The 60,948-nt window shown below is 41.7% G+C and overlaps 1 protein-coding gene across 2 annotated transcripts; it reads right to left on the minus strand.

Moving 5' to 3' along the window:
* Positions 1-18,590: 18,590 nt before the first annotated feature.
* On the minus strand, positions 18,591-58,635 carry nnt (nicotinamide nucleotide transhydrogenase). 2 transcript variants are annotated; one of them, XM_017493132.3, is made up of 22 exons: positions 58,569-58,635; positions 56,956-57,137; positions 55,487-55,716; positions 55,041-55,258; positions 53,958-54,045; positions 53,791-53,879; positions 52,991-53,178; positions 48,351-48,484; positions 47,718-47,909; positions 47,187-47,340; positions 44,937-45,098; positions 41,853-41,963; positions 38,779-38,924; positions 37,433-37,628; positions 36,765-36,998; positions 35,470-35,630; positions 34,238-34,417; positions 32,093-32,252; positions 28,962-29,043; positions 26,001-26,119; positions 25,773-25,888; positions 18,591-22,066 (listed from the first exon to the last, which is right to left on the minus strand). In XM_017493132.3, the coding sequence occupies exons 2-22, from the start codon at positions 57,092-57,094 to the stop codon at positions 21,926-21,928; spliced, it is 3,240 nt and encodes a 1,079-aa protein (XP_017348621.1). In that variant the 5' UTR covers positions 57,095-57,137; positions 58,569-58,635; the 3' UTR covers positions 18,591-21,925. The 2 variants fall into 2 exon arrangements, with proteins under 2 accessions (XP_017348621.1, XP_017348622.1); XM_017493133.3 differs by lacking the exon at positions 58,569-58,635 and adding an exon at positions 57,387-57,512.
* Between the last annotated feature and the right edge of the window lie 2,313 nt (positions 58,636-60,948).

Genomic DNA, 60,948 nt, shown 5'->3' on the forward strand with positions numbered 1-60,948 from the left:
AATATATATATATATATATATATATATATATAGATAGATAGATAGATGCACCTGTATTTAAATTACTGTCACGAATGTAAGCGTCTCCGAATGCTCGACAGAATTTACCAGCTTTTAATATAAACAGCAGAACCAGAAGGGAGCCGAGTCACGAATGAGTCCAAACAGGATTTCACCCCAAGCCGTATTTTGGGAACTTATCCCACATTTTTGTTTATTTTTTGCAAGCTGTGAACTATGGCATATGTTGTTACATAAATGAATACCAATAAAAATCCGATTAAAATTTTTCATCTGAAGTCATTTGAATGTTTTCGCGATCTGCCTTTGATCTCATTGCCTGTAATGATCTGCTCATTTGAATTAATTTGAAACTTGACTGGTACTTGTTAGGAGAGGCGGTTTCTGAACACAAGAAAACAAACAAACAGGGTCATTCCATCTCAAGTGGTCCAATCTAGGATGCTCAACCAGTTTTCATTTTCCTCACTCATTTATTTTTGAGTGATGACCTCTGTATTGGCATTTTATTCTTTATTTTAGTTGTTTTAACTATGATGGCCCATCTTTGTATCATGGCACACAACACATTTTGGTTATACAGCTGTTTACAGAAGCCTCATTAGCCTGGTGCTGTTTCTCTGGTGATAAAAGCAGCAAGTGACTACAGCTCAGAATTCACTTAGTGCTTTGATCACAGGAGAAACAACCACAGTTGTTATGACAGTTTATGACATTCATTTGTAAAACGCCCAACTGAACACTGTACTTCCACATTTGGATAAAATCTATTCATGCAAATCGACTGTACACCTGTACCAACATGATCGATCAGGCTGGTTCTTCAAATCTGGCCCTCAAGGTCCACAGTCCTGCAGAGTTTACCTGCAATCTTAAACTCACAATCTTTAAAGCAGAATGCTACTATACAGTGAGGGAAAGAAGTATTTGATCCCCTGCTGATTTTGTACGTTTTCCCACTGACAAAGAAATGATCAGTCTATAATTTTAATGGTAGAATTATTTGAACAGTGAGAGACAGAATAACAACAAAAAAATCCAGAAAAACGCACGTCAAAAATGTTATAAATTGATTTGTATTTTAATGAGGGAAATAAGTATTTGACCCCCTCTGCAAAACATGACTTAGTACTTGGTGGCAAAACCCTTGTTGGCAATCACAGAGGTCAGACGTTTCTTGTAGTTGGCCACCAGGTTTGCACACATCTCAGGAGGGATTTTGTCCCACTCCTCTTTGCAGATCTTCAAATACAAAATCCCTCCTGAGATGTGTGCAAACCTGGTGGCCAACTACAAGAAACGTCTGACCTCTGTGATTGCCAACAAGGGTTTTGCCACCAAGTACTAAGTCATGTTTTGCAGAGGGGGTCAAATACTTATTTCCCTCATTAAAATGCAAATCAATTTATAACATTTTTGACGTGCGTTTTTCTGGATTTTTTTGTTGTTATTCTGTCTCTCACTGTTCAAATAAATCTACCATTAAAATTATAGACTGATCATTTCTTTGTCAGTGGGAAAACGTACAAAATCAGCAGGGGATCAAATACTTCTTTCCCCTCACTGTATAATATAATAATATATACACATACATACATACATACATACATACATACATACACACACACACACACGTGTGTGTGTGTGATCTCATAATAGAAGATATTGTATAAATGTATATTTTAATATATATCAATATATATATTTTGTAGTTGAGGTATGAAAACATGAATAAGAATAGGAATGTAACTTCAGACATCAACACAGACAAAATAAGACTTAAGTGATCCACACTGCTGCAGATTTAATGGGGGACCGGATAAACGCATGACAAGCCGAGACATCCTTTAGAACCAATGGTGAGACCTCATCAGGTTTGGCTGAGTGACTGCACCCCACGATTCTCATTCCACATTTGACCACCAGCACATGAATGGAACTATGATCTCACTGAGGCCTTTCCCATATAATACACTAGCGCTATCCATCATGAGGATAAACATACACCAATCGCTGGCACCTCAGGGCCTGTGTAATGTTGAATTACTGACGCTGTTTAGAAAGACTGAGTTCTTGACAGAAAAAGGTGCATTTTGCAACATCTGGCCCACCGTCCAGAGGTAAAGATAAATGTCTTCTGTCTTGTTGCTGAACCTTGCTCAAACTGAGAGTGCTTTCACAAGAAATCACTGGGGGGTTTAGAGCGAAGTGTTAACTTAACTCTAACCCCAAACTTAATGTGTCTACAGATGTGATGAAAAGCATTGAGATTCAAAAACACTTTAGGGAATGGTGCTTTTTTTTCCCCCCTTTTGCATTAATACCACAGCTGTTCATTTGAAAGCAAGGCTTTTTGTCAGGCCAACAGTCATTCAACTTCACCAAACTGAAAGAAAGACCATATAACAGACTTATCAAAGCTGATTTATTGCTTCGTTAGCTTTGTACTCAAGCTACAAGGCTAATGTAGGTATAAAGTAAAATAAGTCTCCAATACCCAAAAGGCTGTTTAAATTTTTTATATTTTTATATATATATATATATATATATATATATATATATATATATATATATATATATATATATATATATATATATATATATATATATATATATATATATATATATATATATATATATATATATATATATATATATATATAAAATCTCCACCTTAAACCACATTCATTTCTTCAGTGATGTCACACAGATGTCCTGATGTGGTTTAGGACACAGTGGGATTCCTGCCATTTTTAATCATGAACAAAACCTCACAGAACACTGGAACATTGTGGAGGCGGCCATCTTGGAATCACCGGAATTGTACAAGAGAGCTGAATATTACGTAAGGAATAAAACGCTTGGGGTCAGGCTGCTATAGTTAAATACTGAATGACGGGGTGGTGTGATGAAGCAAAGTTACTGGTACCCATCTGAAGTTGATAATTTTACTGTAACAGCATGCCCAGAAGTGTTGAATACCTCTTATACCACAGCAAATTTAACACCCCCCCCCCCCAAAAAAAAAAAAAAAAATCAATTTATTAAAGAACATCACACATTTTATCAATTTATAGTTACATTTCATTTTGTGAAATATCCTTGAAACTAGTTAGCTCGTGCTATTACTTATAGCAGCGTTAAACAGTCATTCCCTTCTCTTTTCTTCTCTCTGATGAAGTCAATAAGATTTCTTTTTTTAAAAAATGCACACAAAGAGAAACTGCAAAGTGTAAACTCTTCTGTCTGTCCTGAAGACTTTCTGTTATAAAACACTAACACTGGAGACTCCTTCCATCAATGTTAAATAGCCATCTCCTTACAGAGAACTACACCATATCAATGATTTAAGTTTAGACGTTTTCCTTTATTTATTTATTTATTTATTTATTTATTTTTTTAACTCCATTTATGTGGAGCTTCTGTCATGTCCATCGGAATGAAGTGATAACATATTAGACCAAGCTCATTAATATAAACAAGTGCTTTGCTGTTAAAGTAAATGAATCAGTACCCTCTGACCATACATGACTTGTTAGCAACGTCGAACTTGTAGCTCTTCTGCAAAACCAAAGAAACAAAAATAGAGTTGTGTAAATTTTCCTTTAATCCGACCTCATAAGTGTTTATGAGTGAATCCTCTGTTCAGCGACACATCCGAAGAACAAGGGATTTTTGCAGAACACTGTGCTATAAACACAGATGATCTAAATGTGCCTTGTGCTATCGAGCCCAAATGGCCAAAATCTCCACACTCGCACACACCCCATGATCCCGAATGTGATGTCATCCAAAAACTTTTGATATCGGATTATAAAAATGATGGATATCATCCTATAACAAACACCAGGGATTAAAAAAAACATCAACCGAGACAGGTCCGAGCCAGGACCGTGGACTTATTATGGATTTGGGGTTCTTTCTTCCCACACACAGCTCAATTTGTCACTGTTATCTTCGTGTCAACAGTTTCCCTTAAATATTTATAATAGGCTCCGAGCTCCGAGAACCAGCAAGCACAAGGCGAATCTGAGAAATGTTAACATGGAGGACATTTTTTTTTTTCCACAACCCTCTAACAAGTGAGAGGAGAAAGAAAAAAAAAAAAAAAAAAAAAACCTGTCAAAAGGTCTCAAGCGACCTGTTTAGGAGCAAATATAATCCCGAATGGCGAAATTCTCAACCAGGTCTCATCCGATCTCATGAGTATTCAACCTTTCCACTGGTTAAACCTTTGTTTTTCAGAGTGAGGTCCGGGAACTCCACGAGTCTAGGCATGTCTATCTAGAATGTTCCCGAGTGTACTGTTTATGCTTATTTATTGTGTCATCATATAATTGTCTGGTCACTTGAAATCAAAGGGGATTCATGTAAACTTCAATAACGAAATACAAGTACAATTCATTTATAATGTTTAGTTTAATAACTTCAATCTAACTGCTATTTTAACGAACCGAATATAAAATTTGTTTTATATTATAGCTTATAAATGGACTGAAATACTTCTTACTCTGATTGCACTCCATCAGATATAGTGACTAGCATCTAATGTCAACAAGGACAGCTGTCTGGTAATCCTTCTAACACTCAAGCGATGTCTTAATGTACCTCTAATGCATCTCAAATGCATTTATTATCTGCCCAGGACCTTGAGCAGTAGCAGGCAGTCACAGCCCTGGATCCTAAGAGGCCACAAGTATAAACACAGCCACATTTCCTTACTGTGCATTCACGACCTGACTCACCGAAGAAACCCACCTCATCGCCCAAACCCTCCACCCCCACCCCCCCAGCCCGCCTGCTGACATATAAACAATTATCTGAATGTTAGGTTTATTTGATGATACCGTCTTGACTATTTGCGGATGGTTGCTGGGGACTGAACTCGAATTTGGTTTATTTTGGAATCTTGGCTTTGAAGTAAGTGTCTTAACAAGAAAATGCAAGTTGCTCAACCTTTTGGGGGGGGGGGGGGGGGGGGGGGGGTACAGCAAAGCAACAAACTAGGAGGGCCAAGAAGCATCACCTCATAAAATTTTAGGGGGGCGGGGGAATGTACTTGGACAGAGCCAGATTACACAACTGACCACTGAGACAATATATCCATCAGTGGTTCCTGGAATTCTGTGGCGAAATGCTCTCGACCGAGAAGCCAAGCTTGTATACAAATACGCACCTCACCTTTTTCCTCTTCTGAAACGCTTCTGGAAAGGTTCCCTACGCAAATACTCCGTGACGTCAAAGAGTCGCGATGGACGTGTCGGCGTGCAACTCACGAGTTTGTGATTCAAATGGGAAGAAGAAATGTGACACATTCGAGTGGCTGCTGAGTAAGTGGTAAACGAACATGGACGTTAATTAAGACATAGTTTAAACTAGCTAGTGCACTGTTTTTATACGTGTTAAACAAAGTAAAGTAACCAACAGGAAAAGCGAGACAAGTCTGTCGGGAAACTAAAAAAAAAATAATAATAATTTTCCACAGATGTGTCGACAATTTCCCGGGAGAATACTCGACGAATTACAATAACATGCTTAGTATCGACTGCTAACCAACCTCCTGTGTGGTGTGCTTCACCGTACGTGACGTCAACTTAAATCAACTTAAAATTCGACAGGCGACTGAACGATATAATCATGCATGGACGTTGAGGCTAACAATCTCGCTAGCTATCACATAGCTTTGAAATCTTAAGGTAAATGAGACAACAACATTCACCTCAGATTCATTGACACACCTTCAGTACCTGGATGGGATGCCAGATCACCACAGCGCACCATCCACACACTCGTTCATACCCAGGAACAAATTAACCTATCCAGTCTGCTTAATTTCATTATTTCTGGACAGTGAGAGGCAACGGGCGAACCCAGAGGAAGCTCGAGAGAACATGCGGAGAACGTGAACAACTCCACGCAGACTCAGTAACTCAATTCAGTACTAAGGATGCATCAATACTAATACCGGTATCAGGTATTTGTCTGATACCATGATCATTTACTTGTAAAAACACGATTCCTCGGAATATTATATGACGAGCCTATACGTTGTACGCTGCGCACAAGAAATAACAGCAATCTGGACATATTTAACGATTAAAGGACCAAAGCAAAGCAGACTGCAAACTGTGCTCTGTGAATTTATCATCAAGATGAGCAGCAACTACGGCGTCTTTCTAACCTGAGAAAACGTTCTAAAGATAAATCCCAGCATAAGGAGTTCATTTCCGTGAGTAAATGCTAACATGCACGGCAACGCACAACGCTCTATCCAGCTGTGGCTTCTTTGGGAACTAATTTTGTCGACAGAGCAAAAAACAAACAAATATTCGGCCATATTATGTCCGAAATGTCATTTACTCACTCCATATTACTTTCTTTTGTTGTACGAAAGCAATATCGGACAAGCAAGAGCGCTGCGATTACATTCGTCTCGAGTGCAAACCAAACTAGCACGTGTTCCACCATTTTGAGAAACATTAGCATTGCCACAACTCGCACAAGATCGATCCATTCAAGGTTCAATTTTCTGTTCAAGATGAAGTCATGACGTGTTCTCTGCCTTAGATACTTAATACATACACAACACTTTTTTTTTTTTTCCCTTGTGGAAAGAAATGGATACACGACACCCCCCCCCCCCTCCCCTCCTCGGGTGTAATCACACCAGACATCTCCAGAAGGCGAGATCCGTTTACCTGCACAGTTCATCATCTGTTCACAGGTTTCTGTAAAGATTAAATAAAAGGTAAGGTTTCAAATCAGACCCGGATCCGAGGAAACGTCCGAGCAAGCCCGCACGTGGACTTTCAAAAAAGGACTGAAGAGTGGGAACGAGATCCAATTTTACCTGAAAGGAAGACAATCAGCGTCAAGTAAAGTGGTGCTTTGGAATGAAAGAAGGTAATCAGTCTGGACTATTAGCGTTTGAAATGAAGCCAAACTCATGGTCGAATCTCAGCTGATGTAAAATTACGCAAATTAAAGCCATCAGTGTTAACATGTGCACGGATGCCAATGCATGACTGATCAGGCGTATCCACTTTCTTCATCTTTGAAGCAGGCTTTTCTTCTCAATCATAAATGTTATTGATGAACACTTCATCTTTTCATCTTAATGAAAAAAGAAAAAAGAAAAAGGAAAAAGAAAAAAAAGAAAAAAAAAACACCTGTCCATTTGCCCTGATAAGTATATAATATTTCCCTCATAATAAGAGGAGTTTCATTTCAAAGCAAGATTAGGTCATAAGGACATCTAGTGCAAGACAAACAACAAGTAAGTAAAAGACATAATGATGGCCCATTCATGACCCTTTATGCTAGTTGCAATATTCATGGTCCTTTTTAACACTACCATGATTTTTCCCTTTCATTTCAGCCATACCGTCCGAAGCTCAAGATCGATATGCTCCATCATCTCCGCTTTTAATAACAATTCTGTATTCGGAAATTTCAGCTCAAACCGGACCTATACAATACCGTGCTCAAACTCCGGGAGACGGAGTGATACCACGATATTAAATATAGCTACAAACAGATAAAACGTATGATGAATGAAACACTTCAGGGTGGCAACAATAACTCCGATTCGTCACGGATTATTTTACTATAACGGCCCAACAGTGAGCATTTTCTTTGTTGCATATAGAGTCGTATAGTGCACATATACAAGCACAGGATAAAAGTACGTAAAAACTAGAGAGAATCAGTTCTCATAAGCATCACTCGTGTGAAATGACCTACCCAAGACGCCGCATCGTTCTTGATAAAATCAACATGACAGCCAGGAAAATCTGTTTTGTTAGAAAACGTGAAAGCAATTATACAGCATTTGTATTTGATCGAGTTAAGCTGTGTTTGTTTTAATTGAGCGGACGCTGGGGTTTCTCTTCATGTCCTATATATTGTTCATTGGTCACACAAAGAAAACAACCTGCCAAGCATTAATTAAAGCACTGCATAAAAAAGGTTCCGTGTGTAACCAATACGGCTAGCGATAAAAATTCCAAATTCGACGTGATACTATATGGTGATGTTTTGATTTGATGCTTTTTTTTTTTTTTTTCGATCCAGGAAACATATACCTCGAATATATATGTATGCATCTTAGGTTTCCATTTCCGATTCAGTAAAACATAGAACATTATAAAATGTACAACAAATGAAAAGTTATAACGACACGGGGTATTTTCGCCCGATCCATTCAGCCAGGAAACGCAGCAGAGAGGTGTTCTTGTGTGTATTTGGGTAGCTTTGTGTTTTTGTCTAGTTCCACACAAAAGGGTGCTTGCTGTCTGCACGTATGCGTGGATATATTTGTGATCTTAGGTATATAGTACACTCTTATTTGGCAGATTCAGCACACTGTAAAATGTTTCAGTTCACCACTCTTCGGCTGACGGAATCATATCTCACCAGGAAACTAAAGCGTTTCCATACACCAGACCTTAAAAATTTGGGGGAATCTTGCTACTTGTCCGTAGACATCGGCGTTTTTACGAGCTACAGTGCTGTGAAAAAGAATTCGGACACCGATTTCTTGTGTTTCTGTGTATGTGTCGTACTAAAATGTTTCAGAAATGAAAACAAAATCTAGGATAGAACCAAGGCAAACCAAGTAAACACAAAATACAGGTTTTTAAATGATAATGCTATTTATCGAAGCTAAAAAGTTATCCAATAGCACCTGGGCCTGTGTGAAAATGTATTTGCCCCATAGTTACTAATTAACCAAATCTACGAAACTGCATTCATAATGGACTGGACGCAAGCAGGACTGATTACTGCAAACCCTGTTCAATTAAATCAACACTTAAATAGAACTTTCTCAACAGGATGAAGTCGGTTAAAAGGCCGTACTCAATAACACACTTTGCCAAAGTTGAAAGAAATTCCAGAAATGATGAAGGTGGTGATTGAAATACATCAGGCTGGGAAGGGTTACAAAGCTGTTTCAAAGGCTCTGAGACTCCAAAGAACCACAGCGAGAGCCGTTATCTCCTAATGGAAAAAACACGGCACAGTAGTGAACCTTACCAGAAGTGGCCGACCTTCCAAAATTCCTCCAGGAGCACAGGAACGACTCATCCAGGAAATCACAAAAGAGCTAAGGACAACATTAAAAGGACCTACAGGCCTCTCCTGCATCAATAAATGTCTCCACTATGAGAAAGACACTGGGCAAAAATGGCATCCATGGAAGAGTGGCGAGGTGAAAACCCCTGCTAACCCAGAAGAACATTAAAGACTAGTCTGAATTTTGCCAAAACACACATTGATGATCCTCAAACCTTTTGGGAGAATGTTCTGTGGACTGACGAGTCGAAAGTGGAACTGTTTGGAAGGCAGGAGTCCCGTTACATCTGGTATAAACCAAACACAGAATTCCACTAAAAGATCATCATACCTACGGTCAAGCATGGTGGTGGAATTGTGATGGTGTGGGGATGCTTCACTGCTTCAGGGCCTGGGCAACTTGCAGAAATTGAGAGAAACGTGAACTCTGCTCTCTTCCAGAAAATCCTAAAGGAGAATGTCCGATCTTCAGTCTCCGAGTTGGAACTCGAGCACAGCTGGAAGCTACTTTTTCAGAGGATTGACCGTCAGCTTGATTAATTTTAAATGTTTATTACACCTCATGTAATATAAGCGGTATTTTATAACAAACAGCACACATTGAACACATTGTTCAATACCCAGCCATATTGAATCGAGAGCCGTGAAGAAGTAGAAGAAGGAGGATGAGAAGATGACGACTTTGTCATGTATACATTACAACACAGTGAAATTCTTTTTTTTTTTTTGCACGTCTCGGCTTGTTAGGAAGCTGGGGTCAGAGTGCCGTGTCGGACATGATATGAATACAAATGATATTTGTAAGGGTTAAAAGCCTTGCCTAAGGGCGCAACAGTGGCAGCTTGGCTGTGCTGGGGCTTGACCCAGAGCCACCTCTGCCTACATATTAATCACAACACTACAACGAACCATAGTGTTACCTTTACTAAGCAATACAACATTAAATATTTCCATTAGTGTTAATCTAAAATATTTAAAACACACACAACGCTGGGGCTAAACCTTTCAAATGTGAAGAAAACGTAATACAAAACCGATGCATGTCTAGTGCGCAACCCAGGAATGTGATAACACAAAAAGGTTCATGTATTTCACTGAATATTGAACTAAACATAAAAACGATAAGAAATAAAGCAGTTCTGTAGCTTTTGGATAAATACCATATTTAACCGAAAATTTTATTGCACACATCTTTCATGTTCTTGGCTGCTAAAGACCGACATGACAGGATGCATACTGGAACACATATACAACGTTATCAGGTCAGGTCACTACCAGTCTTCTAGTCCAAAACAAACTCCTAATTCTGGAATTCGATGCTTAAATGGATTTCACCGGGAGCAATTCCAGACCAAACGTTTGCTGTATGCTGTGACAAATTGCAGTCTGGTCCCAGACACCGCAGTTGCCCTCTAGCGCCCCTCGCACCCACTAAAACAGCCGAGTGATATCTGTAGCCGTCTCCGACAAAGTACGAGGAACGCAAAGTCTCTCTGGTGACGACCAGCAATTAATTACGCCGAGGATGTGGTCCTGCATTCTTGGCCTTGAATTGTAGATCCTGTTTAGGCTGGGAAGGACCCGCTCTCATACATCATTATTCGAGCACCGAGTCACCGAGCAATCAGACTAACGAGGACTTCTCTTCACCCTCACAAACCTCAACACCGTTTTTCCTCTATTAATAACGTTTGCTGGGTACGAGGTCACTAAACGCGACCTTATCGAACCATAGCGAGATGTGATGATCAAGCGTTCGAGAGAGCAAAAAGTCAGCTGAACAAATGTTTGAGTCTGAGTTTGACGGGCAGTCTGGCCCGTGCACGTCCCTCCTAAATTATGATAAAGCACAGACACAAGTCAAACACGGGACTGGAGTTTTCCTACGCATTTATTCGCAAAGGTGAGGAGCCAAGACAAATACACTAAACGCAACTCGATCGCAACATTCATCGGAGCTTTCACCGAGACCATCAGCAGTCCTCGGCCAAAACGAATCACAGTTTCACAGCACTAATATTCGGCAAGTTTCACTGGAAACAGAGAAATGACATTGATGTAAATGTTTCCTACTAAATAAACCTTTTAATGGCTTGTTCGCAATACTCCCATGCACCGAAAAAAAATTCTCATCATGATGCACAAACATTGTGTTCTTTGACTAATAAAAGATTCAATTTTGGGGTAACACACCGACACTATCCGTGTCTGTTTAGTGCTCCAAAGGGTCACGTCTGTAGCTGGATTCGGATTTAAGTGGGCGTGGCAATACTAGGTTCAAGACGATTTTTTTTTTTTTTTTTAGGTTGAATGAATGCGGTTTTTCTTCGTCCTGTGAACTTCATATCTGAACAGAAACTAAATATCTCCTGCCGCTTGACTTTGTCGCATCCCGATACACACCTCTAATCTCAACTGGGTGCCATGTGGACCTTCACATCGTAAATTATCATCATTTGTAAAGACACAAAGATTATCCTATGACCGTACATTATGCATCGGCACATGATTCAAACCCCTCGACTTTAAAAATGATTGGTTTAGAGTCGGTGACTAACACACTTAGGAAGGGGGATAGGTTACAAAGACTGCATCAAAGAGAGGCTTTTTGAGAGCTTTTCCTGGTTTGAATTAAGAACTAGACCCGACTCCATTCCTGTCAAACATATACATATAATTATATATACACACACACACATTTTTATTTAATATTTTCTTTTTGTTGTGCATACTTACGTTTTCCTGTACATGCATGTTGACTGTCGTGTGGTGTGTTGTGGTGGGACGGTGTCACTTTAAAAGATCCAAGATCTTACACTCCATCGACTTCTTAATTACACTTGCACCTGCTACTCATTTAGGTCTCGAACACACTCTGAGGAAGGCTGTATGCCAAAATGCATCAGTGTGGCTTTTAATTTTTGTATGTCTTAATATAACTAGCCAAATAACAAAAGGCTTTTTAACTTTTGTACCAGTTTAATGCCTTGGATTCCCCCCCCCCCCCCCCCCCCCCCCCCCCTTCATGATCGACACCCAACCAAAGAGCACCTTCTGGGATTCCTACATGAGGTTAATCGAGCAAGCAGCGTTCCAAGATGTCTATATCTAGTATATAGTTGGTATTAGGAATGTATTTTTGAGTGATAACTGATACCGACCATCTCCGGTGTTACACTCCTACGCAAAATGTGTAATGGATAACAGGAGGGTCCAATCTTACACGCAACGAGCCAGTGTGGATGCAGGTTTTTCATTCCAATCAAGCAGGAGCCACACCTGATTCCACCTGTTTAATCAGTTGATCTTGGCTTTCAGTAGATTCAGGTGTGGCTTCTGCTTGATTAGAATGAAAACCTGCATCCACGCTATCCTTTCCGTATAAGATCGGACGGTTATATGACTTGGAGTAAATGTCAGTGGTCTGTAGTAGTGTAATATATTGTAGCGGTGATAAAGTCATGGAGTCACCCAAGCCTAAATATGAACAACTTCTAAACGCACAATTCCGCCCTCGAACGTTAGAACAAGCCCCCTATGGGAGTGATTCTGGCACAACGTGACACCAGAATGAAGAGATGGAGGTGCAGTTTTGTTTTTAGCTCTGCAACATCATTTTGCTCATTGCTAAACTAGAATCTGTTTAAAAAAAAATAAAAAAATCCCCGTTTTTCTTTTATTTGTAAGCATTTCTTATGAGCATGCACCAAGCAGGTAACATAGTAGCATCCATAAACAAGTCCATGCAGTTGTGTGAGAACGATGTGTGATTGTTAATCCTGTTCGGAGGAGGTGGAGAGCTCATTCCTTTGTGCCTTATGCTCACGAACAGAAGCTTCGCATGCTCAGGGAGGGACCCAAAACTCTACACTCTCTTCCCGTGGCACGAAAGGCTATTGTCTGTCCCCCACCTTGGGAAAAGTGCGAGAGATAAGGTGCTCGCCAGGCACAAAGCTGCGAGCAATGAGGGCACCAAGCCTGCCTTTGGGCTCCTCAGCTGCCAACGACGACAAATCAGACTTTGGCATGATAAGAGCCACAATTTGTGTTTTCATTTTTCCATGTGCTCCTGTTGATTCATCCTTGACCCTCGTTTCAGTGGGACACACCCGTCTCAATTAAAAAGGATCTAATCACTCACTATGGTGGCCATTTTGGAGCATTTTTGCATACCGTCAGAGGTAGACTTTCAAGTGGTGAAAATTCCTTTAGTGGTGAGACATCTTGACCCGCATGAGTTCTTTCGCTGCCTTTCAAAGAAAAAAAAATAATAATAATAATAATGAGAGAGGGAGGGAGAGGGTGATGTTTTCCTTTTCATGCTCAGCCTCTGAAACTCCATCCCTCTTTTCTGGTGTCACTCGTTCTTTTGTGTGGGGCAGTAGTGGCTCCCTTTGACACTGCACTGGTTATCCTCTTGATACCCGACTCCACCGAGGATCCGCACTCTCGGGCCTTTGTTCTTCAATCACCTTTCCTTCTGCCTGGATGAGGAAGCTCACTGGCAAACTGTAATACCCCAACACCCCCCCCCCCCACGACCCTACTTTCTTTCCTCTCTAGCCTTTACCTTCCCTTCATCTGCTCTTAGGGTGCAGAAAATTTGACAAACCTCGGCGAACCTCCTGTTTAACATACAGTGAACTTTTTAAAAGTTATGTATTAAAATTGGTGTGGATATACTATACACACACACACACACACACACACACACCTGAGGAGGACAATAAACAAAAAACACCACTAGGCCTCTCTGATTCAGGATCCCACAGTCTGATAATTCCTGTGGGATTTCAACTCAATTCCAAAGCTTCTTTTCAGGCATTTCTCGAGGCGGGGGTTGGATTCTCACGGAAATCTGCAGATAAGAGGCACCTCTCTTGACAGGCCAAAGTGGCTGCCATGTCACGGAATGAGATAAGGTGTGTGATGAGGGAGGGAGGCCACAGCGCCGAGTGACGGCACAAAAACACTTCCCAGCTGCTTTCCGAGCCACGTCACGGCTCTTCAAAGCATTAGACACTTTCCTTAATACAAACAAGTCTGTGGTCAGGTATTGCCTGTTAACCTTTTTGTCAAATCATTGGGTTTTTTGTTTTGTTTTTTAAAGCTTTGATCACAGACATGTTGCAGTTTGCCCTGATCCATCAGGGCGTCTTGTTTAATGCAGAGAGAGAGACAAAATTTCACTATATGCAAGTCATTTCTCTATCTAAATATTCCAGATCGTTTCATAAATATCTGGCAACTCCATGTTAGGTTTTATTAGGTACAGGTCACTTTGTATGCATACTATTACTGGCTAGTAGTCCACAATGTGTGTGTAAGCACTTTTCTATTCCATCCATCAACAGACCGGGACCACCACCAAACTGATTATTTGGGTGGTAGTTCATTCTCAGCACAGCAGTGACCTGGACATGACACTAGTCTGATTGGATCAGGTGCAGCAGTGTTGCCGAGACCTAATCAACTGGCAAGTCGGTTTTTTTCGTTCTATGACGGTCCTGAATTATGACTCGTACTTGATTAATAACGTAATCTGATAAAGTGCTGAATTAAGCTGAAGGAGCAAAAACGAAGACCTGAAAAACAAGGTCGTTATTATTCCAGTTCGTTTGCAGCTCCGAGTCACAAGCGGCGCCAACTCTCCGCGAAGATCCATTAGTCCGAGAGACGTGTTTCATAGGAGTTTGTTTAACTTTTCCTGGCACTGGTTCAAACAGCTGTGTGTTTGGCTGTAGCCTGTGTAAAACCCTTGACCCTGGGGAGCCTTGATCACTGCTCCACTACTGTACAGGTCCAAAAAAAAGGTGGTGTATGATGTATGGAAAGGAGCAATGGGTCCAGCTGGGTTGCGAGAGGCCTTGGTTGCTGGATGGAAGCCTGGCTGCTATTCCAGGCTCATCTCAGACACCTCCGCGGCATCACACTGCAAGATTACCTCTTGCAATCTTTCATAGTCGAGGCACACGTCAGAAAGAGACCATGCTGGCTGCACCTGGAGGTCGACATAATCGCACACCGAGAGATCCATGGTGTAGTCGTAAGAGACGGCCCTGAGGTTCAGATGGGCTTATCGTGTTTTAAAAAAAAAAAATTTTATGTTGAACCCAAAGGGTTTAGGACTGCTTACTGGTACGGACTGCGCTCTAGCCAGGACGCCAATGGACTGCATGCTTGACTGATGAAATGGGATCAAGTAGGTGAAAGTCTGGTTTCACGTCTTCAGTCTGAATCAAATTAGAGCCTGTTTAAAAGGCACACCGATGTAGCGCCACAGTTAAGGCTTCAAGAGAAACAAGCACGATGAGACGTGACATAAGAAGTTGGCTCGGAAACGCAGACCGTGGCAGCGCCGACGAGGCTTACGTTACGGACTCGCCTGCAGAAACGCTGCCTACACCACGGCACAGAAAAAGCAAGACCACCCTCTACGACTCATCCACCAGCAGCACTTCTCCTCAAAGCCTCATTTCACTTACCTTGTTCTGGCTTTTCCATTTCCACAGAAAGTCAAGCAGGGTGCTAGGGGGAACAACCATAACCACAAAACCTGCACTAAAAAAAGGGGAGCTTTTAAAACAGGGTTTATCTCCCGATTTATTCGTGGCATGAAGAAATAAGTGTATAAATCAGCAGTTCCCAAACTAGGGCTCGTGTTCCATTGATATCGTTTAGGATTGAAAGTCAAAATTGTTTAATTTCTTTCTTACTTTTACAAATGAATATTAGAAATCTCATTCAACTATGAAAAGGGATTTTTTTTTGGGGGGGGGGGGTTGGGATCACATGCCAACAGGTCACATTTAAATAAATCGTATACAACAGGAGTTGAGTGACATTAACGGACCTAGATCTACTAGATCAGTAAGTACTTTCGCGAATGTTAGGTCAGTTTCGATTTGAGACGCAGCCGATGACAACCATCACAACAATAGGAGACGGTTTATAAAATAGCTGCTTTATAAAGACATGCTCTCACGTTTATCTCACTGTAATCCTCCAGATGTACACAAGTTATGCAGGCAAGCATGCGTACAATGCTGCTCGTGTCGCCGTGGTTGCTGCACGCGCATGCAGATGTGATTTTTCCTATAACGCCTGAGCCGTGTGCGTCGATCGACGCAGGACGTGACGCGACCCTTTCAAACACACCTCCTTACTCTTTGAAAAGCTGTGTCGAGAAAGGCAAACTCACTTTTCCCACTAGATTGGCAGGTCAGTGCAGGGAATATTCTGTGTTTTGTTTTCACTCCTTATAGACACGTTACTGACAGTGTTACAGTCAACCTGAATTCTAAACGTGTCATTTAATAAATAAATAAATGAATGAATGAATGAATGAATGAATGAATGAATGATGTAAGGAGGTCAAGGCTTGGGGGGGGGGGGGGGGGGGGGGGGGGGGGGTCACATCAAATTCCTAATATTTATCTGGGTCTTTTGCCATAACAGGGTTAGAACCCCTGGTGTAAATGATCTGCCATCATCTGATCATCTCTTGAATAACCCCCTCTACATTTTATACACAATCCAGACCACACCACAAGTGCTGCCAAATGGTCAAGGTTGTTTACCATTACCCAAATTTGCTCATCAGCTCAGCATGCGAGCGCTCAAAAGAAGCTCCCTATCTGCTACCATTAAGAACCCCCCCCCACCCCCACCCCTCCTCTTCTACCCCCCCACAACATTCACATCCACAGGGAAACACACAAGAGGGACAGCTGGTCAATAAAAATATCTTAAAAGGACACTCGTACATGTTTATGTTCTTTAAATGTCAAGCTTAATAGGGAGGGCATGATAAGAGCGGTGCAGAGGCTTGTCGAAAATTTATCTCTCGACTGAAGGGGCTGAATGCTTTTAAAAAGCAAACCACGATACAGCAAGCATTAGCCTGAAACGGGACGTTCTGGGGGAAAAAAATAAATAAAAAATAAAAATCAGATAAGGTTTCAGCCTAATTGCGCTCCATGTTTAAAAGTGGAGTTATATAGAGTAATGTTTTTAATCTTGCTCTGCATTGAGGGCTTTTCAAACAAGTGGAACAGGTGTGCCCATTGCAGGAGAGAAAAATATCAGAAAGATCCTTTTAACAGACACGGGGCTGCATCTTCAGGATAATGAGTAGACTCCTGTGATGTGATTTTATCAAACTCCGTATTTGAAGACCGAATGAAAGAAGTCACATCCTCAGCACTCACCGAGACGGACGGCGATTTCTTCATTCGAGACGAAGGAACGGCGTGCACCGGGTCAATCCTTTCCGTACGTTCATGGAAAACAGAGCTCCTTCTCGTTTGATGCATCTACATCTAACACGGACCCCGGAAGACCGTTTCATTCACCGAAAGCCCATCACCATCATCTCGTGTCTCGTCCTTCATGGAATTTCCCTTGAAGTGTAAGGAGTAAAAACGCTCATCCAATGCGGTTAAAGGTCATCTACGTACACCAGGGTGGTGTGATGATGCATTTGTTCTTAGTCATTAGCAGCATCCTGGAACATCGTCCTGTTTTCCTAGAACACTTCAAAATGTGTTTCATTCCTCTAGTACCACAGCAATTTGCTAAAGGATTACATTTAAATACCAACAAATAAACACTATTTATCCATCGATACTGACATTTATTGCTGTGGAACATCCATGGAACGAGTTCATTTTGGTTTTCACCAAAATGGAGACACTGGAGACTCCTTCCATTAACTTTAATCATCTGACCAAACACCCCCCACACATACACATACACACACACACACACACACACACACACACACACACACAAACCTGCACACCATAAATCAATAAAATTGTTTTTCGTTGTTAAAAAAAAAAAAAAAAAAAAAAAGCAGTTTTTAATTCGTTTGTGGAGCATCTGCTCATTCAAGTCCCTGTGAATGAGCTTTTGCTATAATGTTACTGTTACTATAGAAACAGTACCACAACATAAACCTGTGATTTGCAAATGAAAAAAAAACCAAACACCTTGTGATCAATCAGATACGAGACTCGCACCACGGTATAAAATAACAACGTAGAACAAAAAGTACTATGAGGCCAGTGGCTACTGCGATATTGCCTCCACGCCAGCCTTCTCTTTTCCAACTCGAGCAGTCTGACTGTCTGGTGATTCTCAAAAGTTTTAAGCTAGCAGACATAAATGATATCTAATGTAGGAGTAAATTCTCCCTCAAGCTGCCAATACTCATTTGGCTCAGCAGAAGTAGCTCCAAGTCGGGTCCAAGCTCTTCACGCAAATCTGAAGTATTAGCTCTGGATACCGCGTGCACCTTTTTTTGCATTCTCTCGGGGGAAAAAAAAAAATTTAAGACGAGCGTTGACTAGGACGTGTTACAGTTTGAAATTTTCCCAGTATAATATCGGTTAAGCTTTATTTGAAGGGTGCCTACATATGGGCTTCATAACACATTCGTAGCCGTTACATTAAGCTTTTAGAACACAGTGTAAGTCTTGTGTCAAAACTCGTCAGGTGACATTACAGGCTTTAATGAAATACGTCATAAGAGTGGAGATAAAAGGGCTCCAGTTCATAATACATTCATGAACATTACACAAGTCTTTTATTAAGTAGCATTAGACAATTCATTTAAAAAAAAAAAAAAAAAAAGATGTGAAATATTGTCATGTGACAGTTTTATGCGATATCTCCGATCGGAGTGGACGCAAAAGGTCTCGTGATTGATGACCAGATAACACGAGCGCACGAACGAGCTGTTGAATTTTGTAATTGTTACCTTACTTTTTTTTTTTGAGCTGTTTAATGAATTTATGCAGGAATACGACGCCTCTGGAGGTCCGTCCCATTTATAACGGTCTTATGAACTCAGGAAGCATATATGCCGATATTATGAATAGTTTAAGTGCATGAAAATCAAAGTGATAGCGTAATAAATGGAAAATGTTCTACTACGAAGCACTCCCATGTAATATGAATCTTATGTGACGTATGCCAACGTTATGAACGATTGATACGCACCTATAATGTTTTGACATAAGCCTTTCATAAAGCATCCAACTTGGTTTTATAGAAGCTTAATGTAAGGGTTATGAACGCGTCATGAAGCCCGCATGTAGGTACCCGTCGAATAAAGTGTTCCCAAGCATCAGTTTCACAGTATTAATCGCTGGCTTAACACAGACACTGGTGGTGAAACTTAAAAGGGATAAATGTAGCGCAAGGTTTTCGTATAAACGGTTCCAAAAAGTATTGAATAAAATCTCACATCGTCAATATTTATCCCATTTAAAGTCATTATAAAGCAGAACGAGAGGACGGCTGTGTATAACGGTGTCCAACTGTGGAACATTGCCTGCGTTATCAAAACAGAAATGAGACAGCTTTACATTTTAGACCTCTTAAGGTGCTTTCCAGATCGGACCAGAATCTAGATGTTAATCTTATAATTTCAAACCGTGATGCTCAACTGTGAACCCAGCTACAAACATCTACAAGCGGCACTGAAGCGATGGCGGGGCGACGTCGCGTTAAAGAAAAGCAGACATCGACGCTGGGCTTTGGAATCTGAAGATACGAGTTCTACGGTTGGAAACAGGCCTGATTATAGCTACACAGAGCACTTGTAACAATCCCCGGGAGAAAGGTGCAGTGAGAGATACCATCGTGTCTGAGTGCCACTTGTTGCTGAAGTAAAAAGAGCCCTCATGACAAACTCATGCAATCCTGACGAGGATTTCCACCCTCGACTTCACGCACTCGTATGGGCGAGAGAATAAAAACGCCAATCCCGCCCGAGTTAGTCTTTTTTTGGAAATATCCGTCTTGAACCTGCATCCAGTTAAATCAGACAGTGATTGGTTTAAAATTTCTCTCTCTAGGCCCTGCCTCACAGATTTCCAAAGAAAACCGAGCGTCTCGGGGTCCGAGGACATAGTTCTACGTCGAACTATAAATCTGTAGACATGGACAACTCCTGCAATATTTGTTAAAAGGAGTACACACTACACTAACGTAACCAGACCAGTCGGAGACGAGGACGAAGCTGGTGCAAAGCTACAACGGGGGTTCAAATTTGACTTTTCGCCAAGCTGTTCCTATAAGCCAGGGGAAGAAAAAAAAAAAAAAAAAAAAAATAGGGTGTAGATGGATATCGTCATGTCTGAGTGTCACTTGTTGCCAAAGTGAAGGAACCCTCATGATACACTCATGCAATCCCACCAAGCATCAAAAGGGCGAGAAAATAACCGCACGATCCTGCACGGGGTTACCTCGAGTGTGACAATGGGCAATCACCGAGACTTGTGCAGATACCCCTTATCAGCGCATGTGTGAAAGATAAAGTGCGGCGATACAAACGCTCCCATTTCGCGTGGTGAGCTTGCTTACCAACATTAAAACCTTTGTACCACCTTCAAGGTTTAAAAAAAAAAAAAAACACCCCACATGCACGTTTTAGAAATGATCAGAGTCAGGCCTTTTTCTTTGTTTTTTTTTTTTTTTTTTAAATCTAGATGTTTATTAAGAGTGATGTTTCATGATGAATTGCAAAGAGAAAACACGTCACGGTACATCGTTAACTCTTTGAATCTGCGAACCATGACGCTACAAAACGTTTATTCTCTACACCTTCACTTCTTTTTGCACAAAGAATATTTAAGAGCGTCGATATTTCGACATAACTACAGTAAAAAGTGGAGTGAGCTTGCATATCAAATAGAAACCACCTGTTGTTGATCATCCTATTTACTTCCTATGTCGCGATTGCTTTATTGCTTATTTCTTATTTCCTTTTAACTCGGCTGTTGGATCGAAAAGAAAAAAAAAGAAAGGAAAAAAAAAGAAGAAGAAAAAAGGAAGAGATAAATCGTGATCCCGACTGTTACTTGAAATGTTGAAAAGGTATCACGCGGACCACCTGGATAAAATCGAGGAGCAAGCTGGATCTGTTAATGCTGCTGCAGATCAAGGAGAATGTCCGCTGGAGAATGTGCTTCGGGAAATCATCTTCATGATAGGGGCTTGTTTGGTCAGGTTTAATACTGTCGAGAGGTAGGGTCTGTTGTGTTCTCCCTCATAATGCTTTATATTACTAACAGCGGTCGAAAAACGTCGAGCGAAAGCGCCGTGAACGTGGGGAAAGAAACGAGACGTGGCGCACGAGCCAAGTACGAGATTAGACCCGATCGTCATTCTGACGTGTCTCTCGTTTGTTGGAATTGTACGGGAGGATAAATCGCACCTCTGGCATGATATTGATCTGCTCGTTCTAAACGTTCTGGTATTGACCCTTCAGCTCGATGACTCCTTGATGAGGTACGGGGGGGGAGAAAAAAAAAAATTTTGTATTAAATAAAATGGCCTTCAACATTCCATCATTCATGTTTTCACATGCTGGTCACTTAATAACCCTCATCACGAACGGTGCCTTCTTAAAAACCCTATGGCTTAAAATGACTGAACCAGATGCTTGCATAATTTAAAAAAAAAAAAAAAAAAAAAAAAAAAAAGTAAAAATAAATAAAAATCCCTTACACGTTCTTAGCTCCTACCGTGAATTGTTGAAATGCTTTTTTACTTTCTAGTATAATTTAATTAGGCAGAACGCACAGAATACTGAACAAAAACAAACTAAAACTTTACAGATATCAGGGGGGTAAAAAAAAAAAAAAAAGGCAAAAAAAATTTTTTAATGAAGGAGTGTGGTAAGGAGTGGAGCGATATCAGTTCTACTTTGTCTAAGAGGAATAATGGTCAATTTGTACACCCTGTACCCTTGGGAAAAGGGTAGAGCAATTTTTTTTTTCCTTCCCTCACGGACACCCGGTGCTCCAGAGCTTGGTCGTTAACCTTCACGCACTTTAGCAGCCAACGCGTCGCACGTCTTCTTGGCATCTCCTAAAAGCATCGAGGTGTTGGCTTTGTAGAATATGGGGTTGTCCACGGCCGCGTAGCCCACACCCAGAGACCTCTTCATCACGATGACCTGAAAAGGTGGAAAGCACAGATCCTGCCGTTTAACCACAGCCGAGTCGATTTGATTCCAAACATGAGGAAACAAAAACATCTGTATTATAAGAAAATGCTCAGCAAAAAAACACCACTTGTTTAATGCAACGCTCCTTTTATCCTAAACGTAGTCCATCAGCCGAAACGCGTCTGGTGTCGAGGCTGTCGCGAACAAGCAACGGAAGGCGATCTCACCGTCAAACCAGATCCAGTTCTCGACAAAGTGACTTACATTTTAAGCTAAAAATTTCCCTCTCTAGGTTTCGCCTTACAGAACCTCAAAGAAAACTCTGAAATGCGTCAAGGCAGACAACCGGTGCTGTTAAAAACAAACAAATTTAAAAAAAAAAAAAGCTTTCATAACTTAATGATAATTGAAATCAATTGTGTGAAAATTTGGGTTAGTGTGTAGGGAAGATTTTAACTTTGAAAGATTTTAAAAGATGAGAACCTTTTCGGCTTCATATCTGTAGAGCCGATTCACAGCTCAGGGGTAAGAAGGGTAAATTCTGGGAGTTTGATATTTAGGACATAGCGGTCATCTAAAAACCATGAACAAAGCTTCACAGAACACTCTTAAAGGAGAAGAAAAAAAAAAAAAAAAAAAAAAAAAAAAAAAAAAAAAAAAAACACAGGAGAGGTGGTGATCTTGGACATGCAGAATCACTGATCGATTGCAGTGGAAAGCTGGAAGGGATGCAGATGACCATAGGAAATATGATCACCACTGATACTTTAATTAAAGTTGAGCGCATGTTGCCAGAGAATGAAGATTTGAGCAAGAATTTATGGAAAAACTGATGAGATGAGACCCATTTCCATTACTATTTATCTACATACCAGTGGAAAAATAAACGAAGCAAATCTCAAGACACCAAACCTGTTTTGCCCAAAAGACAGGGGGGGAAAGAAAAAAAAAAAAAAAAAAAATTGCACACCTTTAATTTTTGGCCGAGCTTTTCCCCCCATTTCAAGACACCTCTCTGCAAAATATTCCCCGAGTCACTGTAGTTACGGCCAAACAGCACAGCGCTATTATTTTATTCAGACCCTGTACTGCACCTGTATGTAAAAATGTGTTAGACTTTAGCCTTGTATTTGTACATTAGTGAGAGAAAGAGAAAGCAGCTCATGCTTCCAGCATCTAATGGTTATTTAAGTATCTGCCATTTACAAAATTAAGCGTCATTAGTGTCTCGGGCGCAGGACCCGAGCCGAGCACTTCCTGGGAAAGCGAGCGAGAGCCGTGCCGTGATTGGGAGCATCTGGTTGGGAAGCAGCAAGCCTTTTTTTCTTTTTTTTTTTAGTTAATTGAATAAGTAAAACCAGGAGAGGAGTCCTTGTGCGCTGCGGGTCTCTTTGCACCGGTGGGGCTCGAGATGCTGAAGGATACTTGGAACAAAATGGGATGCTGCGACCTTTTTAACGATCGCTGTCCGTCCTGCGGATGATCGCCGGCGGCAGGGTGATGAAGGATCGGGTTCGAAAAGGGCAAAGTGAAGTTCCACCTGACTGTCATCTCCCTGCAGCTTCTGCTACATCATCTCGCGCTCTATTCAGGCTGCAGCTGGGCTCGGTAATGTACAAAGGCTCCTCATAATCTGAGCGCAATCAGTACTCTGGCAGCAGATTCGCAGCCTACCAGCCAATAGCGCAATCTTGAGCGTTCAACATCATGTCATTAGCAATGCCACTACAAAGTTAGTTTAACTGCCTCTTGAACAGACCACTCAAAATAAATAAATAAATAAATAAATAAATAAAATAAACCCCACCAAAGAACCTTTGAGACAAACTTTGGTTAAATAGTTTGCTCTTGTCTGGAAACGCTGCTAAATAAACGAGTACAGTGGGAAGAAATCCACAGTCCCCATACACCTCAGACTTCTGTACCCTGAGGGTGTGGATACGAGACATCAACCTATATTGATGTCATTTTCACACGTACATTTGATGAAGTGTGAAAACCGAGCCTCGGAGCAGTCCAGACAAATGATCTCTGGCCTTCTTGAAAACGGTGGTCTGTGGCTTGCTTCCACCGAGCTGTGGCGTGAAAGCCAACCACGCTCCGTGCCACATGCCGAGTAACGTGACCGATTCGACTCGTCAACTTGCACTCTGCTTCGTGTTTCGGGATGAGTTGTAGGGTTGTGATTCTCAGCGAAGTAGACGGAATTGCTTTGTGTGTTAAACCAGAGTTTCATAGGACTGGAGCGCTGGAATTAGCGCACCTTATTGTCACAACCTTGTTGCGCTGAGAGCGTCGAGGAAAACGTGCGTAAGAAACTTCTTAAGCGAGAACAGCTCCTCGTTTGAAGGAATTCATGCAGTGACATGCCATGCATCCGAAAAGCACTGTTCGCCTCTTGAGCAATAATAACAACAAAAAAAATAATAATAGTAATAATAATAAATTATTACACAACAATAAAAGAATGAACCTAGTGCCTACCACTGTGCAAACCTGCATGCACAAAAGTGACACGCAGTACTGTTCTATCGAGCCATAGTTCGGGAGGAATTCTTCTATGGAAAAGCATACCCGATTACGAGCTCCTACTCCAAGCTCAGAATTGGTCGTAGGTACGAGCTCAAGTATTCGGGCGAAGAGTGAAAACGCTCTTGGATAAAAGTACGAGCTCTGAAGAGTCAGCATTCCCATGAGACCGTGTCAGACATCTGAACTGTTCTAAAAAGCAACACTTGCACCAATGATGGGGAGGATTGGGGGCCTCAGATTTACGACCCTCAGGATTAAAAATAAGTAAGTAAGTAAATAAATAAATAAATAAATAAATAAATAAATAAAACACGTGATGCTCATCCTAGAGAGAGAGCACTATACCGCACATTAATGTCACCTGTACATGGATATAAAATGTCTGGTTTAATAAACCAATCGGAGCGTTTACACCATCACCACTAGTGTCCCGTAGGCATCATTTCTCCTGTGCATTACGCAAAATATTTAGGTAGCAGTGTGGTGGGAGGGAAGTCAGCCAAACACTCCACATAACAGGAGCAGGAGCACGGCCAGAGATTATTTATCCTGAGAAAATTATCCATTTCCTTTTTTTAAAAAAAAAAAAAAAAAAAAAAAAAAAGAGAATGTTAGCTTGTATTTTAAAGCTGAAGGATATAGTTAAATATTTTTAAAAATCTAAAATGATTATGTGATGTTAATTAGGGTAAAATTATACATGACACATTAAATGCAACAGTTCTGAACAATAAAAAAAAAAAAAACGCAAAATTAAAGAGTAGCGCCAAATTAGAGGTCAGCATTAAATTGGACCTTTTTAATCATTCTCTAAACGGAGCTCGACGCAGAGACTGATGGGATTAGTATAACTGAAGGCGTTGTAACCTTCTCAATCGTCATTAGTTGCTTCTAATTATTCATTTCCGTCATCAGGGATAATCTGGACGGCTGTCGAAGGTCTGGATTTAAAAAGAGCCTAACATTACTGATCTGACTTATTACTGAAAATTTTATATTGTTTGATTAAAACAAATGAAGTTTCAGTACAAATTTTAAAAAATAACAATAAATAACTATCCTGGAGGTGCAGAGTCGAACGGAACGGTCGACGCAAGTTTTTAAATCAATGGGACATCGGGATTTGATTTGTCTTAATGCTGGGTTAATGACGCGGTTTCAGAACGGGAAAGGGAAATCTCACCTGTTTGGACTTCCACACTTCCAGCACTGGCATTCCAGCGATGATGGAGTTGGGGTCTTCCTGAGCGGCAGAGTTCACCGTGTCGTTGGCTCCGATGACCAGCACCAGGTCGGTATCTGAACACGGCCAGAATAACACACGAGGACAAGATGAAAATTAACTGTGGTTAAAAAAAAAACAAAACAAAAAAACAAAAACAAACAAAAAAAAGCCACCAGAACACTATACCGGGGAAATCATGGTTGATCTCTTCCATCTCGAGAACGACGTCGTATGGGACGCCGGCTTCAGCCAACAGCACGTTCAACTGGCCGGGCATGCGCCCAGCGACGGGGTGGATGCCGAACCTGCACGCAAACAAAAGTCTTACATACCCGCCGACTCCAATGGACAGATGACTGTAGACCTGCGTACTACAGGAATCTACAGAGAAGTCGTCTTTGACCTTGCCTGACCTACTAGAGCTGTGGGTCAGACCGTTTGACGAGATCAAGAGAGGAGAGGAAATAAGATGTTACCGGGTCCATCATTCGAACGCTGGCAGTAGTAAAGACGCACGCTGAGGGGGAAATCGCTAGAGGAAGAGGATCAGGGCCCCGAGGCGGCAGAGCGCCTTTATGACCCGACCTCGCTGTAAAAAGCCCAGATGACGGCTAACAAGTCCAGGGCGCGCACACAGGAAGTGGCATGCTCGCAATTTATCTCCACTCAGAACACTTACTGGAAGAGTGGCTTTGTTGGAAAAAATGACCAAGGAAATGAAATTCTCATTAGAGTATGGGTCACCTGTCACCTCTGATCAGCATCTCGTAGCCAAACTGGCTTCTTTTCACTCGGACAACACACAACCTGTGTTTAAAAGCGAAAATTCTCATCCGAATGAGCCGTTTAGACACACAAGCAAAAAAAAAATAATAATTCACACGCCGTAATCTGAAACGTTGACAACAAAATATTTTATTTTTCTACGTGCCTGCAGCTCCTCCCCCCAGGTGCCTTGCTGCTTTTATATCTTTTTTGCCATGTCTACATTAAATAATGGTCTCCCTAAACACTGAAATATCTTTTTAACCGCCTTTTCAAAAGTTTAATATACATATTTTTACATTTTGGTTCATGTGAAAGCTGTTTTTCAAACCCCTGAAGCATGGGGATCAAACCCCCAACCCCAGAGGTGCGAGGTAAATGTGCTAACCACCATGCCACCTTTCCTCACAGAATCCCCCCCCCCCCCCACTTAATTTTTTTATTATTATTATTACATTTATTACCATCAAGATGTGCTCATAAAAGAATTTTAAAGTACACCTGAGCAACCAGTTGTATTGTTATGGTATATTAAGTAACATGAGTTTTTTTTGTTTAATAAATCAAATCTACAAAATTAAAACTTGTACTAAAATTTTAATGCCTTGTGCAGCCAAAACGTACGCTCGGATAAAAAAAATAAATAAATAAATAAATGATGTACCAGACTCAAACAGATACAGTTGTTGCCTTTTCAGCTAATCAGCATTCAGGAAATGAGCATCACCTCCTCATGTTGAATCTGATTCATGGTGAGCCACCACAATTCTAAAAAAAAAATCCGATTCCATTTTGATTCTCGATGTACAGATGAAGGGCCTCCTGTGCCGACGTGTCACTGTAATAGTCATCTGTCGGCTTCGGGTAAACCGAGTCACTGGGAGAAAAGGCTGTGATCAGCTGTGTGAGAGGACAAACATCAAAAGTCTCAGACGTGGGATTTGTCAATCAGCATCTCTTGGTAAGCTGCAGCTGGAGTGGGTGGGGGGCGGACGTGGACGATACAGCATCCAGGCCTGGCTCGGTGTTCACCATTACTTCAAGCACGCAAACACACACACACCTGTCGTTTTGAAAACACCAAAACATGTTCGGCTTCATTTCTGGCATGACTGTTTACGGCTTGGTGCAGACTCGGGACAAGAAAACCCGTGTTGTGTCGGCAAACAGAGAACACATGCGGGTCGCCGCTCTGCCCACATCCTTCTGAACAGGACGACACCCCGAGCTAATTATCCCCAAAAAATGAGAGAGGATGGGGGCGGGGGGTGGGGGGCCTCTGACGAGCACGGGAACACTAACCTAATCTGTCCACTCTTCGGCCACCCATCTACCCCTCTAATCAACTGCAAATGCACTAATAGGAAGCAGCTGTTGGGCTCCCAGATCAAACGAAAGCAGGGAAATTACACAAGCTTCCGGCCTGCCTCTCTCTCCCCACCACTCCACTCCTCCATGCGCGAGTGAAATGGCTGTGCCCGACCAGGTGGAGGTTGTGTGTGTGTGTGTGTGTGTGGGGGGGGGTCATTTGACCATGCTACAAATTGCGTTCAGTAGAGGAGACAAACGTCAACGAGATATACAACCCAAACCCCCAGCACTGAACTCTCAGCAATACAAAGACACGGCTTCCAACAGAGCAAAACTCTGATCAATTCTGAACAACACTGTCTGGCCAACACTTCACCCACCCCCCCACCACCATCTGAGCAGAACTGGTTGGCAAGAAATAACATCCTGGAACTGATTAGAGAGAGTGTGTGTGTGTGTGTAGTGTGCTGCGAGACCCTTTTAAGGATCTCAGGAGTCAGTAATTAGCCTCTCTGCATGTTAAGACTGTGCCCAGAACAGTAATGATAACCACTATCTAATAGGACATGGGGGGGGGGGGGGGGGGGGGGGAACCACACACACACACCATCATAGAGCAGAAGATTGACATTTACAATACAGTGCGCAACATTTCTAGTGTGCCAGCTTGTGTGTGTTCGGTCAACAGCTGAAGGCTCATCAGCTCATCATGACACGCGGAGGAGTTTCTTTAATTGCAGGATGATTAACAACGTTCCCACTTTTAGATTCAGATTTTGATTCACAAACTCCTGAGAAAGTGAAAGATGGATATGCAACATTAAATAATAATAATAATAATAATAATAATAATAATAATAATAATAATAATAATAATAAGCCTGTAACCTGTTTTGCTTTTGATACGTGACGCAAAAGAAAGGGCTGGAACTTTTCCATTAACAATAGCGGATTTTAAATGAATAATCGGAGTACAGTACCAATGGGGAAGGGGGCTGGGGGGGTATGCATACATATACAGATTATTATATATTATACTGTATTAATGCTGTAGTGTACGCGCGTACATACCTGACTGTCTTGCCCTGCTCGGTCAGACTCTTGACGAGGTCAGCAATGGGATATTGAGCTTTAGCTGCACACAGACCATAACCTGCAAAAGAGTGGACAGTTCCTCATGAGGCATTCGTGCGAATTTTTCTGTTAGCTTGTGTAATCCGAGAAACGTGCATTCAAAATGACAGAAGCGACAGACGTATTTTAGCACGCGGCAGAAGGACGGCGACGGGGTGAACACGGACCAGATGGAGACTCGAGATCCCTATTGTAACGTTGCACGGATATAACGTGAACATCGATCTCTCTCAATCATGGCTGCACTTGTTAGACTAGCAGCATGTACAAAATACATACGTAGTAGGACTTTCATTTCTTTCAGTTCATTTATCTTTTTTTTTTTTTAATGTAAATCATTGACTCCGTTAAAAGAGGGAAAAGAACATTTCGGGACACACACGGTTATTGGAAAAATAATCCACTTCACGGGTGGTGAGAGTCGCTTCGTCACACCACCCAATCACTGATCACAACACGGAATGTTTTATTCCATACATGCAACAAGGCACTTTGGAAACAAATCGAACAACCACCCCCCCTAAACAATCTTCCAAGTTTTAAGGGGTTTTTTTGGCAAACGTTAAATATCTTTCATTTCATTCACGATTGTTCACATTGCATCATACAAAAATCACTATGCTGCTCACTTATGTTTAGTTTACTGCCAGTTGACATGGTTTCACTGGTGATAGTTGTAGAATTATTATTATTATTACTACCACCACCAATACTACCACTAATACCACCACCACCAATACTACCACTAATACCACCACCACCACCAATACTACCACTAATACCACCACCACCACCACCACCACCACATTACATGAAAAACTGAATTTAGCCCCTTTCGAACACTCAAGGTTACTTCGTAACTCCAGGTTAACCCACCTATGGGATAACAGATCGATATCTTCTTAAAATAAATAAATAAATAAATAAATAAAATTTGGGGGGAAATTTACTGAAAATCAGAGCCACTTTGTTGCGTCAGGTCACTGCCGGTGTGACTGTCGTGCTCATTCTGTGAAGCTTGCAGTTGGACGATCATTGCTGTTCGGAATATCCAAAAAAAGTCTTTGATCCACAGAAATATAAGGACTGGCGCAAGAACTAAAACGTGGACAAGCGCCTAGCATTATTAAAGATGTTGAAAATGTTCTTGTGCTGGAAACTCATAATAAATGGGGGGGGGGTGCACAAGGATGAGGACAGATGAAATATCGAAAAAGAAAAGTAAAATAGAAGCGCCAGACATTTCCAGGCCTGACACTGACCGGGTCATGAGCGACGGTTTTAAAGCCTTGCACGAAGAGCGCCAGAACCTTCAGCTCACCTCAAAATGTTCCGTACACCGAGAACCGTACTTATAAATTCTGTTCCCATCCTGTAACTTTTACAACTCCAAGCAATCATACCTTCCCATTCTCACGGCGGGGTACATACTGCACTAAAACGACCTTCGCTCCAAAAGGACATTTCTTCTTAATCGTACCAAAACCAACATAGCGGACCCTCCCTTCCATATTTAGACCAGAAATATGACCAAAGACATTTAAATACACATCAAAGGGAAATGGATATGTCGTGAAATTGTTTTAGTCTTTGTTGACGTTGTCTATATTCATCCACTTGAGCACCTGAGGGCTGCTATTTTAAACCCCGTGTTTATTTGTGCTGGTGAGATGTAGTACAGCGAAGCACAGAAAGCAAAAAAAAAAAGGTTCAAAAGTCACAGGTTCAAAGAAATAACGTGAAAATAATTAACAGTGTGACAAAACACACACCACAACCTGCTGTCCACGAAAAGAAAAGGAAATGAATCATTTAAAGCTTCAGTGACGTTGGATAGGATTTGACGGAGCGGTCACAACGCCGGCCAAACCCTCGGCTTTAAAACAGCGTGTCACATGCCAACAATCCCCCTGTGATCCTAATGATTTTCTAACTTTTTTCTTCTCTTTTTTTTCAAAAAAACAGACATTTCTCCTAAGGAAAACAAATCATGCCCAGAAAAATCCGGTGTTAAACCTTAAAAAAAGACCTAAATGTTTTTGCAGGTGTCAATCAGACAAAGTGACTGCGACTGCTCCAATTATAAGAAATGTGAAAATCCAAAACACGGCTGTGGCACTTTCACAAAACCAGACCTAAGCGAGAGAGAAAGACAGAGAGGGCACAAGAAAGTAAAGAAAGAAAGACAAAAAAAAAAAAAGAAAGACAGACAGACAAAAAGACTATAAAAACAAAGAAAAGAAAGGAAGAAAACTATAGAACAAAAGATCGGACAAACAGATAGAAAAGAATTAAACAAAAAGAAGAAACAAAAGATTAGAAAGATAGACAAAAAAAAAAAAAAAAAGACCATTAGAAAGAAAAGAAAGGAAGTAAAAGAAAATAGAGCAAAAGATTGGACATTGGACCATAAAAACATTAGACAGAGAGAAAGAAAAGCAAGCAAGCAGACAAACAAAAATTGCAAATAAAACAAAGAAAGAAAGAAAATGAAAGAAAGACAAAACGTTGGAAAGAAAAGCATTTATATATTTGATATAAACCTGGCCGTTCATTAACTTGAGGACCGAAAATAGGAAACGCAACACGAATCAAGTTGTTAATTCTTCTGCATGACGAAGTATAATCTCCTGACTGATTTAGTATTCCATAACCACGTTACACTAAACCGATCGTTTTATGACGACGTGTGTTAAGAGGGAAAAAGAAAAAAGAAAAAAAAAGCGACGCTTCAAACTATTAAAAACAAATCCTGTTCAATCAAGCATGTTTGAGGAAGCAAATAATCCTAATTGGAATGATCACAGTTAGAAAATCTGGCGTTCTAGTATTTGCAAAGCGATGTACGAAGATCGAGACTCAGAGTTTCCATAAAAAGAAAAACCCGCCTGAAAACGAGCAACATGTAAAGACCTCACTTCTGGGAACAGTAGTTTTAAAAAAAAAAAAAAAAAAAAAAAAAAAAAAAGTGATGTAATGGCCGTCAAGCAGGCTTACTTAAGACTTCCAAACAATCCATCATGTCTGTGTACACGAGTCTCACACACACACACGAACCCTTCAGTCACCTGGGACGATGATGATGTTCTGGGCCTCCTTGATCATCTCCACAGTCTGGTCCACATTGACCTCGGTGTGGGTGCCCGTGATCTCCATGGGTTTTCCAGAGCCGGTGGATGAGGTTCCGTAGCCGCCGAGGATAACGTTGGCCAGTGAGCGGTTCATGGCCTACGCAGGAAAACACAGAATTGGATAAAATATACACATGACTGGGTTAACTGTCAAGCATCAATGCTTCTATTCTTGCGCAACACATGTCTGAGATGTAAGAGCACCTCTTAGTGGAAAACTGGTTTTAAAAAAACGAACTTTTTTTTTTTAACCCCAAAAGCTTGATTGATCTTGGATATTGACATTTTATCATCTGTCCCACGGGGAGTTTTATGCTGTGAACGCACATCATTGGGCAGAGGAACATAAACGCGAGTAGAAGTCGATGCCTACAGTGTTGAAGAGAGAGTCATTTACAAAAAAAAAAACAAATTTTTTTGGGGGGGAAAACCAAGTGAAACCTCCAGAGTAGGTCAGTGAATAGGATGGCTATTCATAACAGCCTAAATTTTCCCTAGAATAAAGTTATAAATAATTACAAATATATAAAAACGCGAAGTAGGCCCTATGCGATAATTAATATGGAAAGAAACCTGGCACATTTTCGCCTCACGTGCTTACTCGCACCTTCTACAATGAAACCGTAGATCCTGGCACCTCGGCAAGCACCCATCCATCACGCATGTGTCTTTCCACATGACTCAGTATTACTTTATACTGCAAAAGAACGTTCGACAAAGTGTGACTCGATCATGTGAACGTAGGGTTACTTCGACAAGCAACCTTGGATTTTCAGTCTCGTGCATTTCATAACATAATGAGAAAAAATGAGCCAAGTATGCAGGCTTGGAAAATGTGTGAAAAGGAGCATCAATATCAGCTTGATAGAGATACTCAGTATTAGATCTGTGCACCTCAATACACAGGCATCAGTAACTGAAGTACAAAATAAATAAAGAAAGAAAGAAAAGAAAAAAAAAAAAAAAAAAAAAAAAAAAAAAAAAAAAAAAAAGTATACGACAAGCACACACACATTGACACAAAAGATGACAAGGTGCATGTGTAAAAGAAAAGGAAAACAGAAAAGTATCAGTTGCGCTGCCCTGAAGGAAAAGGCTGAGGTAAGCACTGACACATGAGGTCAGTAAGAGGTGCAAAAAGAGCTGCCAGTCCTGCTTAGTTCTTTAATACATATTTGCACCAAACATAATTGGAGGAAGAAGGAGGAGAAGGAAGAAGGAGGAGAAGTAGAGGAGGAGGAAGAAGGAGGAGAAGGAAGAGAAGAGGAAGAAGTAGAGGAGGAAGAAGGAGGAGGAGAAGTAGAGGAGGAGAAGTAGAGGAGGAAGAGAAGTAGAGGAGGAAGAAGGAGGAGGAGAAGTAGAGGAGGAAGAAGGAGGAGGAAGAAGGAGGAGGAGAAGTAGAGGAGGAAGAAGGAGGAGGAAGAAGGAGGAGGAAGAAGGAGGAGGAGAAGTAGAGGAGGAAGAAGGAGGAGGAGAAGTAGAGGAGGAAGAAGGAGGAGGAGAAGTAGAGGAGGAAGAAGGAGGAGGAGAAGTAGAGGAGGAAGAAGGAGGAGAAGGAAGAGAAGAAGTAGAGGAGGAAGAAGTAGAGGAGGAGGAAGAAGTAGAGGAGGAGGAAGAAGTAGGAGAAGTAGAGGAGGAAGAAGAAGTAGGAGATGTAGAAGAAGAAGCAGGAGGAGAAGAAAAAGGAGAAGAAGCATAGAAGGAGAGGAAGAAGTAGGAGAAGAAATAGTTGTTGGTATAAAACACATTTCTAATATGTATTTAAATATATAATAATTTGATGTATTTTATTAAACGTACGCATGCAAGGAGGCACACAGGGACATGTGGGCGGAGCTAGAAACACTGTCACAATTGTGTTTGACCAGTCAGTAATTTTGAATTGTCCTGATGATGTTTCTGCCTCTAAAAGCTTCATGGACGAGAAGCTCCTCATAGTTTCACAGATACTGTGATGTTCCAGGAGAGGGGAGACACATGTTCACAGTGAACAGACCTGTAAGATGCAGGGCAGCACTTTTGGTTTTCACGGCTGATTAAGAACCAGGGTGTGTGAAATACTGAGGGGATTCAGACTCTTACCACACACATGATGTAGGACAGGATGGCTCCAGATGAGCCGATCAGCGCTCCGACGATGGTGAGCAGGTTGTTGTTGAGCAGGAAGCCCTCGGCACACAGAGCCCAGCCTGAGTAACTGTTCAGCACAGTGATGACCACTGGCATGTCTGCTCCACCGATGGCTGCAGTCAGAGTCACCCCCTACACACACACACAAAATAAGCAACCAGCAATAACCAATTTTTTATTATTTCAAAGCTTATCATCATGATCATGTTTATGATTTCAAGTTTATTTTCCTATAAGTAGTATACCCTAAGGTGTTTTATTCCTCTTATACCACAGCAAGTTTCCAACATTTATTATTTACTGTTAGTTAACCATTTATTGTTGTGGAATATCCAATATCCAAAAAAAAAAAAAAAAAAAAAAAAAAACACCACACGCTTCAACTCCTCCGTCTCGTCTTTCAAAAAAATAATAATAATAATTTAATTAAAGCGCTCCCTTTTTTTTTTTTTTTTTTTTTTTTTTTAAATTAAAGCTCTCAATTACAGCTTTACCTTTAACGACTTTTTTTTTTTTTTTTTTTTAAAGTCCATTTCTGTGGAGTGTCGGCCAAGTCCCCATGTAAGATGTTACTATAGAAACGTATTAGAACAAACGTTCAGTAGATTCAGGTGTGGCTTCTGCTTGGCTAGAATGAAAACCTGCACCGACACCGGCTCTTTCCGGATAAGACTGGACACCCCTGCTCTAAACGTTTTGTTTATGATTGGAGGAGGAAGAGCAGCCTCAGTTTGATCAACAAAGGCTGTTGTATCGTTATAAGTCGACGCTCCTGTGCTGGAGGTGAGAACTACATCCTTCTGTTCTCTCGTTGAAACCTGGAGCAGTTTGTTAAAGTTCATTCAAGTTTTTTTCGACACTCAAACGCGTGTTACGGGGGTTCCTTCACTAGATAGTAGCCTACAGCATAAGTCAAATGTTATAGCCTCTTGACATAATTTTTGTTCGAGGCCATGTTATTTTATGTTGTCCTGCTTCGGCAAAAATCTATGTTAAGCACATCTGGGTTACAATTGCAGTCCAGGTAACGTAGCTAAGCTTCATATTTCCTTGTAAAAAGTCAAAAGAGCAACACACACCTGCTTGACGTGTTTAGGGGAGTTAAGCCATCTGAGGCTGTTTAAGTAAATATGCATTAACTCGATCTTTAGCGGTTATCAGCCTAAAGGCACTGGCTCTCTCACCATGATGGCCGAAAGGGCGGAAACGGAGCCGAGACAGGTGAGGCCCATGGTGTAGCTGGGGTCCATCATGTACGGCACAATGCCTCCCACGCTGGCAGCCATGAGGCTGGCGTTCAGAACGTGACGGCCTGGGAGCATGAGCGGGGCGGAGTTCAGGAGACCTGCGGGGCAAGGAAGCGAGATGGGACTTTAGAGATAACACAAGGGTTAACATAAGAGCTTTAAACTAAACCAGCTTTGTGGATATTCCGCTGTATGCATGGGAAAGGAGGTTGGGTCAAACAACAACAAGATGCCACAAAGGTTCCAGAATTGTACAGTGTCGGAAAACGAGCCAAACAGTACGAGGCTATCTAAAAAGGTGCTTAACTGATCAACCACTGGATTAGAACGATCTACCCACAGTGGACCAGACGGTCCGTAATCGGCCTTATCGTGTTTGCTTACTTCTGGACTTGTCGGGTTTGTGATGCAGATGGACTGGAATTTTTATTCAGCGTACGCTTTGAACAGCCGCCGGGGAAAAGAAAAGAAGAAAAAAAAAAAAGAAAAAGAAAAAAATAAATAAATAAATTTTTTTTAAAAATGCCCTGACCAAACTGAAAAACGCACACGAGCATAAAAATGGGAGTTTGTAATCTTCTGCATCAGCACAGACCTCCAGGTTCCAGAGTGGGAAAGCTCCTGGAGATAATGTGTTCCAGCTTTCGGGGAGGTTGGGGGGTGGGGGGGACAAGTGGAAAATGACTGGGGGGGGTGGAGGGGCTAAATTAGTGCCAAATTCTGAGAGGTTCCGCCTGGCCAAGCTTTAAACACAGGGCATGTGTGGCACTGCTGGGGCAGCTGGACAACAAACAACACAGCACCAACAACAACAGGGCTTTAAACGAGCACCTTTGGGGGGAGGCTGAGTAAAGAATAACACTGTTCGATTGACTGGAAAATGTTTCAGACTGTGATGCTTAGTTTGTCTGAACATTTTTCCTTTTCTTTTTATATTGTAATTCACAATATAGTCAGTCAGTCAATGGCTCAATTTCTTAATCTCAGCCTTCATTTCACTTATTTCTGGTCCTGAAATAGACCCCACCCCCAAGTTGGCCATTATCAAGCTGACTCAGCTCCACACCTCCATCTTAAAAGAAAAGGCAAAGATAATTGGATTTTTAATTGCAATTCCCTCACAGGCCACAGAGGGTGCTAAAAGTTACTATTGTAACTTTCAACTTGCTCCAAATTCAGAACACTTCAAAAGATAAGGAGAAGAAAGGGGGGGGGGGGGGGGGGGGATTCACCTTGCAGTTTGCCGTACGCGACTAGGGAACCACTGAAGGTGACGCCCCCGATGTAGGTGCCCAGGTACGCGATAATCTTGGTGAGGTTGGCAGCAGGGTCTGTGGCGAAGTGCGGGTACTCCACCATGTACTCGGCCACGCAGGTGAGCACGGCGGCCAAACCGACCAGACTGTGGAAGGCAGCCACCAGCTGAGGCAGATCTGAAATCTGGATCTTCTTGGCGATGGCTAAACCTGTGAGCAGGGGGAAAAGTAAAAATAAATAAATAAATAAATAATAGATTTTATATAATTCTTTAGCTCTGCTGGGAAAAACAGTCATGACAAGTTCGAGGTGTGTGTTTAAGACTGGCACAGACCTGGAGGTTTAAATTAGCATCTGGAACCATGCAGACCCTGCGTCGGACGGCTTCAACTCCATTCCAGCAGGTTTCCAGGAATAATTAGCAATTTAGATTAAATGTGACTGGCTACAAAGACTCCGCTGCTAAGCAGCGTGTGACTCATGACCTGATGACCATTACCTGAGCTTACAGGCAGCTCACTGACTCACCCGTTTACACACTGACATATACTTATTTGGGTGTTTGGAGACTTCAAAGGAATGTGTGAATTCTGTACATCTGTTTTTAGAGCACTGCACTAAACACACACACAATTTCACTCACCGGTGGTGCCACCCACAGCCATGGCAGCGCTCATCTGACCCAGGAGCTCAGGGGAGGGCTTCAGAACGCCCAGAGTTGCAGCGATGCCACCTGCCACTCCGATCATACCCAGTGCGTTACCCAGGCGCGCTGTGGACTGAGTGGATAGACCAGCCAAAGCACCAACACAGCATAGACCAGAGCCCAGGTACATCATCTGAGCAAAGAGGGGAAAAAAAAGAAAAGATATCAGAGATGATCGCTCATAGTTACAAGCAGCTGGATGGACATCAATTTGCTAATTATGAAATTAATATTAAGAAATGAAAAAGAAATAACACAATTGCACTCAGTACTCAGGTGTATTTTGAAAACCAGAAACTTTACATTCTCAAGTCGCACAAACTACTCATTTTAAAGTTATGAGTACCTATACGAGTAGGTCTGCTAGTTTGACATGTATAACTCAATATCAAACGATTAAATATCTCAATTACCCATCTTAACTAAAACGGCACTTTAAATGTTTCTAATGAAATTCAATATTTTCAGTTATATGAATATGTAGCTTCTTAAAACGTGCCAACGGTGGCAGTTTGTTCGGCTCTTACTGGTATCCGTGTAGTGGTGAGCAGGAACACTCAGACCAGCCATACTGATTTATACAATTATGAACACCTCTTATATTTATGCACAGGAAATAAATACAATTAAAAGTCTTAAAATTGTATACCAAATATGTGTGGCTGCATTTCAGACTTGTTTCAGCCATTTCAGTTTTTCAAAAATAAATAAAAAATAAATAAAAAAGTTGAGACAGATGGTTAGCAAAGTGATGACATGGGTTTCCTCTGGGTTCTCCAGTTTCCTCCCGAAAACATGCCAATAGGTAGATTGGCGAAGAGAAATTGCCCTTAAGACGCGTGTGCGCACGCAGACCTGCGGTGGAGTGGTAGCCCACCCAGCATGTATTCCTGGCTCACGCCTTAGCGTTCCTGGGATCGGCTCTGGATCCACCACGACTTGGACCCGGATAAAGAGCTCACTGAAAGTGACTGAGTGAATGAGACTGGTGCTATTACAATTTCCATGAATGAATGAATGAATGAATGAATGAATACAGCAAATAATAGAGAAAAAAAGCAAAAAATAATGAATTGACAAAAGGTAATAAAAATAAATTAAAATGAATAAAAATTAATGCATAAATAGTTAAAAAAAAAAAAAAAAAAAAAAAAAAGGCCCAAATAAATAAAACCATAGAAAAATGTACACAAAAAACATGTTAACTACACCCTACATAGTTTGTAGCCACAAAGGACTTTCGTCAAAGCAAATGCTTACGCATGTCTTGCTGCTAATCTGACCTGTTCTATGTTGTAGCCGCTGTGCAGAGCTGCTCCATAACCTCCCACGAAGGCGCCAGCCGGGAGCAGGTACAGGTAGTTATACTCCGGGGGGTCCGTGGGCCGCTTGAACATATCCAACATCCGCTGAGTGACCAGGAAACCACCTGCGGTGAGGTACATGCACGCGTGCACAGATACAAACACAAGTCGTCAGAGACTCGATTTCAGTGTAGAGTGTTTGTAAAGCATGCTGTACTTATAAATAAATAAAACAAGGTCACATAAATGAAGCGTGATTCACGCCATGACACACTTATCCTTAACGAGTGACTTTCGCATTAAAGGATTTGTTAAGGATGTGGTGGGTTTAGTCAACTCGGGCAAAGTGGTCTTGTGTTTAAAAAATAAAATAAAAATCTGTGAACTAATTCACTTAGGAAGGCCTTTGCTAATTATATGAAAGCCTTGTTAACAAACCTACCCACATCACAAGAGTCTAGTTCGGACCAAGCAGCGATCATGGCGGTCATTAATGACACACGCACTGGAATAAATTCCAAGCCTTTTTTACTGAAAGTGAATTGGAGAGGGCATTGTTATTTTTTCCCTTTGCGAGCACTTGTAACAATAAAAATTTAGGAGCGGGGGGGCGGGGGAGCAAAAAAATGTTTGCATTTCTTGCTCTGATGGTTTATGGCTTGTGGCTTTGACTGTGGAATGAAACGCTGTGTAAAGTATGAAAGCAGGGGGAAGGAAAGGAGAAGAAAAAAAAAAATATCCACCTTTAAAACTGAAATTAAACACCTGCGTTTAGACAAAATAAATATAGAAATTCAGACACTTTATACGAGCTGGAACATAAACAGGACAGACATCAGACAGTAATAAGCCGTTATGGCAGAGTGTGATAAAGCAGATGGGAAAAAACGGACAATAAAAGTTTCAAGACCTGGGTCTCTGTCCTTACCAGACGACTGCGGCACCAGGGTGGGAAACCATATTGGATTAAGTATTTGCAATATTCTGGCTACCCGCTGATTTTTAAAAGGATTTCGAGAGTGATTTACGACAAGGCCCAGAGCTCTTTGAAGAACGAATATAGCCTGTAACATTTCCCGCATCAGGTGTGAGCTCGGCCCGAATCCTCCCCACACCCTCCCCCTCAGGCAGTGGAAGTGGCAGCTCATCTAATGAACACCAGTTTTTGGGTCAGTCAGAGGTCAGAGCGGCACACTGCAGTAACCGATCAGCCCTGATGCTTCCTGTAAGGCACAGCTAAATCTCCAGTCAAGTTCTAATAGCTTGTTTTACTTAATAATTCTGGATTCTGATTGGTCAGAAGGTGTCGATTCATTTTCTATGAACAGCAGCTCTTACGGGAGGGCAGCTGGGTTTATATACACAGTTGCAATCGAAATTACACAACCCCCATTGCAAACCAGGCTTATTGTCAAAATATACAGGACTTTCAGCTGTTTGCAATGAACCAATCAAACAAAAGCAATTGAAATAGTTCAGCTAACGAAGGTTTCCTGTGGCTTCCCCAAATTCGACTGAAAATGCAACTTATGATGACTTCCAGTTTCAAAATTATTCAACCCCCACGAATAGAATCCCAACTCATCTACGTTGTGTTCATACTCAAGTGCTTGCAAACTTGTCGATCCATCAATTAGTAGTATTTTCCCAATTGTAGTATTTTTTTTTCACCCAAATAATCGTAGTGCCATAAAGCTTAGCGGTGGTGACATTGAATTCATCCAAACGTGGTGCAGCCCGTTTATAGCCTCATTATTTATGTATACATGTATACATATACAACACACACACACATAGCACCTACCTTTTAACTGCCACACATTATATTAGGTTGTGTTCATCTGTAAAGGTTATCTTGATGAATAAAACGTATAAGAATCATAAACTTCAAAGAGGTGGTTTTCTGCAATAATCAAAAGCCAACGGGGGGAAAAAAAAATCCTATTGGCTTTTTGTCGAGCGAACCAGGGTGACGCGAACGTCCGGGTTGGCCTACACATGACCCCTGCAGCACTCTACACGTCCACCACATAAAAACACACCAGTAGATTTTCAACACGTCCCTCGTTGAAACGGTTAAATGGTTTCCACATAGCGGACGTCTTCGCTGTTGATCTGCTCAAACTGTGGGAACGTGTCTGACTGACCGGCCAGCACAATCACTTTCTAATTATTATGACCATCGTTATAATAATATCTGTAAAGTCTTCGATTTGACACTACATTGTAGAACCATTTAATCTTTTGTCAGTCGAGTCTTACAGAATTTTCCAGTGTTCAGCCAAAAGAATACGAGTGGCGTCCCTAATAAATATAGTTAACTGAAGTTGGCAAAACACTCTAATGTTAGCCAAGTCAAACATACACTGAGAAGATCTTATTGCACGTTAATCTTCCTTTTACTGAAACAGAAAGCGTATCTTTCAAGCAGGGAAAATCAAGTCGACGGGAGAGCATCAACTAAAACATCGATAACGTGAGATGGGAGGAAGGGGGCGGGGCTTCCAAGGAGTGTCAGTTAATATGGATTTCAAAACACCTGTGAATCATTCCAGATTCTTATGCCGATTGGCTCATCTGCCATTCTTATTGAGCGGAGGAACAAAAAAAGCTCCCATGTATGATAGTTGGTAGGTCTGAACTAAACCCAGTAGTAGTAATATTATTAATATTATTATTAATAATGACGCTCGCCAAACTTTAATGACTAATAGTGATGCGCTATAATCTACTTCTAATAAGAGGGAAGTTACCAGTTAGAGAGAGGAATGTTTATTAAATTAAAACACCGTCATGGCCCTATTGTTGATGCATCTTGGTTCCTGAATCACGGTCTTCCATCCTCCTCGATCAGCCAGCACGGAAACCCCTCCCACTAAAGGCTTTGCCCAATTTCTCCACCGTTGTCATCGAGGATCAAAAATCGGTAAGGTTGACTGGGTGTTGATAAATTTGGAGTTTTGTAAATAAACATGAAAGCAAGCCCGTCGGTAAACAGAGTCTTGTGTTTCCTAAGCACATGATCAGTAGCATGTGGAGCGTTCTGTTCTCACCAGCGACGTTGACGGAGGAGACGAAGGCAGCAAGGACAGCCAGGGTTTCTGCCGTGTTGGACGGGGCATATCCTCCACCCATCAGCGAGAGCCCACCGACAGCAGTCAGACCTACACACACACAAAAAGGGATCAAAGAGATTGTACAGGAAGGAAACAGGACAGCAGAGAGGGAAAATTACGACCCCTTAAGGGGTCAAATAAAACACGTATCCGATTTGCTACGTTTCATAAGTGAATCTGCATATTACGTTGTTTTTGTTTTTTTCTTAATACATATTACAGTCTGTGACTTAAAAATGAACCATGGTCAAAACAAGTTAACAACATTAAACAACCCAAGTGATCGAGTTGACATGCCTCCTGGGGCTGGACTCTTGATAAGCATCACCTCTCTAATCGTTTTCGAATGCTTCTGTGGTTGGAGGGACTGCTGACTGACCAAAAAAACCCTAAAGTGGCCTTTAGGTGGTCAGAGGGTCTCTTGAGTCAATGAAGTGTGCAATGGTTGTTGAGCATTTCCTCTCACTTTGTAATTCCAGAGGAACAATTGATCGCAGGCCGGCGCACGGAACCCGAACGCACGCTACCTCCATGCTGCAGGAAACGCTGCAGACGAACTGTAAACCTACACAGGCACGCATCCGCGTTCATACACGCACACGCACACAAACACGCCTCTGGACATCTGTAATAAAACCTTTGATGAAAGGAAAACGGATTCAAGGACACACACTGGGGTGTGGGGTGGTTGGGACGATAAAAAATAGATTTGAAACTGTAGCTCGCATGAAGCACTCGACGCCTGGATGAAGTTTCCTTCACAAACATCTACAAGGCATCATTAGTTATGGCAACACGGTGACTCGAGAAGCAGCCAAGAAATGGTCAAGTCATCGAGTGCGGCGTTCCTTTACAGTCGTGTAGCTTCACGTGGCTGCAAGACTCGATCCGACACGTTCTTGTGATGTTCCAAAAGTTCATTTCGGGGGCCCAAGACATAGCGTAATCCTGATTTCACCGGTCTCAGGTAGATTAAAGAGTCTGGACAGAACTCTATTCTGGTTGAATGGAACGCTGCCATTCATCCCACGGCGTGTCGCTCTTACACGTTTCACGGACGAGAAATTCCACACAGGTGTCCTAACGTCTCGTTCGGTCTGATTCAAAAGACGATCGCTTTGGGCTCGGGCCAATTTCCTGCTACGTAGAGAAGAACCACTATAGAGTTCACAATGTGTCAAGAACCCCTCCATAGACATGTGGGGGGACTAACTAACCAACCAAATAAATAAATAAATAAATAAATAAATAAATAAATAAATAAATGTGTTGTGGAAAGGTAGCAAGCGATTTTTTTTTTACAGGAGCTGTGAAGTGGGTCGAGAGAGCTAATTGCTTCAGTGGATGCCCGCGTGGTCTCATTCAGTGGTTTACAGTTCGCAGGCTCTTTAATGTGGGCCACCGAGGACTCATTAAAAGAATGAAACGTTTCCGAGTCCCTCAGCTAGCCAAGAGAAACGAAGCAAAATCTTAACGAAGCGTCCTGGCTGCGGGAGACATCCTCCACCGTGAAATCATGTCTATTCAGGCTTACGCTCGCTCCACTTGTTTGTTTTTCTTTTTTTTCCTTGTAAAACTTACACTTGTGAGTCAGCTTTAAACTGCAGTCAATATATATCCTTAGACCGAATAGAGGGGATCGCTTCTTTAGTGATGGCGCAACATATTTAACCAGGATAATATCCTAGACGACGAGATGCCGTGCATTTCCGGATTATGCCGTACGTGCGTTCCTGGAGTTCCGCCGATGGTGACGGAGAGCTGTAGAGTCGTCACAGGGAAGCGACTGACGCGTCTGAGTGGTAGATAAAACATTATTACGGATGGAGAAGCCCAGGTGGTGTATCAAGTCTCCATTTACACTGAGGTAGTGATATTCCAGCCAATAAATAAATAAATAAATAAATAAATAAACAAACAAACAAACAAACAAACAAACCTAACCAAATGGTAAAAATTCCACCCTCTTCCAAACTAATAAACTATTTACTCTCAACCAAGCAATGTTTGGAAAAGGCAATCATGCACAGGCAGGAAAAATAAATATAATTTAAAAAAAAAAAAAAAAAAAAAAAAAAAAAAACCCCAATGACCCATATTTGCTGTTAACGAGCTGCTACTGTAGACGAAGACCCACCCCTAAGGGTGGGATGTATACTGTACTTTCTAGAGATCATTTAAATGACAGAACCCAATGTTCACCGTTTGTCACTTATGGGTAAACAATAGAAGTTAAATGAGATTCTATCCCAAACTATTGTTTTGTATAATTTTGTAACTAGACCATCATAATGGTGTCTGTAACACTAAGGGACAAGGATAAAAAGCTCTGAAACACCCATTTCGATTTCACCCCTAGGGGTAGAGGTACTTTTACAGTTTATCCACATTAACATAAAAACTTGTTGGATTCATCATTCGGATGCAAACTTTTGCACCCGGTATATATTTTGGCAAATCCTGCAATCAATTTGGACAATTTATAAATTTTTTTAAAAAAAATAATAATTTTTTTAGGTGGGGGTGTACAGTCACACGTATAGCGATTTTTATCACTGGAAGTCACCAAACACAGACTATAAAATTGTTAGTACTGGTTGCCATAGTAACATTAATCAGTGGGTGGCACAACTGGCATTCCATTTTTGACGACCAGTTTTCTTGATGCTAAATGAAACATTCTGCAGGGAGAGCGTTGGGATGTAATTCACCAGTATATATTTGTGTGTATATATGGTCACTGGACACGCCCACACCTGATCGTCAAAGGTCGCTGTCGCTCAAGTCACCAGCTCTCATTTAAAATGAACGGTTTCCAGTCGCTTTGTAGCTGCGAGTCGCTTGTACGTGTGAATATACTTTAAAAAGTTCACATTTGTTTTGTGGATCTTTTGCAAGAAGAAAAAAAAAAAAATAAAAAAAATAAAAAAACAGAACAGTGGGGGGGGTGCTGCAAACCAACAGCCACTCTAATCAATCACTCAAAGGCCCATCAGTAAAGTCACTAATAAAGACGCTCACCAGAAATGGCATTGGTCACAGACATGAGAGGAGAATGGAGGGCGGGCGTGACCCCCCATACAGTATGATATCCCACAATTCCTGCCAGGCCAAAGGTAGTCACTATCTGAGTGAAAGCAGCGTTGGGTGCGCAGAGCCCGAGTCCGAGCAATGTGGTAAGACCTGAAAACCCAAAAACAAACAGAACTTGTATTAATAATTGCATTTTAAACCATTAGCATAATATGTATAATAAATAAATAAATAAATAACCAAGAAAAAAAAACAATTGGTCGAGGAACATCTTTACACCCTTATCCTCATTTACGATGCAAAGATATGAATATGCAAACAATATTAACAAGCAAACTGCTGGTTAACCAGTCCTCCTGCCATGACTAATAGCCAGCCAGCTTATTAACTGCTAGCAAGCGAATACACAGTCATGTGAAAAAAAATAAGTACACCCCATCGAAATTGATGGCTTTTTTTTTTTTTGGACAAGCAAACATTTGATCCTGTTTGAAACAATGCCTATTAATAAAATTGCTATACTTGAACAAAACCACAGAGAAAGATCAATAGATGTGATGATCATCTTTGGAAAAAGTAAGTACACCCTTGGCCTCAGAAGCCGGTATTGCCCACTTTATCAGAAATAACTTCTTACAGGCATTTTGCGTCATTGTCCATTATCCTGTTGAAAGGTCCACTTTCGGTTCAACTTTCGGACAGATGGCCTTACATTATCTTCGAGCACTCTATGATTCAACTATGAATTCTGCATCATATCAATAAATGCAAGCTGTCCAGACCCTGAGGAAGCAAAGCAACCCCAAACCATACATTTCCACCACCATGCTTCACAGTTGGTATGAGGTGTTTCTAATGAAAAGCTGTCTTTGCTCTGCACCAAACATGTCTGTTGTTTGAAATCTGCACTGTTTGTAGATTATTTTCCTTACAGTGGACTGATGTATTTCAAATCATTTGGAGATCTTTTTAAATCTCTTGCCAGACCCACAGGCATCAACAACCTTTTTTCTGAAGGCCTTACAGAACTCCTTAGATCTTGACATGATGACACCACACACCTCAATAACAAAGGGAACACCAGACACTAGATATGAGAGGGGTGTAAATGACACAGGTTCCACCTGCACTCCCTCAGCAGGTTCTAATCACTGGCACCCAAAAAACAAATACATTTCCATGGGGTGTACTTTGTTTGCGCTTTGACTTGAATCGTAAATTTCTCAGTGATTAGTTTAGCGTTTCGATACGTTCCTCTGTTCATTTGCATAATGGTTTGTGACGGTTCAAGTTCAACTCCAAAAACGGTTATAAATTTGAACCAAAACACCACATACCTATAGAGTCAGTCAATATTATTAACAATAGATTAATTATATGGCTTTTTAAAAATGATAATGCTCCAAAGAAGACCAGCTCACGCACCACCCATACTGCGGGATCCTGGTGAGCCACAGCAGGGGGAATCAGGACGTGTGAACGGGCTCCCCTACGGCACTCTGCGAGAGTGGCTTTGAGGGGCTTTAGCGTACCTTCCCTCTTTTATTATTCCCAGTTTCCTGGCGTTTAGGAGGAACAGAGGGGTTAATCAGGACCGTGTGTGCATGTGTGTGTGTGTGTGTGTCTGTCTCTGAGACAGAGAAAGACAAAGAAGCTGGTTAATTAAATGTCAAATTCTAATTCCTGAACCGAGGTCTGTCCCGATAGCGAGCCGATTACATAAAACCATGAAAGAGCAGGAAGATGAATTTGCGTGTTTGTTTATCAGCGGGCTGTTGTGGGTCGCCTGAGTGAGGAAGTGTGTACTTTTATCAGAGGCCAGATACTACCTCTCCTCACACAAGTGCCGCTCGCCTGCCTGCAACCAATAGAATCCATTTGCTTGGATTGTAGGGGTTATCGTGTCCCGAGTGCCAATAAGAAGGAAAAGAAGTCAATCTCTTATGAGATTAGCGAGCAGCACGAACAAGGGACTGGAACAAAAAAACAAAACAAAAAAAAAAAAAAAAAAAAAAGACCGAAAAAGAAAGAAAATGAGAAATTATTTGAAAGATTATTTTCTTCCCCCCCCCCCCCCAGGAAAGTCTACAGTTATGTTTTTAAAAAAAAAAAAAAAAAAAAAAAAAAAAAAAGCCCCACACACCTTCATAACTCCAGGACCACCCCGGCAACTAGCTAAACGAAAAAGGAGAATGAAAGAAGGATGAAGGAAGAAGCCAATCCGCTCTTGTGCTTTACCTCCAGTGTAGGCGCTGGCTGTGGTGAGCGTGCTTGTAAAGGGCGACACAGCAGCAGCCTTCTCTTTCTGCAGCTCCTGTATGGATTTGGGTTTGGGAGGTGCTGCCACCGGGATGTTATTGGGCTGCGGTGCGGGAAAAAGTACTTTTCCATTCTGCAGACAGACAGACAGAAAAAAACGGACAGTGTTTAAAAGAAGAACTGCAATTCTATTAACCTCAACTGAACCGATCTTACATTTATATGAACCTAACAAATCTACACACCTATGAGTGCTTTCACATCTATCGATAAATTTGCTGAATCTGAATCAGAGAATAATCGATTCTTCCGGTTCATTAATGATTTGGTTTGACATCGGTTGAATCAGAGTTGAATCGCTTTCTCGCTGGTCGAGTTCACTTGGATACGGACCGAGACCGCCTCGCGCGGACCAGAGAGCGACCGGCGTGAACGCACCGGGGTTCCGTTGAAACGGACGGAACGCTGCATGTGTGAACGCAATCTAAACGACTGGAAGCGTGCGGGTACCTGCATGACGACTGAACCCCGGATGACGTGGTCCATTGTTCCGTAGTCGAAGACGTCCTTCACCTCGAAGTGGAAGTGCTCCTTGTCTGGGCTGATTGCACGGATGAGCTTGGTGATGTTGTTGGAATACAAGGTGCTGGATTGAGTTGGAAGGCGACTCGGAAGATCTGTGAAGCCAACGTGGGTCACTCCCTGCAAGATAAACAAACAAAAAAATTAATAAAATAAAATAAATAAATAAAAAAAAAAAAAAAAAAAAAAAAAATCACAAAACGTAGATTTCCAACCAACTACATACATTTCGTCTGGCTTGGGGAGAAATTTTATTTAATTTATTTAATTAAATCAAGCCATATTAGTTTACCAGGAATTTTTATTCTGAATTTTTTCCCCCCCCCGGACAATTCTCATACTGCCTCTGAAATGGCTTCGGCGCCACCTCCTGGTCCGGACTAGTTCATTTTTATCCCAATAAATTCCAATTTAATTGAACGACTCCAGACATCACGATAGATGGAATCTATAAGCAATTCCTGATACGGACATCAATTTTCCCAAGCCTACTCGGGGCACGTGGCGGTGTACAAGTCAAGCTGTTTATAACCCAGAATATATGGAATTACGTAGACCTACTTTGTGAACTGTGAGCTGTCCAGGGACCGTGGTCTCGATGTTGCCCCCTGCCTCAGCAGCCAGATCCACCACCACCGAGCCGTCCTTCATGGTCTCCACCATCTCCTTTGTGATCAGCACGGGAGCCCTACGACCTAAACAAAAACGCGTTACAAATACAAATTAGTATGGATGACAATTGTATGAAAAAACGCACGTGCTTGAAATGATGGTTGATTATAAAACAAAACTATTACATTTAAGGTTGGCTGTAAGTATGAAAACACCAAAGCCTGTGAAGTGCCTTTCAGGCCAGTTTTACACCTAATGCATATTCGTTATTGTATTTATGGTAAGTTGTGAATGCATAGCAGTTACAGGACAGTTAAGAGAGGAAGGCACAAACTAACATTGTTCTAGCTTACCACATTAAGCATCGCAATGACACCACAACGGTGTCAGAACTGCAGGACCAAAACACTAAAGAACACTGCCCGACTACACCAAGCAGTTAAATGGGAAAATCTAAAAATGCAGCCAAAAATTACATACATTCAAGTTACATAAAATAAACCTTTCAGCTGTATACAGTCTACACTAACTGAAGGTAGACAAATATACAAAAACCCCACAAGTTTCCTTTATAAAAAAAAAATAAAATAAAAAAAAAAGATTGTACTGTATGAAGAGCATAAATCTGTGTGGATTTCATGGATTTCATGAATCAGGCCTTCTCCTGACAGAACGAGGCCTGAGACAATCAGGAAGAAAGCTGCAAAATAAATAAATAAATAAATAAATAAATAAATAAATAAATAAAAATCTTCCGACACTTTAAAGAGCCTAATCAAAAACATTAAACAAGCATCTTTAATTTTGATATTAGGGCAAGTTCCCAACAGTTTCAAGATGTTGGGAATTCATTTGTGCTCCAGATGAATGATCTTCCTCCCAGCCATGTGGTTTAAAGACGCAGGAGGGGTGGGTTTACCCCCACACCATTTTACACTGATTAGAGCCATGATGAACGGTCAGGATGAGCCTGTGCCGGTCCGGGTGTATGCCGCGTTCGTTCTTTCTTCGCTCGTTTCAAAACGAAACGAGAAGTACATGCAAAAGGAGGATGCTGGCTTTAAAAATATTTTTTATATATATATATATATATATATATATATATATATATATATATATATATATATATATATATATATATATATATATATATATATATATATATATATATATATATATATATATATATATATATATATATTCTTTCTCCCCTGCTTTCATCATTTTAGGGCTAAAATGAATGATCTTGAATAACTGGTAAGTCTGTCTTTAACATAAATAAATAAATAAAAACATTTTCCAGATGCTGCAATTTAAGAATTTATTAACAATTTATAACGAATTAACAATTTATGTTAAATCACTCCACATTTACTCCTGCATATCCTATTCGTATAATATCTTCTATGGAAAGAGAACAAGGTTCCAGAGGACATGTTAACCTGCGATTTCTAGACTTTGTGGTGAAACGCAGAAACAAAATGTAAGACATGATGCACGGACTAATCCCTCACCTCCTGATCAGGTTTCTGGTCTACACAGATCGGTTTGGGTTTAAACTTCTTTCCCGTGTCTATTCTCAAATTGGCAAGCAGTTTCCTACACTCCCCCACAATGCCGTTCGACTACCTGCGGACAGTGGTGCGGTGGGAAGTAGCACGCTCTTCATCTGGACCTAATGAGAGCGATGCGCCGTTGTTCGAGTCACTTACCGTAATTTCCGGACTAGAAGCCGCTACTTTTGTCACACGCTTTGAACACTGCGGCTTAAACGATGACGCGGCTAATTTATGGATTTTTACGGGCTAACGAGCTTCACGCCGCCGAAACATTTATCCTCGTCACATCGGACCAATGAAATTACCGAACAGGTCACAGTGGACCAATGAAACTGTTCGAATTAAAATCAAACGCACTCAGTCATTTTGCGCTTCGTGCACACCCCCTCATCATGGAAAACACACGAAGAAATGCATATGATGCAGCTTTCAAGTTAAAGGCGATCGATCTGGCTGTCGAAGAAGGAAATAGCATGCGAAGAGCAACTTTTGCTCAGGTTTGCCAGTGGATCCTAACAGCGTGGAGCAGTGTCAAAAAATCTACTATCACCAACGGGTTTCGAAAGGCTGGACTGCTGCATGATGAAGAGGATAGCACAAGCTCAAGGCTGAATTCGCCTCGAGATGTAAGTGACATTGAGAGCGACAACGAAAGAGCGACTGAGGAAGTGTGTGACGAAGTACCGGTCATTCTGACGCTGTTCAATTCCGACACTGAAGAAGACGACTTTAGTGGTTTTAGTGCGCAGGAGGAAGATGAAGATAGCGATCAATGACTTTTCCTGGTAGGCAACTGTATTTTTTTGTTTGTTTTTTTTAAACCAGCCGTGTTACAGGCACTGTTCGGAAAAAAACGGTACGTATTTAATTAAAAGTTAAAAATAAATCTTTGTGTAACAGCTTTGTGTAAATATCTCACGTTACAACGCGGACACCTGCGGCTTATAGACAAGTGCGGCCTATATATGTACAAAAAAAAAATTATTTTTAAAGTTAGTCGGTGCGGCTTATATTCAGGTGCGCTCAATAGTCCGAAAATTACGGTAGTCATTCATACAGCTGTAATGCATCGTGGGCCTTTCGAGTCCAGCATTTGTCGTCTCCACTACGTCTACACTGGATTTCTCATTAAGATGACGTTGAACGTCGCTGGAAACCGGTGTGTGTGTGTGTGGGGGGGGGGGGGGGGGCTCTTGCGCTTTTGTTTTCAGGAGTTAAAAGAAACCTGAGCGTCATCACTCGTGATTGAGATAGTTAAACTCCCCCGACTCATAGTAAACACCACTGTAACTGCACTAGTAATAAAAATACTCCTGGATGACCTCAGCTCAAGCGTTAACTTCTGACAGGGAGAAGAAAAAACAACAACAAACTAGCATAATTAGCATATTTCAACATAAACAAATCTTTTCAGTGTTACAGTATGGAAGTCTATAAGAAACTATTAGTAACAATTTCTTTGTCATGACAGCTTTTTTTTTATCGAAAAATTAATTATTAATAATATGAATCGGTCGACCTATAGGTTTTGACGATTAATCAGCACCGATAACTGCTGGATCTCTCGGTTATCTGCAAAAATCCACACCAGTAGTTTTTCCCGGTTGAGTCCGTAGCCAGTGTGGCTGAGGAGAAGGGTCCGCTGTCGTTATACAGCACGAGAGCGGCCTCTAGAGGCAACATAAAAACTATCACGGACTAATTTTGCTGTGTTATTTGAAGTGGTTTTTGATTCATTTTGGAGGTCTCGATTGTTTTTTGTTATTTGGAGCGTTACTTTTTGGTTCAGCTTGCATATACATCTCATTTACTTTAATATTTATTAATAGTTAATAAATATACAAATAATGAATATATATTTCTTTTTTAAAATGAAAAGTACATAGTACATTTTCATGGTATAGACAGTACTGTTTATTTTTGTAATAAAGTTCGGCGATAATTTAATTGAGTGTTATGTTATGTGTGTTATGGGTCATTATCAATTTTAAAAACTATCGGTCGATTAATTGGTGATCAGCAGGAACCGCCCGACTTAGTCATCGGTATAATCCACCATCGGTCGAACTCTAATCCATAATGTCCCAATTACACTGACTGCATTCACTAGTTTCAGACTTTTAAACGTTTTGTATCTCAACCACAAGGAAAGAGTCAGATTTCAGTTCAGGCATTCAAACGAGGGGAAACAAAAACAAACAAAAATTACAGTGAAGATTTTCTCAGGTCACCACACAATCTTATTATACAAGCACCAAATTAAATCAAAACAGGCTACTAGTACATCTGAGGCCCCATCTGCCCATGTCTCAAAATGTAGACAAGCTTTCCTTTAAAAACATTCATCCACAAAGAGCATGTTGGAAAATATCTCTGTCCAACATTCATGCAAGTATGCCAGTCAGTTACAGCATGATAGTACAACTGTATACTATCGAGCGGCTCAGGGTCGTGGTTGGCCAAAAGCTCGAAAATGAAAACGGACAAACGAACAGCGACGATGAGGCTGAACTACTGCTTAAGGTTACACACTTCAATACAAAAAGGGTTTGCTGTTTGCAGCCCTGGAGCAGTGGATCCAGCAGCAATCCGGAGCACATCATATTCTGTCCCACCACAACACCGGGGTGTAACAAGGAAATGAAGCAAAGTTAAACCGCTAGAATGTTATCGAACACGAAATTGGTAGAGCATAAAGTAAAACCTGTTCAGCAGCATGGTCTACATTTATAACGCATGCAAAACTGCAACAGAGGTTGAGAAAGAAAGAGAGAAAAAAAAAAGAAAAAAGAAAAATAGAGAGAAGCTGTGCCACCTCAACTCATCACCACCACTTTCTAATAAGGGGAAAGGTTGCATTTTCTTGTGTTTTTAAGTGACGTGCAACGTCGGTCATTTGTGGCAGCTAATTAGAACTGTGTACTAATTAGAAATGAGTACCAAGACGTACAAAAATAAGCCTGGAATCGTGCGATGACCAGTATGCCCTGTGGCTTTACGAAACAGGTGTGTGCGTGTGTGTGCGCTTACCCGGGATAAGAGCGGTGCTGATAAGGATGTCGACTTCCAAACACTGCTTGGCGAACAGCTTCAACTCTGCTTCGATGAACTCCTTGGACATCTCTTTAGCGTAGCCACCCTGGCCTTCTCCAGACTCCTTCACGTCCACCTCCAGCGGCTCGGCTCCCAGAGACTTAAACTGCTCCAAGGCTGCAGCTCTGCAGGAGTGAGAGTGTGTGTAGGTAAAAGGTCAAACATCACATCACAAGAACCCCCAACAACTACTGCGTTCAATTTGTCAAACAATTTGTTAGCAAAGGCTGTGTGGCAGGAGCATTTAAAATTTTTCATTTTAAGACACATGAACAGGAGAAACGACAGGCCAAGCTTCTACATTAACAGGAGAGCACTGCCATCTAGTGGCAAAATACAGGAAGTGCAGCAGATGGAGGAGATATGTTCAACACAGGGGTTTAAAATCTGATGCACTGAATTTCTAAAGCAAATCCAAGAACAGATTTGTGGGCTTTTGTCTCTACATATACATAAACAAACTTTACAAATTGTGGCACTGGGGGGGGGGATGAGAAAAAAAAAAACCCACACAGGTGCCTACTTCTGATCTGCGAAGCCACTGCTGCTGACAGATTTAAAGCTCAACAAAAGATGAGCTTGTAGTCTACTTAAAGACTGCAGCTAATTAAGCCTTGGCTGTGATCCCGTATCATTCGTTCTGATCGCACATGACAAGCAAACATCACAGTGCTTTGCTAAACCAAAAGTGATGCCCATCATACAACATCCATCCAGCAGCTGCAATGGTTTAGTACCTTGTGTCAAAGCCCCTGACGATGGCGCCCATGGACCGGGCAGTTCCTGCTGCAGCAAGTCCGGCCACGCCCCCTCCAATGATGAGCACCTGACAGTCAAAACAACAGGAGGTGAAATCACACTAAGCAAGAATGAGCATAGATACCAAATGCAAAGGATGTCTTACCTTAGCGGGCGGGACTTTTCCTGCGGCGGTGATCTGACCGGTGAAGAAGCGGCCAAAGTGGTTCGCCGCCAGGACCACGGCTTTATACCTGCCGAAATAAACAGAAGCCCATTAATCACACTGAAAATGTAAAATAATCCATGGAGAATGAAAAAAAGATTTTGCCATATACCACAGCGCTGTTGCATTCTCGATTCTGATTGGCCAGAAGGCATTGATTCATTTTCTATAACAGCAGATCTGACAGTAGTGCAGCTGTAAAATCTCATGTTTATATTAAATGTGCTGATTTTAATGTGTTGTCATTTTTTTTTTTTTTTTTTTTTTTTATTTATTTATTTTAGTACAATATTTGACAAGGTCCCCTGAAATGAACCCCATAGAAAACCTTTGGGGTGAACTGAAGGAGACTCCACCAACGTTGAGCTCAAATTTGAAGGATCTGGAGAGATTCTGTATGGAGGAACGGTCTCACATCTCTTGCCATGTATTCTCCAACCTCATCAGGTATTACAGGAGAAGACTCAGCTGTTATCTTAGCAAAGGGAGGTAGCATAAAGTATTGACTAAAAAGGGTGCCAATAATTGTTGCACACTTATTTAACAAAGATTTTTTTTTTTTTGATAAACCTGTGTTTTGTTTGCAATTGTTTGATATCCATGAGAATTTTTTTTTTTAAGCAAAAAGTTCAAAAAGTGTTAAACAGACATTTTTCACATCCTTCTTTGCTCATGATTACCAACGGTGCCAATATTAGTGGAAGGCACTGTACATCTCTGCATCTTCATCCTCATTGAAAATGCCACTTCCACATTAGCCAAGGCATGCAGGCTAGTCTAGTGTAAAGGTTCTACAGATAAAGTTCCCAGATCCAGAATTATCCTCTGATCGCAGAGCCGTTCTTGGTCCAAAACTGCAGAGCCGTGGACTTGAGAGTTAAAGCAGCCGCTTGATTTATGGGAGAACGATTTAGGACAGCTAAAAGGAAAGTAGACATGAAGTAACGTCTCCAAGGCCCATGACATCATTCGAAGCGTACCACGTAGTGAAAGGAGACCCAAAGAAGGCTGTGAGGAACTTACCCAGCTATGTTGGCCATGGAGCTGAGGGCATCGTAGCCCTGAGCGATGGTGACGCGTGGCACCTGGTCCATGGCCAGAACTGTAGCCTTGCGCTTGGCCAAACGATCCAACAGCTCTGGGTTCTGAGCCGGGTAGATAAAGCTCACCAGAGTGGCGCCTTCCTTCATCAGTTCCGTCTCATGTACACCCAGGGCTGGGTTCAGCATCGGGGCACGAACCTGTGACAGGAAAATACAGGGGTAGGGGGACGCAACCAAAGATAATGCTTAAAATGAAATGCCAAACTAATGCTACGAAATCAGCTTAGCTTGAGCGGCATCACAAGTTCGGAGTCTCAACAAAGGGCTGTCAATCAAGCACGCTCATTAGAATAAACACCTGCGCCGGTTATGGATTCTAGCCATTTTTCGCCCCCTTACCCCACAGCTAGAGTAAAAACCACGCACCTTAAGCACAATGTCAGAGGACAGCGCGTCTTTCACTCCCTTGACGGTAGCTCCAGCGCTGGCGTACAGATCGTCGGGGAACTTGGCGGACTCTCCGGCACCAGACTCGACCACCACGTTGAAGCCCTGCTTGACGAGGGCGTCCACCCCCGCAGGCGACAGCGCCACCCGGAGCTCATTCTCAAAGATCTCCTTAGGAACGCCGACCGTCAGCTGTTTGTAAGGAATCCCTGTGGAAAGACAAAACGAAAGAGGCCTCCTTTTGTGACTATGCTGCAAAACTGTGGAACTCGATACCACTTTGGGAAATGGCCACAAGGTGCTGTGAACCGCACACACAAAAGGTATCGAAATGGTTAGGCACAAGAGCGTTTCAGTTCTCCGAGCACCGAGACAGACCAGGAGAAGCTAGTATTAGCGCCTTCAGCAGAAATAACTTCTTTTAGGTGTTTTGCATTAATTATCCACCTGGAATTTTTGACCACTCTGCAATATTCTTTCAGTTGCAAGATGTTCCAGGGTTTTCTGGCATGTAGTTTCAAATCCTCCCCCCCAAAAACAAATAAATGGGATTCAAATCCGGGCTTTGACTAGGCCACTCCATAACCCTCCATTTCTTCTTTTAGAGATATTCCTTGGTGGATTTGCTAGTGTGTTTAGGATCATTACCCTGTTGCCCTCATAGATAACAGCGTCAGAAACCACGTCACCGAGGACACAAATGCGAATATAACGCAAACGTACCGCAAGGTTACGTAGGAGCCACGTGCTACATCTTTCCGATACCCATTACGCCTAACTGCTTGTTTCGTGCCCTAACCCTCAAAACGAGGCTTCGTTTGTTTGTTTTGGAAGCAGGGTTTATTTCTATGTACGTGTTTGCCTATTGTCTTCGAACAATGAGTAGAAACTAAGAGCACCACACTGTTGCTATCACCGGCGTCTCAGTCTGAGCATGTACTCGCTAACTCATCTTGAGCTCAGATACAACCCTGGCTTCAAACTCAACTGATCTGTCGCCAGAAATAACCACCCTCAGCTGTCATTACCATTCCTGCCAGCCAGAAATAGCATGTCTCTGGCACACAGGAGCAGCCCGTGTGCACAGGACTGTTCATTCATTCTGAGCCAGGAAGCACGTCATTGCATGCAGGTAACAACGGTAGAACAAGGACGGAGGCGGGGACAGAGTGACACGGGACACGATGACCTTCACAAGGAATTATGGCTGGTTGTAACTTGGATTAGAAGACACTCGGGAAACAAAATGTAGTGTGCAAACAAAATAAAAAAAAATAAAAGTCAGTGCCAAAGTCACAGGGATTACACTACCTGAAGTTTCTCCTTTAAACAGAAGTCATTATATACATTTAGTAAACACAGTTTGAGCAACAAACTGCGAGTCTAAATTATCTCATATTACACTTATTAGAGAAGCAGTGAGACTTGGTGAAGAACTGAGTTTTTACCTAGGCCTGCAGAGCGTGCGAGAGCCTGGTGGGTCCTGAAGAAGCGCACACATGGCACTTTCGCGGTCCGGACCGAGGCCAGTCCAGTGAAGAGAGGACTGGAACAGCTGCTGGCAACCACACGCAGTACACTCGCCATCGGAGACACGAGGAGGAGCTGGGCAGCCGGTTCAACGCTCCTCCTGCACACAGCGCACACACACAGAGTGAACTCAGCCCCACTGACCTATCCCAGCATGCCCTGCAACCTGCAGTCCCACCAACCCCAGCTCAGCCGGTTCTCCATGAGGTCACACATTCATAGAAAGTACACGAACACGTGTCTGCATTCCCATATGCCCTTGCACAAGCGATAGTGAAGGTCTCCTGCCAAGTTAAAAGGCTCGTAAGGCAGCAGATAAAACAGCAAAAAAGACAAAAAGTTGGCTTACGAGTGCAATCATGGCGGAACAAGGACACACACTCGGAAACGTCAAGATATCAGTGTCCGGTGATAAGAGCCAGTTTTATAGACTCCGTCAGTTCAGGGTTCTGTGAGTTGCCCTTGTGAGTTGTGAAAGCTTTATCCCCCCCTCCCCCCCTCCGCATGACCGGTTTTCCTTCTACTTCCACTTCGAAGTCATTCATTTTTCACAGAATTACACAAACAAAACAGGACACACAAACGAGAGCGCTTTATTTCCCTTTTCCTTAAAAAGCCCATGACATCCAATAGGTCTCAGGGTTACTGTCATGATTAAAAAGTTATATCATGAATTGTTAAAATAAAAACAACATAAAGAATAAAAACTAGCCTGGAAGGTTTCAAAAGTAAGTCTTTTTTAAATAAATAAAGTAACAAGTCAAGACATACCAGTAAAGCACATTATACAGTAAAGGAGTGATCGGAAACTGTTAATAACTTACAGAACTTCCCATGAAAATAACTGATGCGGTTTTAAAACATTCATAACAGTTAAAAGACATGAACACAGCAGTGAATACAGATAACTATCTACTCTAAAACTGTGTTACCTTGAGAGTTCAACGTCCCTGAAAGACCAAATTAAAACTAACCTGCTCAAAAGGCCTAGCAAACATGTCTGTTTAGCTCAGGTGCAAACATAAAATCTGTCTGGGGTGAAACTGGTTAAATTTTACATTAGTTCCGCACTTATTATTATTATAAATAGCGGAAATAATAATAACAGTCGAGCTCGCATAACCGCCGAGCGCATGTTTTTTTGACCTTGACAAAACCAAAACAATTGCATTAAATACATAAATAGCATCACGTACAGGGATTTGTAAGCGTTTAAATCACGTTTAGCTCGGAGTGTGCTGCTTAGGCTAATATAATATTATAATTGAGGTGTGTTTTGATTGTGTTGTGCAGAGGCGGGCGCCATAAATACACCGACAGTTACACACGACCGCCTATTGAGCTGCACACTAGCTTGCTAAGCTGCTAACACGAAAGCAGAGATTCAATGATTAATTCGCGGTGCCAGACTAATACATCTTTCATAAAACAACTTCGTTCGACTCGGTGAAAATTCAGAGTGTCCTTCCAACCCAGGTGTAAAATAAAACCAGCAGTGTTTGGTTAAAGGACGCCGGTATGAGGGACTAACCTTTACTGCGGCACAAGGAGCGGTGAAGCCAAACCTGCTAGGCGGAAGTTAAACGAAGGTGGGGGCAGTTTAGCCTCCGTGCTCGCGTTTTATTGGCTAATCCTCTTCCACGTCACCGATAAACACCACCTTTACAAGGTTTAGGTTTAAAAAGAGCGGGATTCAATCACTCGTTCATTTTCATTCATTCGTCTTCGTGGCGTTTTAAAGCAGAGGTGTGAGAATTTTGTCTGACAAAATGAGCTTCGTTTAGACTGAACCCAGGGTTTAGGGAGGGGAGTTGGGGTTGTCATGTGAACCGCAGCAAAGTTTGGTTGCAGTCAAGAAAGAAAGAAAAAACTGGTCATGTACCAATTAGGGATGGGCGATATGAGCTTAAAACCATATCACGATATTTTCTGGTATTTATTGCGATAACGATATCAGTGACGATATAAATATAGTACCATTCACCACTGATTTTGGCTACAAGTGGCCACTGCATGCAGTCTTGAGAGCCTCAGAAACACAAACACTGATCTAAACGTAAAAGTGATTTTCTGTAACCAAACCAGTTCCAGATTTTAGAGGTAGCTCCTCGTTTAGCGATGTACTCCTCCTCAGCTTCACATCCGCCTTCCGCCGTACTCGTTTTCGCTCTGCACGTGAGCTGGGAACGGTCGCTCACAGAAATACGTCATCGACTAGGCTTTATCGTTATTATCACGGGAAGACTAATTCTTATTGTGGGGTGCATGGGCGTAACCATGCATTCTTTGGGGTGGTCGTGTCCCCCAGAATGTTGAGGAAATACCAATCTGTGCCACCCCCACCCCCCCATATACAGTACAAAATATTTTCTATATGTCCCCTTTAATGAACCCTGCCAACGGATCTGTCTTTTCTTCATCTATTCTATTTATTTATGTCTATTCCTTTTCAATATATTTCCGTTTGTTAAGGAAAATAGGTGTGTGCCCCCCTCCACTTGGTTGTGCCCATAAGTTCGTTGATATATTTTAGCAGCTCAGTCTGTAAGAAATGGAGGCAGCAGCCAAGCATAGAAAAGTTCAGCAGAACATACAAGCTTTTTTTTTCAGACATTAAGTAACTAGATACCTAAATAGTAGGTAACCGTAGCTTAGTATAGAAGGCATCATAACCTGGCTTGGTTTGTTCTTAAGCACGTCAATTAACTTTTGACATTTGCACACCCACGGTGTAGGCTAGGCTAACGTCAGTTCCAGTTTTTGACCATTAACGTTACACTCACTTGCACATCCTCTTGCCGAGTTCGCTGTGAACCCTCACGTTGTGACAGACTGTTATAAATGCGAGTGAAAGTGAGGAAAGTTGCACAGCATTTCGTATAGTTTACCACTATATATTGTTGTACACTTTGTACACTTATTACATAGCAAGCTAAACAGCATGATGACATTAACATAATAAATGACACCAGTTACACAAACAGAATATTCAGTTGATCAAATTAAAATGATCGTCTAAGTCAGTCTTTGCTCTTCTGGGAAAATAATGGTACCCGGTGACGATACAGGCAGCACAGCATTGCTTGGAAGCATCCGTGGGGAGATTGTATTTACAACATATATAGTGTTGAATTTAGTTGCATAGGTAGCCATCCCTTCTGGGTTTGTTTAAAAAGTCGTGATTGCATGTTTAAATGTTAGCGTGTGTGGTTTGACTGCACACATCTTAGCTCGCCTCTACTTGGTGTGGTTGGTTTCATGGTAGGTTATGGAGCAGAGAATACATCCGCTCACAGGATGTCCACAGTACCCTACAATTTCCCCTGTGGGAGCTTCTATCACTCAGAAATCACATGAATTCAAATGGTAACTGTAATCCTAAAACTATGTTCTAAATATGAGAATTTTCAGTATCAAACTTTGGATGTTTGTGGGGGGGTTGGACCCCCGCAATGTCCATACCATGGTCACGCCCTTGGTGGGGAGAATTTCTACCGGTACATCACACATGATAAGATATCGCCCGTCGCTAATACCAATACTCAGTTATACCGCGATATAACAATACACAATGTTGGTATCATGTAGTATGCATTTCAATTTCAAACAAAACAAAACAAAAATACAAAACATGGTGGTTAGCACGTTTCGCCTCACACCTCCAGGGTTGGGGGTTCGATCCCAGTGCGGCTCTATGTGTACGGAGTTTGCATGTTCTCCCCGTGCTGCGGGGGTTTCATCTGGGAACTCCGGATTCCGCAGCCAGTCCAAAGACATCCGTTGTAGACTGACTGGCATGTCAAAAGTGTCCGTAGTGTATGAATGGGTGTATGTATGTGTGTGTGATTGTGCCCTGCAATGGATTGGCATCCCACCTTATGCCCGATGCTCCCTGGGATAGGCTCCAGGTT

Source organism: Ictalurus punctatus, chromosome 18 (genome assembly GCF_001660625.3).
Source record: "Ictalurus punctatus breed USDA103 chromosome 18, Coco_2.0, whole genome shotgun sequence".
NCBI classification, from domain to species: domain Eukaryota; kingdom Metazoa; phylum Chordata; class Actinopteri; order Siluriformes; family Ictaluridae; genus Ictalurus; species Ictalurus punctatus.

Excerpts from the sequence above, each read along its gene's own strand:
- nnt (XM_017493132.3), bottom strand. The coding sequence starts at position 57,094 with ATGGCGAGTGTACTGCGTGTGGTTGCCAGCAGCTGTTCCAGTCCTCTC. Across the intron at positions 53,179-53,790 it reads GTCAGGGGCTTTGACACAAG|AGCTGCAGCCTTGGAGCAGT; the intron begins GTACTAAACCAT and ends TCACTCCTGCAG. Across the intron at positions 47,341-47,717 it reads GGGGTTCAGTCGTCATGCAG|AATGGAAAAGTACTTTTTCC; the intron begins GTACCCGCACGC and ends GTCTGTCTGCAG.